At 43.1% G+C, this 72,089-nt stretch overlaps 3 long non-coding RNA genes across 6 annotated transcripts; all 3 read left to right on the top strand.

Annotated features, from left to right (window-relative positions):
* Positions 1-4,356: 4,356 nt before the first annotated feature.
* LOC109547941 (uncharacterized) lies at positions 4,357-6,149 on the top strand. Its single transcript, XR_002173950.3, has 2 exons — positions 4,357-4,817; positions 5,802-6,149. It is a non-coding gene; the product is annotated as an uncharacterized lncRNA (long non-coding RNA).
* A 20,911-nt stretch (positions 6,150-27,060) lies between these two features.
* LOC109547802 (uncharacterized) lies at positions 27,061-28,250 on the top strand. Its single transcript, XR_002173733.3, has 2 exons — positions 27,061-27,678; positions 27,866-28,250. It is a non-coding gene; the product is annotated as an uncharacterized lncRNA (long non-coding RNA).
* Positions 28,251-43,939: 15,689 nt separating this feature from the next.
* On the top strand, positions 43,940-67,562 carry LOC109547936 (uncharacterized). 4 transcript variants are annotated; one of them, XR_002173943.3, is made up of 3 exons: positions 43,940-44,076; positions 62,268-62,333; positions 64,304-67,562. It is a non-coding gene; the product is annotated as an uncharacterized lncRNA (long non-coding RNA). The 4 variants fall into 4 exon arrangements; XR_002173942.3 differs by lacking the exon at positions 43,940-44,076 and adding an exon at positions 52,353-61,300; XR_002173940.3 differs by lacking the exon at positions 43,940-44,076 and adding an exon at positions 52,353-61,300 and having other exon boundaries at positions 62,048-62,333.
* Positions 67,563-72,089: the final 4,527 nt, after the last annotated feature.

The raw sequence follows: 72,089 nt of genomic DNA, 5'->3' as shown, positions 1-72,089 counted from the left end.
CTCATGTGATCCTCTTCACAACCCTTTGAGTCAGGTCCCATTATATTTCACATTTTACCGATGAGAAAACTGAGACTCGGGAAGAACGAGTAACTGGTCAGCGTTATTACTTAACTAGTGGTTGGCTAGGAAATGAGGATTTGAACCCAGAACCTACACATTAAATCAGTGCCCTGAACTGCAGGGCTCAGAGCCACGTGCAATAGATCCTTATACAATGGCTGCTCAGCAGTTACTCCCAATGCCCTTGATCATGCACCACCCACGCTATGACGAGCGGGCTGTGTCCTGCCCAGTGGGTTTACTAACAGGGCACAAATCCAGAAAGCTAGGAATTTCCCTGGAATGATAGGACAGTGCCTCACACAGGACACGAGTGGATGACAAAGAATTGCTGACTGTAGATGGCTCCCCAGCCACCTGACTAACCGGGGCAGATAGTGTATACAGGTGAACATTGTACAGCCTAAAATGACTGCTGGATGAAATACCTGGCAAGCATGTCTCGGTCACTATTTGGTGATATCAGGGCATCCTTCTTAGCAGTCCTACTCCCTTATCTAATTTCTTGCCTCTGGTAATGCCATGGCTTCAGAAACCAGCTAACTAAACGTGTTAGAACTGTGCTTCGAATAAGAGTAAGTATACTCTGGGGAAGTCGCTGAGCCACTCTTGAAGAAGTGTTAGTGCTTGAAGACGGTGACATTTCAGTGTCATCAGAGAGAAGGAAAAGCCGTTGAAAATAATTTGAAGCCTATCAAATGTTTATACTAATTTGCATACATAAATACGTAGATGTTTATATCTGCTATACCCACATTTGGCTCTACTTAAATGTTCTGTTCCTTGCTGAGCTCAAATGCAGACTCAAATGGTAGCCATGCTCAACTTTCCCACAGAAATTGCCTGAAACACCAGGTACTGACTCCTGGTCATTTTATTCGTGTTTCTTTCAGGTACCCACATTGGCATTACAATTATCTGTTGGTAGGAAGCTGACACCTACTTTCCTGGGCTTTGTTACCTTTCTTTTTTTTTTTTTTTCTTCTGGAGATATATTGGGTTATAGTTTAGCAATGTTACAGAGAAACTCACGTGCTTAGGTGATTGTAATGTGCTATTTTCTTTAACTTATTAAATAAAAGCTCACCCATCAGCAGTGTTTCAAATCCAACTGAATTTTTATTTCACTTTAAAACCTTAACAACCAGCAGGAAAATTGTGCTGTAAGACGCTGAGTGGCAGCCAACATCTTTTATCAAAGAAACTCAAAATACTTCCCAAACATTAATTAAACCCCATTACATTGTAGCCTAGTTGTATGCTGCATTTTTTCTTTTCTTTTTTTTTTTTTTTAAATGAATGCAAGCAAGTAAGAAACAGATGTACATAGCAGAGGAAAATGAAAACTTCTTGAGGAAACAAATTTGAGTTTTCAAGTACCAAGGGCATCTACTCCCTCTTAATAAAATGATATTCTAGGTCCCTGATCGCATCCGGCAGTTCAGCTTCTTACATATAGAGCTGTTGATCCAATTTTCCTTTCTACAAGCATCGTTCTCTTGGCACAGGCAGAAACATTTGCTTCTTAGTTTTATTGCCATCAGACGTGGTAAGGCTGTGGCCCACGGGGAGAGTTGAACAGTTTCTAAAGCAACAAGGAAGTTGTACACTTTCCTAGTGTCACACCCTGTTTACCTGGTCCACTGGGAACGGAAGGATTCTAAGCCAGGTCACAGGACCTATAAAATGAGAGTTAGAGCCTAGCCCTGGCTTGGAGCTTTGAACTGCACCTTGAGGTCATGCAAGGAGCCTAGAGGGGCTGTGCACAGGGAGGGCTGGAATGCAGACAAGCCTGTACCGTGCTCGCTCTCCACTCCCATCACCTCTCACCCCTCCAAGCCCCAAAAGAGAACGCTGAATTGCTAAGCTTGAAACCGCAGAGTCCTTTTCCCAGAAATCCTCTGACTCACCCAAGCGGCAGTACCACCCTTAAAGCAGGAGTTAGCTGCCAGTTTGCTAGAATTTTTGGCTGGCCTTGAGTCTGGCTTAATTGCTCCAGCCCTCATCTCCCTTGACTCATCAGATCACGCCTCCTCGAGTCTTGCAGTTTCCATGCCTAGTGGATTCAACATCTGGGATATGTATTCTTCACCAGTTAGATTATTTTTGCATCTAATCCAATATTATCACCATGAGTATTAGTTGTTGCTGTTGTTGTTCTTATTATTATAATCCTCTGTGTTCTTGAAACTCTAGTAGTTTAATCAACAATTTAAAAGAACTAGGTACCATATACGACAGTAATAAAACTACTTTTCGGGCTTCCCTGGTGGCGCAGTGGTTGAGAGTCCGCCTGCCGATGCAGGGGACACGGGTTCGTGCCCCGGTCCGGGAGGATCCCACATGCCGCGGAGCGGTTGGGCCCGTGGGCCATGGCCGCTGGGCCTGCGCGTCCGGAGCCTGTGCTCCGCAACGGGAGAGGCCACAACAGTGAGAGGCCCGCGTACAGCAAAAAAAAAAAAAAAAAAAAAACAGAAAAAAAAAAAAAAACTACTTTTCGTTTTAAAAATGTTTTCACAACCAGTATCTTACATCTTGGATTCATCTCTTTATTTGCTCATTTACTCACTCATTCAACCAGGAGACTCCTATGGTCTCATTGGGGATAAAACGATAATTAAAATATGGTTCCTGGTTTCAAGGAGCTGACAGTGCAGAGCGGAGACGTGTACACAGAACTGAGAAGACAAGTGCTGTGCTTGAGCTGATCCTCAGACCGTCGTATTTACCAATGAGAAAAAAGAGCCGTGGAGAGCACAGAGAGCTTCTCAAAGTCACACGGCCAGTTACTTGAGGAATAAAAGCTAACATCCAGACCTTCTGGTTATTAAGCCCATTCTGCCACTCGGTTTCCTTTAGAGCTGTGGTTCTCAAAACTGTGGTCCAAAGACCAGCAGTATCAGCACCATCTGAGAACATGTTAGGAAAGCAAATTCTCAGCCCCTGCCCCAGACCCACTGAGTCTGAAATTCTGGAAGCTGGGCCCAGAAATCTGTATTTTAATACGCCCTCCAGGTGATTCTGATGCACACTAAAGTTGGAAAACTGTTGCTCTAGATCAATGCTTCTCAAACATCAGTGAGCATAGGAATCACCTGAGAATCTTGTTAAAGATGTAGATTTTGATTCAGTAGGTCCCGGAGGGGTTTTGGTTCTGCATTTTGAATAAACCCCCTGTCTACGCCTATGCTGCTGGTCTTTGCTTAAGTAGCAAGAATATATAGAATAGTAACATCAACAGGAGCAACGGTTAATCCCAGCTGACCAGTGGTGCTGGGATGTCAAGTGAATTCAATAAAATGATTTCCTGTCATCTAAGAGATTAAACACTAGCACAGACAACGTTCAGATGCATGGACATTCAGGGCACAAAAACTGTCAAATAACTACTGAATGTGTGCACGCGTGTGCATGCACGAGTGCGCGTGCAGGGATGCACATGCATGCATGCATACACACAATGAGAACAGGTAAATATTTAAAGAGCCAATCTTACATAGCTGCACCTCTCTTATCGAGGGAGCATTTGAATATACTGGTATTATAAGCAAACATAATCAAGAACCGAGAGGCTAGAAACATTTCTCTGAGTAGTCAAAATAAACATCACAAAGTTCATCATTTTTATTGATAGATTAGTCCTGCAAATCCTTATTTAGAGTTATCTATTTTTATTTTAGATCAAATTCTTACATAGTCACGTTAAAAACAGGTTTAAGAGTAAATTGGATAAGCGAGGTCAAAATGCTATAGACAGGCATTCTGACAGTAAAGCAGTGCCAATTGACAAGAGGAGAAAAATTGTGTGTGTGTGTGTGTGTGTGTGTGTGTGTGTGTGTGTGTATGTATACAGATACACATATAAAACTCAGCAGATTGGAACCACTTAATATAGGGGAAACACATGGGTAAACATCAGTGAAGAGCATTGTATAGAAAGCACAATGTAGTAATCACAGAACATGCAGAAAATAATAAAATTACAAAATGTTCAAGATATTTGGAAAACATACAAAACCTTTGAGACAGTTCCCCCCCACACCCCAAAAGGGTAGAGCTGTTAGATTTAGCAAATAAAAATATTTTATCTGGAAATCCTAAAAATAGTTAAAAATAAGAGGGCTTGATAATCTCTGGGAGTTTCATTGATGTGGATTGCCATTTTCTCTGAAACGCCTGTCAAGCATTACTGTAGGGGAGGTTGCAGAGTGGTGACTGAAATAGGAAATGTTGGAGTTGTCTGCTTGGACAGGGAAAGTCCCAGGCAAATTTACTCTAGGCCTCTCAGTGGGTTAAGAAGGGTGTGTCTGTTGGGACTGTTTCTGGCTGCAAGTAATGAAACCCAACAAAAGATAGCTTAGACAGGAAAAGAGTTTACTGTTCTCATGCCACGGAAGATCAGAGTTAGGCAGTCCAAGATTCGTGTGAATCAGCAATGTCATCAAGAATCCAGATTCCTTTAATCCTATGGTTTCATCATCCTTAACATTGTAAAATGGCTGTTGTACTTCCAGACAGTAAGTGTAGGTGACAGGCAAGAAGGGGGGAAAAGGTAAGATAAAGTTTACAGGGCCCAAGAGCACGCCAGCTGAAATTGTCTCTAAGAAAAGTTCCTGTGCGTCGCACCCAGTGAAGTCCTTTTTCATCTCCTTGGTCAGAACTTGGTCATCTAGGCTTTCCTGATTGCTGGGAATCTGGAAAATTGGACACATACACCTTGGATAAATTCAAGGTTCAGTTATTAAGGAAAAAAGGTAAGAATGAATGAATATTGGGTGGGCAATAAGTAGCATGTGTCTTAAGGTGTTTATTGAACAGGTGGTATTTCAATAGTGGATGAAAGAAAAAGAGAAAGTCTGGGTGAATGATGGAGGAATCCCAAAGAGATTTGGAAACATGAGTGAAGAGGTTGCATTAGGTTGGCTCTTCAGGCAAATTAATATATGACCTCAAGTGGCGTCAAATCACCCAATTCAAAGTAAACCTCCATTTTTAAGATCTGGAATATGTCATTTTGCCTGATCCTCTGTACCCTAGACTCTTTTGGAAAACAAGCTTAGTGCTGAGTGACAAGTGTTACATATTTATTTGACACTTACTTATTAGTAGACAATGTTCTCAGTCCAGTTTAATTTGAGAGACATAACAGGCAAGGTCTCAGCCATTTTAATCTATTACAGGGTGAACCTTATGATATTACTTTAACCATCATTATAAGCAAAATGGGAACATCTTTGCAGTTTTCATAGCATCCTCTGACTGAACTGGTGGAGTCTATAATACTGTGTAAAACAAATGACTATGTTACATCAGGAAAATAGTGAGAAGTTGGTGAAAGCTTTACAAAATAATGTTTGAACCAGACCTTAAAGGATGAGTAAGGTTTCACTAACTGATGCAGACACAGAGACACTTCAAGACCCTGCATTGTTGGAGAACTGTTAAATTACCTTGAAAAGACATCTTGCTATGTCATAAAGATCAACTCACCTATTTTATAAAGAAAAAATTGTAAGAAAGAGTAGGTGAAGAAAGTTTTCTTGAATGTTGCATTGGCATTCTGTTTAATTCTGATTCAATTATCCAGAAAACATCATTCCCCCCAAGTCCTCTGAAATAATCGACATTTTACCTGAATCCTAAAGCATCCTTCTTTTCATAGTGTGTTTTGTGAACATTTCCTTCCTTTCTCTCCTGCAGATATTGTGAGTAACCCAATTTTGTTAATTTCTTGACAGGTGAAAAGGTGGCAGTCTCTTATTTCACCTCCATTTAAGCAACAATGTCGGGAATTGTTCCTTCTGGCTTGATATTTGTGTGTTGGAGGTGGGGGAACAAAAGGCATGAAGAACAAAATTGGGAAACGAGGGTAAGAACACGTCGCTGCAAACCCTGGGAGCAGTCAAATCAGGCTGCCAGCTGCAACAAGAATCTCTCTAATAAGGAAATTAGAGCATGATCATTTCTGGCTATGTGACTCTGATTCTAAATAGGTTTTACAAATAGATTGTGATTGAACTTGGAAACATAAACAAATTGGCTTTGTGGAATAAAGGCTGCACTACATTTTAGTTAGAGAATGAAAATGCTTTTATGGGAGGCTTTCTGGGAGAAGGGACATCTATTTTAACCAGAGCATGTGCATTTGTGAAACACACCGGCTTTGTCGCTTTCTCTTTGGAGAGTCAGGTCCCATGCACTCAAAAGAAAGTTTCCCAACAGGGTCCCTAAGAGGACAAGTGATAAAGGCAGGGAATGGGCAGTGTGTATTTGAAACTCCCCGTTCAGTTGCTGGGAGGAGAAGTGTCATTTAAAAAAGATTTTAAAATATCAATAGCTTAAAAAATTCTAGTCAGCGATCTCCCTTGGACATTTCTTTTGTCTCTTGGAGGTTTGGGGATAGAGGTTCTCTAAGCTCTATTAATATATTTTCACTTATAAATATTCAAGCAGTGTTCCTGACGCCTCCCCAACTGACTCAGTGCAGGCTCCCTACCCTGGCAAGAGCGTGGTGCCCGAGGAGATGCTAAATTTCTAACAAGGCCCCGAGTCAGCCTCAGACAACCCAGAGCCATTTGAAAACACCAAAGACTTTTCAGTCAGGATAAAGGGTTTATAAATGTCCCTGTGTCCAAGCTTATATTCCACATGAGAGGATTAGCTTCCACTCTCTGCAAACTCTCCCAATTGTTATAAGTAGTCATGGTTTTGCGTGTTTTGTGTGAAGCGCAAAACACGCAAAGGTGAGGAAACACATCTGCTTGATCGGAAGATGCTCTTTTTTATTTCCCTTTTTCTAAATCGACAGATTACTCGCTAAGGCCTAATACACCATGGAGTACAAGTCAGCAAAATCTCTCTGATAGTGATCAGTTCATATATTTAGAAACAAAGTGTGAGGCCTGGTGGGGACCATAAGGTCATTGGCTTGCTGGGTAGGAGTTTAGATCCAGCTCCCACAGAGTACATTCCACTGCGTCAAAATGCTTACACTGTGGACATTCTTCCTATGATCTAATGATCTAAGCCTAGATCCTTTTGTGTCAGCTGTTCTCCCCACATCTGGGTGTGTTCCTAGGAAGTGGATGAAGTCTGGAGCTGCATTTACTCATTCTCCCTTATTGGGATATGGGGTTGCTCACATCCCTGGGGCCTGAGTGGGTAACTTCTCCCACTAAATGCTGTCTAGGCCCAAGTGAATCAACATACAAGGGCTTACATCTACACTTCATCTATGGCTCCATTGACACACACACATCCTGTAGGGAAATAAAATATTTTGCTAAAAGAAGCTTATATTGTCTCACGTTTTCATTTCAGAGATACTTTTCTAATTAGTGATTCATCTTTAAATGGATGTTTAGCTCTAATATTTCAGTCCCCTGCTGCTGCTTTTTCTGTCAAGCATATAGAAATTTATAAATGAATCACCAGGTGGGCTTCTTATTTAAATGGAACTCAAATTAATTCATTGTAGAAATAAAATGTCTGCTCTCTTTAACTCACCCACTCAACATAAACAGTTTATTTTCGTTACAGGGTATTTTCCCTTACTAGCAGAGCACAGCAGAAAACACATCAAACTGGGTGTCCTGTGACCTAGATTCTAGCCATAGTTCTTCCACAGATGAATGAATCTGGACAGGTCATACATGAAAGGTGGAGTTATGCCAGGTGCATTGGAGGATGCGCCTCTCAAACTTTACTGTGTGTATTAGTCTGGGTTTTCCAGAGAAGCACACCAGTAAGAGGAAGATATATATAAAATATGTAAATATAACACACACACACACATATATGTATGTATATATTTTTTAAGGAATTGGTTCATGTGATTATGGAGGCTTGGCAGGTCCAAAATCTGAAGAGTAGGCCAGCAGATTTGAGACCAAGGGAAGAGTTTCAGTTCGAGTCCAAAGATGGTCTGTTGTTAGAATTCTCTCTTCCCAGGGGAAGGTCAGTCTATTTTCTAGAAAGGTCTTCAACTGATTGGGTGAGGCTCACCCACAGTGTGGGAGGTAACCTGCTTTATTCAAAGTTCACTGATTTAAATGTTAATCTCATTTCAAAAAGTTTCTCTGAAGAAACATCTAGAATATTGTGTGACCAAATATCTGGATACCATGGCCTAGCCAAGTTGACCCATAAAATTAACATTCATGCCATATGTATGAATCACCTGAGGAGCTTGTTAAACATAGATTCCTGGGCACTGTCCTCAGATTCTGAATCTAATTTGCTATCCTTTTGCCGGGGGATGCTAACGCAGCTCTTGTAGGGAGTACTTTTTGAGTAGTATTGTTCTAGGTATGCTATTGTATGATCATGGTCCAGACTCTTCTACAGATGAGGAAACTGAAGCCTAGAGTTATGAATGGACTTGTCCCAAGGAGCTCATTTAGTTAGTTATTCTAAGCCAAATCTTAGTCCAGGATTCTTTTCACAGAACATACTGCTGACATGGGGTACAAATGAACTTTCTTAGGATAAAATCTAGCCTTGTAATTGACTCTTTCTCAAAACCGAAGTGAACTAGTGGGATTTTTCATAGAACTTGACAACCTGATCCTAAAATTCATGTGGAAGAGCAAAAGGCCAGGAAGAGACAGGAAATTTTGAAGAAGAATAAGCAGGGAAGACCCATACTAATGTATCTGCAGGTATTTTATAAAACTATAGTAATTAAAGCAGCATAGCATTGACAAACAGACCATTGGGACAAATCAAGAACCCATTGTCAGACCGTAAATATTTGAGATATGTATGATAGAGGTAATGTTATGAGAAAAAGATTAGCTATCCATAAATATTGCTACAAAATCATTATCAATGTGAGAAAAAAGAGACTTCCTACCCATACCACACTTAAAAAACAAATTCCAGATGGATCAATGTAGAAGCAACATTTAAAAACTTTTAATGGAAAATTTAAGATAATATTTTTTTTATATCGGGGCAGATAAATATTTCTTAAATGAGACACAAAATCACAAACCATAAAAGTAAAATAACAATAAGCCAATATTTATTGAGCTATTCTATGTGCACACAGTATTCTGAGTAAATTATATATGCTAACTTATGTAATCCTCATGAAAACCCTAGGAGGCCATCATTACTATGATCGTCATAAAAGACTGAGGCCTGGAGAGACTGTTCACTTCCCTAACCTGTGTGGTAAGTGGCAGAGGTATGAGTTGATCCCAGGTAATGTGGATCCACTCTAGAGCCACTGCTGTATACACTACCACTCAAGAGAGGAAAATGGACCACATTCAAGTGAAAAGAATATATAATATTACATAAATTAATTAAAAGTACAAACCAATACTAGGAGGAAATATTTTTAATGCATATAACCATTAAAGGGTTACACACACACACACACACACACACACACACATACACACAGATCACACTTAAAACTCAATATGATGGACTTCCATGATGGTGCAGTGGTTAAGAATCCTCCTGCCAATGCAGGGGAAATGGGTTCGAGCCCTGGTCCTGGAAGATCCCACATGCCGAAGAGCAACTAAGCCCGTGAGCCACAACTACCAAGCCTGTGCTCTAGAGCCCACGAGCCCCAACTACTGAGCCTGCGTGCTCTAGAGCCCGTGCTCTGCAACAAAAGAAGCCACCGTAATGAGAAGTCTGTGCACTGAAGTGAAGAGTAGCCCTGGCTCGCTGCAACAAGCAAAAGACCCAATGCAGCCAAAAAATAAAAATGATAAATAAATTTAAAAAAAGAAAAAAAAAAGAAACAGTTCAATAAATTGCAGAATAATTACATTTTGGAATACAAAGTAAGGTAGGTCTAGATATATCTACACAGATAAAGTTAAAAAACCTAATGTGAGTGAACAAAAGATATTGAAAAACGTATAGCATACGATATCATTTGAGTAAAGTCTACAGATCTCACAAAATAATGATATGTAGTGTTTTGGGTATATAACATTGCCATAAGGATATGGATCAACTTCAGGATAATGATTACCTTTGTCAGGTGGGAGGTGGAGAAAGGGAGAGAGTGCAGGATGAGAAGAGAAATTTAGCTCTATCTTATTTCTTTTTCAATCTCAAGGAGACACAGATAAATATTAAGATATGTTAAATATTAAGCTGGGTACCCGAGAGTTTTGTTATTTTCTATATATTTGAAATTGCCTATAATTTCATATTTTTAAAGAAATAAAAATGCTACCCCACCGTCATTAAGTCATTATTTTTAGTATACAATTGTATTCTTTTTTTCTGAGGACTAAAATACATAAACTTTCTCCTTTCTGCATATTATTTTTTCCTTAGGTATCCTTTTCTACTTATTATAAAATCTTAGAGCTGGAAGAAAATTTAGAGCGTGTTTGTTCAAATCTACCTGTGGATTCAAATTATTGTTCCAAGTAAAAACACTTGGTAGAATTTTCTTTTATGCTTAATAACCTGGAAAATATGGTTTTGGATAACTGGATATTTTGTTTTAACTGAGTCAAGTTCCATGGATAATGACTTTAAAAAGTAAAGCATAATAAATTACACTTAACATTAATAATATACTAAGCACGTAATTTTATCTGTAATGATACAGAAGGCTGTGAAGAGTCTTAGGATCATTATAACCATGAATTACCATTATTTTGGTAACATGTAGAAGTGCCAATCAAAAGAGATCTGGTTGGCAAAATGTCAGATAATATGGAATAAAAGGAATACGTGGAGAAAAGGGAATTACCGTTTATTGACATGTTGTGGGAGATGCTTTAGATACATAATTTTATTTAAATCCTGCAACAACCCCATAAGGTAGATATTGTTGTTCCCACTTTTCAAATAAAGGCATTGAGGTTCAGAGAGATTTGAGGTAATTTGCCCTAAATCCTGTTAAGAAAAATTATCCCAAACATGAAAATAAGTCAGAAAGAACCCTACGTGGAGCTTTATCTAATAAGAGACCACAGATTAATTCTCTAACAGAATGTACCTTTGTTTGACTTACTATTTAGTATTGATTAGTACTAAACTCTGTGAAATTATAGGTTAATTTGTAGATTTTTATTTTATTTATTTATTCATTTATTTATTTATTTGGCTGCACCTGGTCTTAGTTGCGGCATGAGAGCTCTTTTAGTTGTGGCATGCAGGATCTAGTTACCTGACCAGGGATGGAACCTGAGCCCCCTGGATTGGGAGCCTGGAGTCTTAACCACTGGACCACCAGGGAAGTCCCAACTTGTAGATTTTTGTCTAGTAGAAAATATAATTCTAGAGAGATCTTTCTTTCTTTCTTTCTTTTTCTTTCTTTCTTTCTTTCTTCTTTTTTTCTTTCTTTCTTTCTTTCTTTCTTCCTTCCTTCCTTCCTTCCTTCTTTCTTTCTTTCTCTCTCTCTCCCTCCCTCCCTCCCTCCTTCCCTCCCTCCCTTCCTTCCTTCCTTTCTTCCTTCCTCCCTTCCTTTCTTTCGCTCTCTTTCTATCTATAGATATATATTCAGTCTCTCCAATTCTTGAACCAGTATTATAATCCTAATGCTTCCCTCATTCATAGATTACATGAATTTTGACATGTGTTCTTTGTATGTTTGCATGAGAGTCAAGTTTTTACCTTATTAAAAACCATACTTTGAGAGTCCCACAGCTACAGCCAGGGCTTTAGCTCTGGAGCATGCGTTCTTGCTCTCACATGCTCTTTTTGGGTGTAGGTAGTGTACTTCATTACTGAAAACTTGTGCTTAATTAAGGAACTAGTCTCAGTTTTCCTTTATCTGAGAAGTGGAAACAACATGGAGGAACCCCGTCTCTGGATGTGCGTCTCCTAATATTATACATAGAGGCCTCGTCACTTGGGACCCATAGAGTTGCTACTTCCTCCTGCCCAATAAATAGAGGAATAGGATGTCTTATCCACAATTTTGTACTATATACATTGTACATATGTATGTTATATGTATACATACATATGTATGTATATTTTTACTATGTTTTTTTTTTTTTTTTTCCGGTACGCGGGCCTCTCACTGTTGTGGCCTCTCCCGTTGCGGAGCACAGGCTCCAGATGTGCAGGCTTAGCAGCCATGGCTCACGGGCCCAGCCGCTCCGTGGCACGTGGGATCTTTCTGGACCGGGGCACGAACCCGTGTCCCCTGCATCGGCAGGAGGACTCTCAACCACTGCGCCACCAGGGAAGCTCTGTACTATGTATTTTGAACTTCATAGTCTGGGTGATATAGAATGTGTATAGTAATGAGTAGAGTCCATGGCCCTATTTGTAATTTCTATCCCCATCTCTACTCAACCAACTTCTAGCTCTATACTGAATCCCTATAACACAAGGCATTTTACAAAGATAGTTCTATTCTATAAACTTCAAGAATGTACATTCACAAACATGTAACATGAAACCCACTCATTCAGTGTAATAAGGGAAGGTGGGACTGAATTAGTGAAAATACGGAATTAGGGACTATTTCTAAAAAACTGAAGTAGCATTATTTTCAAGTACATATATACTCTTATTTCAGTTATGAAACTATACCCTGTAATTGTCCTTGAGGACTTAATTAACGGGGAGATAAAAGTGGTATGTAATCAGCTTATCAACAGAAGGAAGAAATGGGCATTTCTTAAGTGATTGCAAAGTTTGTTCTCTTAAGCAGGTAAAACAACTCAGTTTCTTTATAACCCTTTCCAGATTATCAGTCAACATAGAATAACCTTTCTTGATAAGAAAAAGCAATAGAATTCTTTCAAATCTAAAGCAGGGATATGTGAGCTAAGGAAGTTTCAGTGCTTCTATTGATACATTTTTTCCCCTGTAGGTTAATTCACTAAACAAGTTAATTGGGCTTAGTCCACATCCCTGGTAACACCATCTTGAAGCAAAATGTTGGAAAAGGTCTCCTGGCAAATGGCAACTAGTGGCCACTGCCCTTTTGCCTGGAAAAAGGGGGCTGCTGTTGTATCTGGCGGAGCCCAGTGGACAACAGGCAGGCAGTCTGACAGGGATGCCTGCTGATGCTAATTACCCTAGTCCGGCGCTTCCTTTCTGGGGAAGCAGGAGGAGAGAAATTGATGCCAAGTTCTTGCACAAGGTCAAATGTTTCTGGAGGAAGGGAGCCAGGGTTAAATTAGCAGTCAATGAGGTAGGAAGCTGGGTGGAGAAACGCAGGCTGGGAGAAGGGGGAGAAGTCTGGAAATTCAAATGGAGACAGCAGTAAAAAGTAATTACTAACACATTTTCCAACTTGGAAAGCCAGCCACATCCCACACCAGGGTCAGACTCAGAGCTCTTCTGTTCCAAGGAGGCTGGAAGAGGCTCAAGGGACAGGAAGGGACTGTGCAAGCCAGGTGCCTGTCACTGGCTTTGGAGCTGTGCTCCCCGAAAATGGAAATTCATCTTGAAAGAGAAAGCAAAGGACATTTCTGCTTAAATTCTCCATTCAGAATAACTTTCTCCATACATTCAATGTATCCATCCTTTTAGGACCTTTTAAGATTATTTAGCAAAAAATTATCAAACATCAAAACAAAGTAAAGGGAAACCTTTTAGGCAAATGTAAGCCTTTGTGAACCTGGGGTATCTCCCTTCTCTGCTGTTCAGCATCGCTGGAGGAAAGAACCTGTGGGAGGGACAGATCTCAGGAGAGGAGGCGGAGGCAAAGGAGGGGAAATGGAAAGGAGAAACAATGGTCTCTGGTGTCAGGGAGAAATTCATGATTGGATTGACTGTTTTGACAGTTGATGTTTATTATTTTTTTCCCTCCAACTTCAGAACCATGACAGACGATTGCTGAACATCAAATTGATGAGTGAATACTTCATCAGATCTGGTTGCCTTAACAACTAAAATAGCCAAAATGTTAAGGCAGTCAAATAAGATTGATTATTTTTGATACAATCTGTGGGTGGTTGACGCAGGAAGTCTCGGCCTAATCACGCATATAAACACCGAGGCTATGTCAACAGATGCAAAAGCAGCCAGAGGACAAGTGAGAAATCCGTCAATCACCTGGATGCCTCATGTCTACCATGCACTGAACAGTGCAGAGGAACACCAGAGTCTCTGGATTGCTTCTGGTTGCTGGATGTCACAGGAGGTAGCCAACCTTAAAAGCTGGGAATTTTCATCCTTTCATTTTCTAGCAAAAAGGCAGAGTCTGGCTTGGAATGGAGAAGCAGATTTCCTCCAAATTGTTGTCTAGAGGTGCTGAATCATGCATGAATGTCAGCAGATGACGCCAACGATGGCATCATTTCACGGGGGCTTTATCTGGTATGAACTAAGCGCATCCTACTTTCTGCATTTTCTTTAATCACCCACAGATAATTGTTATGTTGTGTCATAGACCAAAAAGGAAATTAAACCTCTCTCATTATTGGATTTGGTATTTTCAGGCTTTCCTGAAGACAAGAAAAAGGAAATTCATTTCAGATTTTAGAAAATTCTTAAATTAGAAAATTGCAATCACCATATCAGGAGCCTATCTGAATTCAACTCACCATGTGCGGAGGGATGGATGCCTTAGCATAATGGTTCAGGCACAAAGGTTCCTGAAGCTTTACGCTTGTTTATTTGTTTGGTTAGGTTTTTCTTTCCATTCTGAGTTCTTAAAAAATTATTAGTTGATAGCTCGATGGCAATGCAGTCTGTGTTGAGAAAAAAGGAATTGATTAAGAAGTGAGGGACTGTGAGAGACTGAAAATGAGTGAAAAAGAAAAGCCTATGAAACATTTACTGTGTAATTTTCCAATACAGGTTTGAGTAGGTACCACATGCAGTTAGAAACAGATGCATTTTCAAGCCTTTATTATTGAACAAAGTATGCTTTCTGAGTTTCCCCTTTTAAAGAGAATCCAAAAAATATAATGCTAAAATCTGTATATTAATCAGCAAGGCATTCATTTGAACATCTAATTTCTTGAAATTTGAGAGTCAGGCTCAACTCTTGGAGGTCCTGATCTAGCTAGCATGTAGCTGGATGTCAAGGAAGAACAGTAACAATAATCGTTCATGGAAACAAAACATTGATCTGCATATATCAATTTGATGGATTAATTAGCAGGGATGTTAACTTGATACATTGACACTTAAAAAGTGAATCTGTGGATCCATTTGAATGTATGTTTAAAAACATAATATCACATCTTCTTGGATAACTTTATATTTTACAGTACCTTTTACTTTTCTTATTTTAATTGATCCACAATTCTTTGCAGGTTGACATCTACATTGGACTCTGCTGATGAATGTACAGCCATGCCAATCATGGTTGCCTTTTCCTTCCAGCTTGAATTGCTAAGAGCTGAGCTTTCTTTATACAAGTTGTTGGTAAGTAAATAAGAAAATGATGTTACCCAAACACAGACAATCCACTTTGACACCAGCAAATTATTCCTTTCCTGGGAATTTGAACTAGGAAATTCCTGAAGATTAAGACAGTGGTGAGAGCTGATGTAGAGAGAAGCCTTGATGTAGAGAGAAGCTGGAGAGGCCATGATGCTAACTTGGGGTCTAAGCGAGCAAAAACGATGGGTCAGCAGAAGTGAGAAGGAAAGAAAGGACACAGAGATAGCAGAAGGTGAGAAAGGAATAGAAGGGAGAAACTGAAAGGTAGAGAATAGCCAAATGAGATAAATGCAAGAGCAGTAGGGTGGGACTCCAAGACCTCCTGCCGTTAAGGTCACGAGGATCCACCTCCAGCTCCTGGGGCAGCTGCTGTCCCTGCTCTTGGTTTGGTTTCTCCCGGCAATCTTTAGTAGCATGAGTGAGTCTTTGTTCCTTGCGTCCAAAGGAGTTGGACTACAAAGCACTGTTATCTTCCATGTTGCTGTTGAGCAGCAAAAGGAGAAAGCAAAAGTCCTTTCCTGAGAGGATGGATCGTATTATATTTCATAGGCACGCAAGTAGAAAGTGGTGGAGTCAACACAGATGCACAGACTTTTCTAAAATTGGTGCTGATGTCAATTTATCACACTATGGCATTTTAAAAACATGCCTCCAAATCCTTTGACACTCCTTCCATTAAGAGGTGGCGTCTATGTCCCCTGCTCTTGAATATGAGTGGGAACTTTTGACAGCTCCAACCAAAGAAGAGTAGCAGAAGTAATGCTGCATGATTCTTGAGACTGGTTTAGAAAAGATTATGCAACTTCTATTTGGTTTTTTGAGAATGCTTTTGGACCCCAGGCACCATGCTGTGAGGAAGCCCAACCTGGTCCATATAGAGAGACTCTCTGGAAAGATCCTGAGACAAGGTGGGGGGGCAGTGGGGGGGGGGGAAATGTATTGCCAGCTCTCAGCTATTCCAGCTTTCTTCTTTCTCACTGGTCTCCACTCCTTCCCCCACCCCCCCCCCCCATTATTCTAACTTCAAACACTGTTTGACTGCAATACCTGAGAGACCCAAGTCAGAGCCACCCAGCTGAGAACTTTCTAGATTCCTGCCCCACAAAACAATGAATAAAATAATTATCGTTTATATGAATAAATAATTTATAAATAATTAAGTTTTGAACACAGTAATAAACATTTGGTTAGAGTATTATTACCAAATGTGTAAGAGGCTACACCCAAAATCTGAGAGGCCTACCAGCCATTGTACTTCCTCCGTAGGGGTAGAAGGGGCTATTTATGATCCTTTGTTCTTTACCTTGAAGGGGATGTACCTGGAGGATTTCATTACTGTGGTAGGTCCCTGACTCTTCTTTAGAGGTATCTCCCGCCTTCTGGAGTTCATGTGTCTTACCAAGGCACATGAACTTGGCACTTCTTGCTTATCTGATCTGATTAACATGATGTCATCAGTAAAGTGAAGAAATGTATGGTGTTTTGGAATGCCCAGTCAGGTCACTGACATATTATGAGAGGGAGAGAGTTAACATGACCCTGGGGCAAGATCATATGTCTGTACCGTTGTTTATCCCATATGCAGATCAATGATTGCATACAGTGTATTAGATACCAGGCTAATCTGCTCTAGCAAAGAAACCATTTTTGGTACAACAGCTACAACTGGGGCTACTACGTGATTGAGCTTGTGGTAGTCCACTGTCATATCACAGGGTCCATCTGGCTTCTGTAGGTGCCAGACTGGTGAATTAAATGTGGATGGGGCAGTAACTGCCAACTCTGTATCCTTTAGGTCTTCAGAACTGACACTAATCTATTCCCAAAGGATGCAATGTTGGTTTTGATTTAATATCTTGTCCATGGTGGGAGGGACAGTATCAGAGGCTTCCACTTGGCCTTTCCCATTATGAAAATTCTTAACTCACAGATCAAGGAACCAATATAGAGATTCTGTCAATCTCATATTCTAATTATACACTCAGAGACTGGAGAAATAGCTACTGGTTAGGTCCATACACTTAGCTGACCTACTGTGAGCCAGGGACCAATGTCAACACACAGTTCTTGAGTGTTTGAATATTGCCCTTTCCTCAGTACATGGTTCCCTAAGTAGATGGCTGTAGATCCCTCTGGAGAAGGACTGGGAGAATCATTATGATAGCCTTTGATCTTGCAGTGTCCTTCACTCATGAAACCCAGCCTTGCTTTCAGTCAGAGGTCTTTGGGTTGAAAACTGAATCAGGTCCAGAAACTTAGTAAGGGATTGTGACATTTTATAGTAGCAGTAGCCCTTAGCCTTTGTTTCTTTTTGTTACACAGATTGAGAAATAACCTTGTTGCCCGCTCAGTCTTGACCCTGGAGATGCTGTGTTCCATTAACTATCTCCACAGCACTCCGTGAGTCACGCCACTCCCTGCTCCCCAACCTTGCTACTCTTTACAATAATTGAGCTCACTTTGCTTTTGATGGCTAAGTGCTACCACCTGGCCTCTATTTTTTCAGAAGTCTACAAGCACTGTGCTATTTGAGAGCCAATTTTGCAAGAGCAACCTCCCAAATCAGTCCTATTCTACAGAGGTTAACCACCACCGAGATTCTTAACAATGCCAGTGTCCCCTGCACATCCCATGTTCTTTGGTAAATGGACTGTCCTCTGAACTCTCTCACAGAACATAATAAGCTAACAGGTTTTCTGCCAATGCATAATGTAGCCAGTGCAATATGCCCACTTTCCTAGCCCTTCAGTTCCTTCCTCCTTCATTTGCCCCCAAAATGTTGGCATGTTTCCCAAAGTTCTTGCCATGATCTTAAATCCTGCATCAAGGGTTAGTGCTCCAAGATCTATAAACTATCCTTTATCCAACTTTATATTCCATCCCCTTTAATCCAGCGCCTCCAAGAGTCCAGTCCATTTGTATTCTGCTGGCTCTTGACAGTAAAATTTGGTTACATCTTTCAGCTCCTTAGGTGTATAACCCCTTTTCTGGCTTTGCAACTCCTGCACTCCCTCATCTGGCTTATGCTGTGACTTGACCCTAAGTTATTCTTCTGGTGATTACAAAGGGAGGTGAGGTAGATTATGGGGGTGGGTGCACATGGCTTTGCAAGGTAGAAGCTTCTGTCTCATCTTCAAGTAAGGAGGAAGAACTAGGCTTTAACAAGAAGGAATGGGCCTTTTTTCTTGGCCCAGAGAGTCTAGCAGAATATGAAGATTTAGATTCCTCATCATAACTCTTAGGGTCCCACTCCTTCCCAAACAGGGCCACAATCTTAGTGTAGGTGAACTGTCAAGGTCAAATATCAACCTTCATGGAGATCTGCTACCTTTATACTTAAATCCTGGCCTTGATCCTCAGATTTTTCTGCCTGCCTGCTGCAGGAGACGAGAGTCCCTTTAAATACTGCCAAGGAGGCCCCCTTCTGACTTTCATACCTTGCTTATATTGAGGGTTAGTGGCCTTCATTGACATTCTTTTTTTTTTTTTTTTTGTGGTACGCGGGCCTCTCACTCTTGTGGCCTCTCCCATTGCGGAGCACAGGCTCCGGACCCACAGGCTTAGCGGCCATGGCTCACGGACCCAGCCGCTCCGCGGCATGTGGGATCTTCCCGGACCGGGGCACGAACCCGTGTCCCCTGCATCGGCAGGCAGACTCCCAACCACTGCGCCACCAGGGAAGCCCCATTGACATTCTTTAATGCATGGATGGCTTTAGCAATAGTCATTCAGTTTCACAGTCCTTACAATTACCATTTACCACAAAACTCTCCAATGCTGTTTGCTAGAACAATTTCCTTCCACCGGTATGCCATCCTAGTTTGCCACTGGTAAAAGTTTTAATAATCGTACTGCAAGTACATGCCAAGGGCTATTAATGCTTCATCTCCCACCAGCGATGGAGTCATCATTGCCAGCTGGCTGAAGTCTGTTTTTTTGGGCCCCTTCTGGTACTATATGGCAGGTCAGGTTCTCTAGGAAACAGACTCTGAAATTCTTAGAACTGGGTGCAGGAGGTTCACTGAGAGAGTGTTCTTAGGAGGTGACGGGAGAAAAAGGTTGGACCTAGGGAGAAACTGAACTGTCATGGAATTACAACAAAGGCCTCAATCAATCTTAAGAGTTCTGGACCATCATTTTGTCCTCCAGAGTTGTCATGCCCTGAGGCAGGGGTGTTGGACCTTCATAAACCACACCCATCCTCCTCGAGTCAAACATCCTGCCACAGGGTAGGAAGGGTGACCTTGGTGGGTGCAGCTGTCTCTGGATGTTGCCAATTCTTGGAGCGGAGCTCAGCTGAGAGTTCCCAGAATCTGGGAGAATGAGAGTGTTGGTCCTGAAAGAAGGATCTGATTGGTATACCACAACATCCATTATATCCCACACAATGATGTTAAAAACAAGACAACAGGCCCAGAATGGAGTCACTTATGCTAAGCTCCATGTCACCAAACCAAAACTTAATTTAATTACAGCTTCAGCTCTCCCAGAAATAGAATCTTAAACCAGTCAGTCAGGAATTGCCTGATCAGCACTAGTTAGGTCACCTGCCTGGTAGACCCTTGCCATCCCCTAAAGGAAAGTAACCTTGCAATAACCAACCTGCTTTTTTGCCTAGTGTAACTTCCTTGTATCTTCTCCCTTCTGCCTATAAAAGTCTTTCTTTTTGTACAGCTCCATGGAGTTCTTTTCTACCTGCTAGATTGGATGCTGCTTCATTTATGACTCATTGAATAAAGTCAATAAAATCTTTAAAATGTACTTAGTTGAATTTTGTTTCTTAACAATGATAATGATTTTCTATCTATGCATTGGGACCTACCAAGTATTCCTGATAGATTGACTGCGTACCCAACTCTAGACATAGTGGAGCAACGGCATGGGTGGAATTAGAGTCAGACCCTGAGCGATAAATGCTGTTCCAGTAAGAATTCCTGGTCCTGACTTCCCAGCTTTCCTTAGGTAATTCTCTGCATTTGGCCTTACAATCCCTTAGCACAGAGAAGTGATCTTGGAAAGGACATTCTGTTCCAGGCTTTCCACAGGTTCTCACAGCACATTAGATGTGTTGCACAAGTCCAAATAGTCTGTGAAGTAAAGGAAAGGGTACCTGTGAGATTGTAATTTATTAATATAATAGGAAATATGTATTTGGTTTCCACCCACTGTTCCTGGCAGAGAGCACCTAGAACCCTTGGAATTTCCTAAGTAATGAAAGCAATAAAGTGTTTTTTGTTACATTAATGAGGTGACTTTTGGAAAGTCCCTAGTAACCAAAGGATGGTAGTGATTAGAGGGTTGGAACTTTCAGTCCCAACCCCCAGGCCAGGGAAGGGAGAGGGCTGGAGATTGAGTTCGGTCACCAACGAACAATGATTTAATCAACCATGTGTATGTAATAAAGCCTCCATGAAAACCCAGAAAGACGGGATTTGGGGAGCTACCAGGTTGGTGAACACGTGGAGATTCAGGGAGACTGGCACCCTTGGAGACGGCATGGAAGCTGCTTGTCTCTTCCCCATACCTTGCCCTATGCATATCTTCCATTGGATTGTTTCTGAGTTATATCCTTTTATAATAAACCAGCAATTTTGTAAGTAAAATATTTCTCTGAGTTCTGTGAGCTGCTCTAGCAAATTAGTTGAACCCGAGGAGGGGGATTATTGGAAGCTCTGAACAATAGGACGGGTGACAACCTGGACTTTTGAGTGGCCTCTGAAGTGGGAGGAGGGGCAGTCTTGTAGGACAACCCTTAACGTGTGGGATCTGATGCTACCTCTAGGTAGATCGTGTCAGAACTGAGCTGTTTGGTGGTATGGACAAAAACATATCAGAGTACCAAAGCAACAAGGTTTGGACTTTTAACATCATTTGGGCCATAGTCAAAAGATAGCAGCAAGGGAAAATCTACTGCTCTTGGAACCAGAAAATATAATGAAATTTAGACTCTAGTTCCAGCTTTGCCATTCATTAGCTAAATTATTTTGGGAAAAATCACTTAACCTCTCTACATTTCAATTTTTTCAACTGTAAAATGAGTATAATATGACCAAATTGTGTTATGCTTATTTTACAGGTGGTTTTAAGAACCAGAGGGGCAATGTTTGTAAATACAAAGTGCTGTTATTGTTTTGGTTAAAGGGGAATTTCTTTAAGGATTGTAACAAGGGTTCTAAATTAACTTTATTTTTCTACTTCACTAGCTTTACATCACTAATGGGCAAATTTTTCCAAATTATACTTACTATTTTACCTGAAAATTGTTGTTTTTGCCTCTCTATAGGATTCTAGAGATAAACCCAAAAGAAACCTTGTCAGGTGTGAGCCATTGGCCATCACTCTAGGATGCTTTGGTTTGGAAACCTCCCCTTGATGGTAGAGGAAGGACCAGTTTCAAACAAACCACTTAATAAATTGTTAATAAAATGAAAAAGCCCCTTTCCACAATAGCAACCAGAAGCAAAACCACGAACACTGTTCACTGAGTTTCCCAGGACAGCAGTGCTTGGAAAGAGAGAGAGAAAAGGAAGACGGAGAGAATGATAGTAATACTTTATGTTCATACAGATTTTTCCCTCCATTGGTTTCCAAGCATTTGGCAAACTTTAATTGGCTAATCCTCAAATATCCATTTAAGGTTAAGTACGCAGCAGGTATTATCCCTGATTTTCAAATGGAGGAATAAATGTACAAAGAGATTAAGTGCCTCCGGATTCCCAATCCACAGCCCAAACTCCAAGATTTCACTGTGCAGAATCGTTTGGGTCTTTTGTTGATCTCTCTGAAGCACAATCTTTCACAATTCATTTTCCCAAAGACAAAAGATATGGTATCTTTTTTCCTCTATAGCATTTGCTTTGGGTCAAAGGCAAAGATACATATTTTCAGGCATGACAAACATTTTTACAGTTAAGCAAACTCAATGTGGGCAGAAAAGTCTTTGGGGTGTGTGTGTGTGTGTGTTTAATTTCCAAAAAGACATTGATGTTCTTTTCTGGGGCTGAACACTCTTTGAGTCCAACAGTGAGGCAGAGCTTGCGAACAAAACCCTTCCTATTCACTTCAAACTGCAGTATCTTTGCTAAACGTTCTTCGGAAAATTCCCAGCTTTGTTTAACAGATTACCAAGGCTTCTCTTCAGACTACCCAGCTGACCCCCATTCATCTAGTATCCTCGAGGTTGCCAGGAGAAACAGACTGTCCTCACCAGATTAAAGCTTGCTGTGGGATATAAGACAATTTTGCATAAAAAGAAAATACTCTGATGAGAAGTGGAAAAAGCCTTTAGGTATATAAGGCAGAAAATCTGTGAGTCAGGACGAACAGAATTATTTCACCTTAACAGGACTCACAAAACATTGACCATTTAGGGCCCAGGCATTATGTGGAGAAAATGAAATTTTCATCCAGATTCCATTCAGCTCTGAGATACATTCAGGGCCTCATGCCAGAGGCTTCATCAGAGTCCTGATGAGGCCCTTCGGTTCAAGGCCCACGGCACCTATGACGCTAGTACGCACCCTCGAGGAATAAAAACCTGAGTTTCTTCCAGTGGAAGAGCAGAGAAAGAAAGAAAGTGGGGATTTCTTGGGGAGGGAGCAGAGGAGAAAAGGCAAACTGTTAACAAACAATTTGTACCACAGCAAATTGATAATAATCCCCAAGTCTTGTATTGAAGTCAAACCATGTCCAGTTTCTGGTGTGAGTATGCGTTCTGTTAAAAGATGAACTGAGGCATATTAAACATTTTAAGAGCTTATTTGAGCATCTATCCATTCCAGTGGATATGGGGCAGTACCAAACCTGATGAGGTCAAGGGAAAGACATATAGGGAAAGTGGGGAAGCAAAGAAAGGAAATGGCTTGATTTAAAGCCTACTGGGCTGTTTGTGGCCGGTTGTCCTTAGCCTTTTGATTTGCTAACCCTGAGACATTTCCAGACTTAGAGCTGGGTTTGCTTACGTGTGTGGAGGCATCAGAGCCCCTCAGTCTAATGGCCTCCTTGTCAACAGCAGGGAGTTAAGAGCTCCCTGGACTTGGCCCCGGAAGTCCTGAGTTGGGGTCAAGCTCTGCTATTCACTATGTCTGTGACCTTGAGCAAGGTTTTGATTATTTATGGACTTCAGTTTCCTCATGTCAAACAAGGTAACTAGGGGATTGTTAGGTTTATTCCTAATGGTCTCTGAATGACTAGTAGCCGAACAAACGACCACCCCTCCCCATCTCTGTCACTTCTTCCCTCGTGATCAGCTCTCTGGGCCTGAGATAAGACCAGGATTCTTTCTAGTCGGGTTGCATGTTAGGGCCTCCTCTTCTTTCCTGAGTTGCTGCCCACAGCTGTCAAGGTCTGTGTCTGAGGAAAGCGGAGGAAGCACCCTTGCGGGAGAGGTAGGACCATCTTGGCTGGTGGCTCAGTCTCTCCAGCAGGCCCTTCGCATACAAACCTCCTTCGCTCTTCAACCCTGAGAGGAATATATCATTCAGATCACTTTACAGATTGGGAAACCGAATGGCAGAAGAGATAAAAGGACTTGTTGAGATCACGCAGTCGTAAATATAGAGTGAGGCCTGGCTGTGCAATCTGTGGGGCTGAGTGCAAAATGAAAAACCGGGGCCCCTCGTTCAAAAATTATTAAGAATTTCAAGACGGTGACGGCATTGACCCAAGTGTGGGCCCCATCTAAGCTCAGGCCCTCTGACTGCACCGGCCATAAGCCGGGTAGAGTTGGAGGACAGACTTCTCTCTGTGGACTGTCCGCATTGTCTCCATTTGCCCCTCTAGACCTGCTCCAGACACTTCTCCACGTGCTCCGTGCCCAGGAGGCTGACCTCTAGGATGTGGCTGCTGCCCCCTGGCTGGTGTGGCCAATGCGGGGCACGGACAGGAGGCTGGAGGCCTGGACAGTGTGAGCTCCCTCCCCGCCAGGCAGCAGCTTGGCCATTGCTGTGTTCTCCCCTCTCTCTCCAGCCTGGTGACCGATCTCATGGGCACAGCTCCTGTAGATTTAGCTAACAGTTCCCTCCCTGCCCCTTCAGGACTAGGTTTCCCCTGTGGCTCATCCCCGTGTTCTCCTCCATCCCTCGCCCACTGTCCACATCTTTGGAAACAGCCCTCTTTTAAAAAAGAGTGTCATCGGTTTCCTATGGGTTATCTGTTGGTTGACTTGCCCAACTCTCCCTTTTGGGAGCTGCAACCTGCTTTATCTTGGAAGAATGGTCCTGCCGCCCAGGTACCCAGGGCTCATATGAAGCAAGCCTGGTCAATCAGAATCCCCCAACCTCTCTTGCCACAGTGACTGCCAGGAATGTGCGTGTCTCTTGGGGCCATTTCTGCTGGAATTGGTGGAGCGGGTGAGGAACTCTTTCCCTTCACGAGTCAGAACATTTTTTTGTGTGAAGGGCCAGATAGTAAATATTTTAGGCTTTGCAGCCCACATAGGGTCCTGTCTCATAGTCTTCTTTTTTGCTGTCTTACAACTCTTTAAAAATTTAAAACCATTCCTAGCTTGCCATGTGTGGAGTTGGGGATGTGCAAAAATAGGCCACCAGGCCAATGATTTGCTGACCCCTTAGGGTCATACAAGGGAAAAACAAGTCAAAGATCTCCTTGCAACCATCATCTCGTGGCAAAGAGGAAGCCAGCCTGAGTGTATGTACACATACACACACACACACACACACACACACCAAGGAGAGAAATTCCTGGAAGCATTACATCATCTCCTATTAGAGTTCCCAACACCCTGGTTCTCAACTCTCTCTTCTACCTGTGAGCCACTCAGCACTCTTCCCAGTTACTAAGCTAACCTGAGTTGGTGTGAGTTGGGTTTCTATTACCTGCAAACGACCAACCCCCGGCTGACATATCTTCAGAACCCACAGCCAGCCCCTTCCTTGATTCCACTGGTCTCAGACCAATTCCCATGCAGCCCACGAATTGCACAGCTCTTGGCCAAGAGTATGGGATGAAGGCCACTCCTGCTGAAAGTTTCACACAGTGGACATAAACATCTTTTTAGGATGGAAAATGGGAAGAATAGGAAATTTTAGCCAAACACGAGTGAGATCTCTGTTTGTACACACCTTCAGAGTCACAGCTCACGGTCCAGGCAACATTGCTGATTCTAAACAGGGTCTCCATGGTGTCACAGATGGTCGGCAGAGGCCTTGGACTGGGAACTTGGGTTTTAGGAGCAGCAGCTGCCTCTGCCTCTAATTCAGTGTGTCCTGATGGAGAGTTGCTGCAAGGATGCATTGTGGGTCACATTCAAAAATTGCCGTTGCAAATGGCTCAGTGTCCTGCATGTGCAGATGTAAGAAAGGGGCACTTAATAGGCAGAATCTGTGACATTCACTGAAAGGGACGCCAGGTGGCCACACGGACCAGCTCCATCTGTGCAGCGACTGACCTCCAGAAGCCAGGTGGGAAGGGAACAGATTCCCAGGGTGTGTCTGGTAGGGACTCTTTTTTTTTTTCCTTAAAAAAAACGTTTTGGCAGAGAAGTGTATAAAAAGCTACCATACAGCCTCATCCATGACTCAGCTGGGGAGGTGGACTGTTTTGAAATAATTCTCCACCCTTTTCAGAAAGAAGAAAGCAAAATGGTTATGAAATGGGAGTTAAATATGGTGATGGTCAATCTCAGCATCAAATATCCTGTCCCACTGACCCCATTAAGTCAGTTCATATTTGATTTGACCACGTGTCCAGATGTGGGTTGTAGGAAGACTGTTCGCCACAAGAACACTCGGAGAGACTGTCCTTCTGAATAAAGCAGAGTGGGTGTGTCGGCCCTTTCAGGGAGGCAGGAAGCTTGACCACTAGGCCTCAGGGCCTCTCAGACTGTTCACGTGGGAACCTCCTGGGATCTTGAGAAAACACAGATTCTGTTTTTTTTTTTTTTTTTTTTTTGGTACGTGGCCCTCTCACTGTTGTGGCCGCTCCCGTTGCGGAGCACATGCTCCAGACGCGCAGGCTCAGCGGCCATGGCTCACGGGCCCAGCCGCTCCGTGGCATGTGGGATCTTCCCGGACCGGGGCACGAACCCGTGTCCCCTGCATCGGCAGGCGGACTCTCAACCACTGTGCCACCAGGGAAGCCCAAAACACAGATTCTGATTCCATCATTCTAGAGTGGGGCCTGAGAGTCTGCATTTCTAATAAGCTCCCTGGTGATGAAGATGCACCAATCTATGCACCAATCTGTAAGTAGCAAGGGACAAGAGGACAACAGTGCCTTAGTGCTGGTGACATTTGGCCTCTAATACTTGTTCATAATAATAGCTAACAATGCACTGAATGCTAACAACGAGAAAGAAGTCACAACACTAGTAAAGAACGTTGCTAGAAACTGTCTGTAAACCCCATGCTCTTTCCACTGCTCCAGCCTGGCTCACTGCACGGTAGAGGCGAGTGGGGGACCTCCAGCCCTCACAGCCCAACACGAGGTCCCGACCCCTAGCAGCCCAGGTGCACGACCTGGCTTAACTGCCAAGCAGAACCTTCTGGAAGGAGGCTTGGCCTCGTACAGTGAAAAGCAGTCCAGGATTTAAAAGAAATACATTTGGCATTTCCAGACCCTGGGATGAACAGGCTAGTCTTTCTGTTCAGCCAATCTGCCTGACTGGGCAGAAATGAACTACCTGGATGAATGAAAGTAGGAGAACATCTATCTGATTGAAACACTGTTGTTGCTATACAAAATACAGTAGCCAGATGAACTGCTCCTCCAGGGCAGATGTGGGATGTTTCCCCATAGCTCACAGCACTCCCTGGTGTCTCCTGAAATCCCCAGAAGATAGATCCTCAGGACGTGGTGCTGACTCCTGCCTTTGCTTCCCCAACTGACAGCTAGTAAAACATGGGCCTGCGATGAACAAAACCTCCAGAGAGGAACCATATATTTCAAGCATTTTTTGTCTCTGAAAAGAAGCCTGGAGTCCAGAAACTTCTGTGACGTATGTTTATCATCTCAGTCTTTGTGCTGATTGGACCTGGGTGACCGTGGACCTGCATGATTGGGAAGAAACACAATCAGCTTTTCAGACATGTCTACACCTGGAAAGCTTCACAAAAGAGTTTTTTCTCTTTGGCTTCCTTTCTGAACCGTTTTTGTTGTAGAGCTCCAGGCAGAAGCAGCTCTGAGCGAAACTGGGCACAAGGGAAATTTCTCTCTGACATTTTCCCACCTTTTCCATCTGGATCCTCTCTTCCTGCCCTCCACTCCCTCCAGCCTCCTCCACTTCCAATACTGAATTCCAATCACAGGCACAGGGTGAGTATAATATTTGCAGAGGAGGGAGGAAGTGGGAACAACCACTTGGATATTGTAGTGATCCGTATTTATTTTCTACATTGGTGAAAAATTAGTCATTTTTTAAGTTGTCGCAAAACAAATAGAATCATGACTTATGTTTTACAATTTATGTAACTGATTTTATGTACTTTTAATTTTTTATCAGATTTCTGACAGTTAAAAATCATTTCCCCTTCCAGAAAGATGAAGGATCACGTTTCCCCCTTCTGCCCAGCTGCAGCCATCTGGGAGCATAGCGTTGCACATTGTTCTTCCTGTGCAGTGTTGAAATAAGTTTCTTGGCCCAAGATGGAGCTGCTTCTGCCCAGGGTGCCATGTCAGCAAAGCAAAACTTAGACAACTTTTGTGTCCCTGGAAATGTTCCACTTGATCAGAAAGGTGGTTCCCCAAACACGAAGCCAACTCTGGGGTCTCTACTTACTTCCTTGTTCCTTCTTTAGCCTACAAAAGCTTCCTGCCTTCCGCCCCATTTTGACGTTCTGACTGTTCACTTCATGAAGTATCAAATAAAGTTTGTTTGTATCACCTAAGTTGTCTTCTTTGGTCATTTTTAACAGTAGTAATCAGTTACTTGTAACTATTAACTGGTGAAAACTCAGGTTGTGTACAACAAGGACCTACTGTATAGCACAGGGAACTCTGCTCAATGTTATGTGGCAGCCTGTATGGGAAGGGAGTCGGGGGAGAATGGATACATGTATATGCATGGCTGAGTTGTTTGCTGTGCACCTGAAACTATCACACATTGTTAATCGGCTATACTCCAATATAAAATAAAAAGTTAAAGAAAAAAAGCTATTATAAAAAGAAAGAAAGAAAACTCAGGTGGTATGGATCCCAAAGACTAGAAGACCTGTGGGGATGGAGGACTACCTGGTAGGAGGCCTTGAAAAAGAGTCAAGTGAGAAACGAGATGGCCCCAGGACACTTGCATGGGCCAATGTAGGCTTAGAAGAGGGCAGTGGGGAAGTAGGAAATTGACTGACCACCGCTAAGGAGACATTATTAATACGTGTGTCTATCGAGTGGAGGTGAAGATTAAGGAAACAGCAGCCAAGAAGTCTCCTGGGTAGACCTGGGTGACTTTGGGTAGACATTGGAGCCATGTGCCATAAGGAATACAGAATGAGTAGGTCTGAGAAAAGGAAGGAAGGGTGATTTTAACTGGGACATATTAGCAACTTTGTGGTGCATCTGTGACATCCAAATGGGGATGTCCAATGGGTCAGGAGAGAAGCGGGAGCTGGAGATACACGCTTGAGTCCTCTGTGTATGTGCTTTGCTGAAATCATGGAAATCGAATGAGTGTAGCTGACTTGGGGAATTGATGTGCCCTACATTGCCTTTTGAGGCAGGAAGAACCATTAGGTGAATCATATGAAATTGCCAATACTTAACTGTTTTCTGACTGTCAAGAAAAGAATTTCATATGGTTCAAACGAAGATTAGCCCCATCTTTATACTTCATGAGATTATTTTTACCCTCTGCAATATTGTAGTACATATAAGAAATACGTATTTGGTCATTAGATGACCAAAAGGTATTTCTCTGTATTTCTCATATGTATTTGGTCTTTGTCCTGGCTCACGGATCCCCAAACCCTTTTGATCTCTTGTCCTCAGTTCCTGAAATTGCTTCACAGCCATAAAGGTAAAATAGGTTTCTTGTTATTCATAATAAACTCCTTTCCACTACAACTGGGTTTATATTAATGAGGTGACTAAGGATGGGAACTTGTTGCTAGGGGAACCGACCATGAATAGAGGAACTTTCAGTTCATCCCCTGATTTCCAGGGAGGGGAGAGGGGCTGAAGATTGAGTTCAATCACCATGGCCAATGATTCAATCAGTTATGCCTAGGTAATGAAGCCTCCCTAAAAACCCAAAAGGAGAGGGTTTTGAGAGCTTCCAGGTTGGGGAACCGGAATGCTTCCACGGGTTCCAACTCCGTGAGGACAGAAGCTCCTCTGTTCTGGACCTCGCCCTATGTATCTCCTCATTCTGGCTGTTGATTCATGTCTTTTAGTATTCTTTGTAATAAACTGGTAATCTAGTGAGGAAATGGGTTTCCTGAGTTCTGTGAGCTGTTCCAGCAAATTAATGAAACCCAAGTAGGGGGCTATGGGGACCTCAGACTTATAGCCAGTGGGTCAGAAGCAGGGGTAACAACCTGGGCTCACAACTGGTGTTTTGTGGTCTGATACTATCTCACGGCGGATCATGTTAGAATCGTGTTGACTTCTAGGACACCCGGCTGGTGTCCTAAGTATTGCTTGGTGGTGGTGGGGGGAATCCCCTGACCACACACATTGGAAATTGGGTTCAGAAGCCAAAATGCCCTCATCAACCAAAAATGGCGATTTAGATACTCGACCTCTTGTGCAGATAGAGGAAATAACAGAAGAGTTGGGTGAGCTACTGGGCAGAGACTGGAAAACTCGGGCTGCAGCCTGATAATCTGAGGGCCTTGCCAGTGTCAGGCAGGAGAAGGTCAGCCACACTGAGGCAGGAGTGTGCTGATGACCTGCTCGACTGCACTGCCAAGAAGGGGTTTATTCTCGGGGAAGAGTTCCTACACACCCTCAGGAGAAACAAGCCCTCCGTCTTCCTTTTAGTGAAGCCCAGGGAGACAGTCATTAGCAAAAGAGCCACCTGCAGGTAAGTCAAAAGTGTTTAGGTCTGAAGAGGGTGAGTGGAGATTTTCAGGCTGGGCTTCCTCTGATTGGGGATGGTCCAGCCTTTCTCTAGGCCAAGGAGAAGAATTCAGCAAGCCAGCTCACCTTGGAGCAAATGAGAGCATCCTTGTACTCCAAGTGTAGGTCTCCCCTGCTCCACGAGTCCCATTCTTCCAGCATCCCTTGAGAAAGAAGGAGTTTATCTCATATCTTCTGTTGAGTCGTCCACCGGGCAGATGTTCTTTCACATTACACGTTATTGCCATTCCTCTGACCGCTGTTCATGTTATTGATGGTCACAGGATGGACCACCTGAACTCCAGTGTTCCTTAATAGAATGTTGCGTCCCACATGTGGTCAATACAGAGGAAGAAACATGGAAGTCACTCACACTTTCCCTTACTTCTATTCTTCAAAATGCTACTATATAAGGCGGTATAATTATATAAAATGTTCTTGAAAGGCTGTGTATAACTAAAGGGACTTTTACTGAGGGAGGAGCTTTTTTATTTTGCCTCCATGTTTCTGTTGAGAGGCAATTCTCCATGAACATTGCACATTTCTGAACTATCTGGCTTCTCTAAGCAAAGACATTTACAGCCAAATTAAGAATTTTTGATCCAGCAATTCCATTCCTGGGTATTTATCTGAAGAAAATGAAACCACTAATTTGAAAAGATGTATGTTCCCCCATTGTAAGCAGCTCTTTTCAGGAGGTCCTGTGTCGTATGACTTTAACAATAGTTATATATATATACACACACACATAATGTTTTTTTATTATGGTAAAAGTCACATAATATAAAACATACTATTTTAGCCATATTTAACTGTACAGTTCAGTAGCACTAAGTACATTCACATTGTTGTGCCACTCTCACCATCATCCATCTTTTGAATTTTTCACCTTCCTAAACTGAAATTCTGTCCCCATTAAACACTAACTCCCCATTCCTCCTTCCCCCACGCCCCCGGCCCCTGGCATCTACCAATGTACTTTTTGACTCAATGAATTTGACTATTCTAGGTACCTCATATAAATGGAATCAAACAGTATTTAACAAAGCTATATTTTAACTTAACCTTTACACCAGGTGCCCTCATGCTTCACTAACCTCTGGACCAAGCACACCCTTCAAATCTTTTGATCACACAATGCCTTGTTTAATGTGTTGATTCTTTTCTTAAATTAAAGAAGTAGAAATGATGAATAAGTAATTAACGGTGGACTAGATCTTCTCCCCAGATTCCCCTCCAGTAATCTGGTGAGCAAACTGCATGAACAAGATAGCATCTAAAGAAAGATCACAAGTATTCAGCAAGTCTGCACACAGTGAAAGATGACGAAGGTTGTGGCCCCCTCCCTGAATGATTAATAGTGACTAGCTTCCCCTTTCTCCCTTTAAAAACTTTCATGGTTGGGCAGAATCTTCGGAGTTGGTTCTCGGATACAAGCCCACTTCTCCCCAGGTTGCCAGCCTCCTGAATAAAGCAACCTCTCCTTTTCTAACCAACATTCGTCTTTGTATTGGCTTTTGAGCAGCGAGCAGCCGAACCTGAGTTTGGTAATACCATGTTCATTGACACATTATTTTCAATAGCCAGGATGTGGAAGCAGCCTAAATGTCCATCAATGGACAAATGGATAATGAAGGTGTGGTATATATATAGCATGGTATACTATTTAGCCACAAAAAAGAATGAAATCGGGCTTCCCTGGTGGCGCAGTGGTTGAGAGTCCGCCTGCCATTGCAGGGGACACGGGTTCGTGCCCCCGGTCCGGGAAGATCCCACATGCCGCAGAGCGGCTGGGCCCATGAGCCATGACCGTTGAGCCTATGCGTCCGGAGCCTGTGCTCCACAACAGGAGAGGCCACAAGAGTGAGAGGCCGGCGTACCGAAAAAAAAAAAAACAACAACCCATATGATCTTACTTATATGTAGAATTTAAAACAACAACAACAATAACAACAGCAAAAACCCAAGCTCATAGATACCGAGAATGGATTGGTGGCTGTCAGAGGCACGAGGTGGAGGGGCTGGGAGAAATGGGTGTAGGGAGTCAAAAGTTACAAACTTCTAGTTTTAAAATAAATAAGTCCCAGGGATGTGGTGACTATAGGTAATAATACTGTATTGCATATTTGAAATTTGCTTGAGAGAGAAAATCTTAAAAGTTGTCATCACAAGGAAAAAGATTTCGTTGTAACTATGCATACTGACAGGTATTAACTAGACTTATTGTGGTGAACATTTTGCCATATATACAAATATCAAACTATTATATTGTAAACCTGAAACTAATATAATGTTATATGTCAATTATACCTCAATTAAAAAAAACACTTAAAATAATAATAAAGAGAATATTTGTATAAGGAGACATTCTGGGATACTGAAACTTGTCAACATCTCCCTCCCTAGAGATATTTCAAGGTGGAAAAGATAAAGACTTCCTCTTCCTCTACCCAAAGAAGAGTAGCTTCAATTCCAGATTACAGTTAGGTTTTTTCTCTTTCCTGAGGAGATGATATGCAGGCCACCAGTAGCCCTCTGATGCAAAATCAGAGTTTCCTAACTGTGGGAATCCTCTCTAATAATGCTCCCCACTGTATGCAGAGCCCTCATTTAGCCCTCACTGCATAGCCCTGAGGGCAATATTGTCCAAACGTCACGCTGCTTTTGCTGAGAGCAATCAATGGTCTTTGTCTCTGACACAGAAGTCTCATTTTTTTTTCTGTGTATATGTATATATACACAAATAGTCACATATATGTATATAGGTCTATTAGATTGATATATATTTATATAAAAATATATATCATGGTACACATAAATAAAAGTGTGGCAGGCTAACTTGTTAGTCTGCAGGTAAAATAAAAGTCTCAGACCCTTCATAAATTCCGACTTAGTTTTATATGTAGATTCCTCTAAGGAAATCCTTTCCCATTTAGAAGGATTATCCTGGCCTGGGATCCATCCCATCTTTCCCTCAGAAAATAGTAGGAATGGGGACGTTTAGGATCGTTCAGGGCGGACTTGGCATCCACGTCCAAAAAGGTTATTAGCGCTGCTCCTATAGGTGTGGATTGTCTCCTCACTACTCAAGGTCAGCCCGTAGGTAACCTTTGGATCAAGTACATTACACCTTCACAGGTAATAAGGCCTTAGGACAATCATTAGTATCGACAACAGAAAGTCCCAGAACTTACTGAGGAGGAGACCCTGTTTCCTCATGGCGCCACTAACCCTGCACAGCTCGCACCCCCCTAGGAGTCTGAACACTTACCTCTACCTCGAGCACCTTTGGAAATTCTTTGTTCCTCTTCCAGCTTCCAGACCAGGTCTCAGGGCCTGCAGATGTCAAAGGAAGGACAGTTCCTTAGGCTCTACCACTTAATAGCCACCTCTTAGCTACACGAAGACCTGGTAGCTTTGTGAGTGTGCCGACACAGAAAAGCTTCAGCGGCCTTAAAATGAGTGTGTGCTTATCCAGAAATACTTTCTAATTACTACCTGGCTTCCCCTCCCCACCTAGAACATTCTAACAGCCCCCAGCAACTCTCAGCGCTCACAGGAGGCCCAAGCAAGGGAGGATAATTAAGCCCTGCACACTTTACAGAAAAATCTCCATCTGTTTATGTCTTCCCTGTCCTGACACTACTTCATGGAAGTTCCCCCAATTTTCAATATTTAAAAGGAAACAAACCAAAAGTAGGTAATGCTTTGCAGTAGGGCTTCATGTTTCTGATCAAGGATCCACTTTCCACTCGCCCACGTTATTCCGGCCTCAAGCCTCCCCACCACATAGTTGCTCATCTCCATCCAGCGAAGCCATTCTGGACCATGTACTGAGATGGTGGCCAGTACGGCAGATTCCAGACTTGCCTTTATGGAGACAGCAAAACTGTTCTAATAATCACCTCCATACTTTCTTCCAGGATGAAATTCACATGATTCTCCCAGTTGTCTGCACTGTCATTCATTAATACGAAAGATTTCGTGCTAATTCTCCTTCTTCCATCCAGGAAGGAAAAAAAGAGCTCATCCAAGCCCTGTTGTGCAGTACCACCTGCCTATTTGTCCACAGCCAAGTAATGATGGATTTGGAGCTGGGGGGATGAATGGGAATTGTGTTTATTTTATGAGCTGCAGAAAGTTGGCTGGGGAACCCAGCGGGAGGCTTAGCCAGAAAAAAATGATTTTATCTTATGCTGTGTGTCTTCTCTTTAGAAAAATACATGGCATTATCCTTTCCTGAGGTTGGGAAAGAAAACAAGGAAGGCGTGTTCTCCAAATACTGGGTTCAAGGTCTGAGTAGCTTAGGGTGTTAGGCTTTTCTCTGTTTTCAGGGATGCAACACTCCAGCCAAAGGCTGCCTGCTCAGACTAGGCAGTGGCAAAAGGGAGAATGGGCCACACGGGGCCTGGAGGGGCCCTGACAGAGGGTCCCTGGGCCAGCGCTCAGTGACCTGGAGAGGATTCCACACTTTGGGTAATTTTTAGATGGCAGGAAGGAGCAGCTGTCCTCGAAAGCTGAGGCTTTTCCTCACGGCAATATTCTGACATGCGTTCTCATGGAAGTCACCACAGTTATCTTAATGAGAATTTCACTAAACAATTTAACACAGAACAGCTTTGGAGGATGTTATGAGGAAAAACACCACGTTGGAGTCTTCACTTTAAGTGTTGATTGATTGGCAGGAGACAGTTTCTGGGTTGCTTTCTTGCTAAAGCAGCTTCCGTAGGTTTCAGTTTGTACAAAGCCCAAGCTGACTTAGATTTGGGAAGAGGGCTTTGGTGTGGGCATTTGAAGAAACATCTCACTGGCCATTCCTGGCTGAAAAGCTATTGGGGAGGAGAGAGAAGCAGAAGAAAAACGATATTAGTGAGGAAAGTTTCTTACTAGTGAAAAGAAATAGTGCCAGCGGAGTCAGAGCCATATAGGATTTTCTTTCTTTTTTTTTTTTTTTTGCAGTACGCGGGCCTCTCACCGTTGTGGCCTCTCCCGTTGCGGAGCAGAGGCTCCGGGCGCGCAGGCTCAGCGGCCATGGCTCATGGGCCTAGACCCTCCGTGGCACGTGGGATCTTCCTGGACTGGGGCACGAACCCGTGTCCCCTGCATCGGCAGGCGGACTTTCAACCACTGCGCCACCAGGCAAGCCCACCAAATAGGATTTTGTTCTTAGTGTAGCCATACCCATATGTCTCATTTCTCACTCTCTTTTTAGGTATTAATTAACTTATTAAGTAATTTGTAAATTTTTTTTCGACATATGATTGACATGTAACATTATATTGGTTTTAGGTGTGCCACATAATGATTTGATATATGTATACAGTTGTCCCTCAGTATTCGTTGGAGATTGGTTCCAGGACCCCCCTTGGATACCCAAATCCATGGGTGCTCAAGTCCCTTATGTAAAATGGTGTAGTATTTGCATATAATCTAATCACATCCTCCTATACACTTTTAATCATCTCTAGATTACTTACAGTACCTAATGCAATGTAAATGCTCTGTAACTAGTTGTAATACAACGTAAATGCTATGTAAATAGTTGTATGGCCAATTCAAGTTTTGTTTTTTGGAACTTCCTGGAAATTTTTTTTAATTAAAAGATTTTTCACCCACAGTTGGTTGAATCCAGAGGTACGGAATCCATGGGTAGGGAGGGTGGGCTGTATGTTGCAAAATGTTCAACACGATAAGTTTCATTAACATGCATCAACACACATAGTCACTACTTTTATTTTCTTGTGATGACAACTTTCAAGATTTACTCTCTTAGAAGCTTTCAAACGCACAGTACAGTATTGTTAACTATAGTCGCCACGCTGCATGTTATTACATCCCAGGACTTGTTTATCTTATAACTGGAAGTTGGTACCTTTTGACCCCCTTTTCACATTTCACTCACACCCTCAACAGCCTGCCTCTGGCAACACCCAGTCTGTTCTCTGTAACTACGAGCACATTTATTTCTCCCTCTTTTTATGCCACATGAGAAGAGGCTGAGCATGATAAGGCAGGAGAATACAGAGGGAAGTTGTTTGGGAGCGCTAGAAAGGCAAAGTAAAGCTGTCTCTTTATGTTGCTCTAACAGCCCAGGCAGTGGGTCCCTGTCCACGCTGGGTGAGCCAAGGACCCCTGCCTGCTAACCCATGCAGCGCCTTTGTTCAAATTAGAGAATGGCAGTGAGGCTGGATGAGCAGAGCAAGGTCTGAACTTCAGCCTCTCTGCACCCCCTTGGGATAGTACCCTGAACACTCATAGCACTGGAGAGAAGCCCCTGTGGCTGAGGAAAGACCCATGAACTTGAGTGTCTTCCCTGAGGTCAGTCTTCCTGGGAGTCCCAGCCCTCCAGCCTGGAACACAGAGCCAGGACTTCAGGGCGACCCAATTAGATGATAGCAAATGTCACAGCCACATAGTGCCTTTTTCCCCCCTTCTTCTGTAAGAAGCCCTTTCCCCTCAGAGGCCACTGTAATTAACCCGAGAGAGAACAAGCCATCCTTCTAGTCAAACAAGAAGCTCCTATCACAGTTGACATCTTCAAATGGAAATCCCGTTTTCAGGGATTTCATGTATATGTCCTTCCGTGTGAAAATCCTTATAGATGATGTTAAAAAAAAAAAGAAAGAAAAGCCATATTAATATTCCAGTGTGCCTCTACCCCATCCTAACAGATCTAACAGTTCTAACAGTTCAGATCTAACAGTTCAGAAATCTATACGAAGGAGCTGCTCTCCTCATTAAGGAATCAGACAATGACAATCCCGTTGTCTGAGCCAGAGTGGGTGCAGAGCTGTGAGCTGCTTTGTCTAAATGCCACAAATCGTTATAGTTTTGCTCTGCACTTCAGTATTGGCGTCATCACCCTTTAATGGGCCAGAAGCCTCTGCTGTAACATTCAAAAGGAGTAACAACATTCTTGGTCCCTGTCCAGTTTTCAGTATAATTATTTGTCAGAATCATATTAACCTGATATATGACAAACCCATAAAATGGATTCATTTAGGTATCCAGGAGTCCTCCCTCATTAACTCTGATATTTATAGCTATGGCTTTGATGCTATAATCCCTCCTCCTGTGAAACATAGAGCAGGGATGTCAGATTTCCCTGAAGCTGTTGGGGCGGGGAGTCATTTGTTATCTAGTATTGCAAAGAGGGGCAGAAGAAATCTGGCCTCGAGTCCAGGCCCCCATGAACCTTGATTGGCTCCTCTGACAATTCCTCTCTTTTTAGGGCAGGGGAAAAAAACTAAAACTAAACACTTGTACACAAATCCTAAAGGTTTAATAACTTTCCCAAGGTAATGAGGAAGGACCAATGACTCTGAAGTATTCAGAGAGCTGGTTCTGTAATCAGACTTCCTGGAATCAGATCCTGGCTTTACCACTTACCATACTAGCTTGGGCAAGATGCTGAATTTCCTTAGACCTCAGTTTCCTCATCTGTAAAATGGGGATTGTTGAGGGGATCCAAAGAATTAACACATAGAAAGTGCTTAGGACAATTTTTGGCCCATAACAAGTGCAAAATAAATGTTACTTCAATTATGATTACAATTGCTATTACTACCTTGGGCCACAGCGAAACTGAGATTTTGCTCTACAGGTCTACAGTGTAGCACAGTCGCTTTCGCACCACATTCTAGGGAGCACTGGGCCTGAGCAGAGGTGACCCAGGGACCCCAGAGGTGGAGGTGGGGTAGCTGTGGAAACTGCAGGGGCAAAGGCCCATCAGAAGCATTCCCCATATTCTTTAGTCAGAACCTTGATGCCTCCACCCATTTCAAGTATTGGAATCCTAGATGAGTTTTCATTTAAACAGTGGATTCTGGGACTGAAATAAAACAGATTGAAAACTGCAGCTCCAGATACCTGTGACCTGTTCAAGTCCCCCAGCTAATCTAAGGGGCCCTATGAGCCCTTGTCTCTGCTGCTCACCCCAAATTCATAAAACTGTGATCACGAGGCCGTTAGAAGTTTTCTTTTACTTTTCATTTTTTGGGAGTGACATGGCTGGGACTTTGAATTCCTGGTATTGCCGGAGGCTAAGGGTGTTTCTGAGGGCTTGTAAATGGCAGTGTTGGAAACGTTGTCCATGATGACAACCAGAGCCGTGAGCTTCTATTGCATCGGGACGATCAGAGATGAGCTGTTAATAGTGATGGGGTCTGAGTTCACCGTGGTGTTTCTCCTGTTGCCGTCTTCATGGTCGAGCTTGTTGCAGGAATCCAAGGTCCACTGTGTTCTCAGATTGTCCACCTATCTCCTGGAGACCAAGCATCAGGCTTTTGCAGTCAGCTCACATTCTTGGAGAGGGCCCTGTTTGACTCCCACAAAGCCCTTTAGGATTGATTCATTAATTCTGAACAATAATGAGAATGCAATGAAGCCTTTTCTACTCATTCCAAAAGATCCTAGTAAACACCAATTTCATCCCATCATCTGCTTCCTCAGAACTTTAGTTTCTCCCCTGTAAGTCTGTTGGATAAAGTTCAAATTCTTCACCCTGACTTCTAGGCTGACCTAACCCAACTAACCCTAACTTTCTGATACAGCAGGCAAGTTTTATCACCACCCTCCATGTCATCTGTTCCCCACTCTCTCCACCTTTCCAAAGCTGATTCATTGTTAAAGAACCATCCCTGAGCCCTCTTTTCTTCTGAGCCTTCTCTTGACTACTCAAAACACAACTTCTCCCTTCTTTGATCTACAACTGTGTGTTCTGTCTGCTTTGCTCACTTAGGCCATTATTCCATGATGGCAGTTCTAGGAGTAAAGAGATGATGCATTAGACACACCATCAAGGAAGGTCAGTTGCAGTTACCAAGACAGGATCCCAAAGAGTGGCATCTGGACTGGGGAGACGGAGTACCGCTAACCTGACTCTCCCAGCACTCATGTATCAGTCAGAACGCTCACTGTAAAGAGACGCAGGTCATTCACATGAGCAGAATGCATGGGTCCCCTATCCTGGGCTCTTTTCTCCCTCCTTCAGTATGTCAGGGAAGCTTAACTGGTCATCAGGAGGTTGACTAGACATTTCAGCAAAGAAGGGAAATCGCTTTGTGAACTATTTAATATGGATTACAGTGAGAACTGGCTACACCCCTCTGCCCCCTAGCAGGAATGGGGCCCCTACTGACCAAATGCTCTGGCCCCCAAATTCAGTGTCTCTCCATTGGATATTGTCATCAACAGTGAAAATATCTGCTTCTCTTTTCCCCCAGTTTTCTAAGCTCATAAGACTTATTTTTTCCCTTCTACAACTCATTAATTTTATCCTTTTATTCAAGAAATATTTGTTGAACATCATTTGCTATGTACCAAATGCTAGGAATATAAAAGTGAGCAATACCCTGGATACTTCCACACCACTGGCTTTACTACAGTCAAATTTTGATAAAGATCTAAAAGCCATTCTTTCTTTTTAAGATGACTTTGGTATATTTAATCTGATCCATTTAGGCCTTGATACCAGAGTTTTGCGTAACATCATTACCTGACTTTCCTGAATGAATAGCTTATCGCCTCAATAGTATTTTAAGCTCCTAGAAGACAGAGAACAACTCAGTATTTCGCATGTATCCCTTATAGTAGGTAAGGTATGTTGTGCACACAGTAAGAATTAAATATTTGTCTCTTTACAAGAGACACCATGTTTCTTACCAGCCATAAGGCAAGAGTGGGGGCAGCTTTACCTAGTTTTATTTCAGAAATTCCCCAACCAATGGCCCACATTAAATTCAGCCAGCAGACATATTTTATTTGGTCTACAGACAGTTATGGTTTTGTTTTTTCTTTTAAATTGAGCAAACATTTAAAAAGGTGAGATCTCTCTCTCTCTCTCGCTCTCTCTCTGTCTCTCTCTCTCACACACACACACACACACACACACACACACCCCTAGAATTCCAAGCTCCTTTGGATTTTCAGCTTCCTTTGAAAAACTGGAAGACCTACAACTCTTGGTCTCATACCCACTGAGCAAAAGTGCTGGCACGAAAGTATGCAGGCCCACTTGAGAGAGCAAATGTTCCCGGTAGGCTGCAGTCTCTGTCACTGTGTTTCATCACACTTGGCCTGCCTCACTTGCATAACAGCTGAATTTTGAGTCATTTGAGTCTGTGGCCTCTGTTTTACACGAAGCCAGTATGTTGGGAAAGGGGAGAGGAAATAGCCCCCCTCGACCCACAGAAAGAGGATCACTCTGAGCCAGCCCTGAGTTTCCTGGCGCTCTGGACATGAGGACAATCTGGCCGCTGGGCCTGCACCTTGGACCTGGGCCTTCCTTATGGTTAGTGTTCTCTGGAATGTGGATGCTCCCTGTTGAGGAGACTACTGGGGCTCCAAATGGCCTGTCTCATTGAATCCAAGTTCTCTGCCTCTCCAGCCCAGCCTGGACCCCGTCTAAGCAGTGCTCTGGCTCGTTGCATGCTGACTACCCTCAAGTGCTGCCAAGGCAACCTGCTGGCCTCGCTGTCCCCTCCCCCATACCTGTCACCTGCTGGCCTCGCTGTCCCCTCCCCCATACCTGTCACCTGCTGGCCTCGCTGTCCCCTCCCCCATACCTGTCTTTCTCATTCTCTCTTCAGGCAACATGGAGTGGAAGAGTGCTCACCAGGAGGAAAGTAAAAGAGGGAGGAAGGAAGAAGAAGGGAGAGGGAAGACTTTTTGAGAGGGAGTTTTATATATTTCATCCTATTTGATCTCAGGCCTCTGTCCAGAAAGATTTTAGTCATGTTTGTGGGTGCGTTTGTGTTCAAGTGTGTTGTATATATGGGATGTGTGTGTGTGTGTGTGTGTGTGTGTGTGTGTATGCAAATAGACCTGCAACTCTTATTCAAGATAGAAAAGGAAAAGCAATAAGAATATTGAACTTATCAGGACGTCCCTGGTGGCACAGTGGTTAAGAATTTGTCTGCCAATGCAGGGGACACGGGTTCGAGCCCTGGTCTGGGAAGATCCCACATGCCACGGAACAACTAAGCCCGTGCACCACAACTACTGACCCTGCGCCTTAGAGCCTGCGTGCCACAACTACTGAGCCTGCACGCCAGAGCCCGTGAGCCACAACTACTGAAGACTGTGCACCTAGAGCCCATGCTCCACAACAAGAGAAGCCACCACAGTGAGAAGCCCGTGCACTGCAACGAAGAGTAGCCCTTGCTCGCCGCAACTAGAGAAAGCCCGCGCGCAACAAGGAAGACCCAGCGCAGCCAAAATATAAATAAATAAAAAAATTTAAGAATTAAAAAAAAAGAATATTGAGTTTGTAACATAAGTGACAACCATTGTGCAAAAGCAGGCTTCTTTCCTATCAAATTACCAAGTGCATGTGTGCCCATACGTGTGCACACTAGGAATATACATGCACATGTGCCCGCACACATATGCATTTCTTTTTTTTAAAATTATAACTTAATGACTTGCTTATGTAGAAACTTGGAACATAAAAATCTAAAAAAGGGAAAGAAGAAGGAATAAAACTCAAACATAATCTTAACACTCAGAGATAATTTTTCATCTATTTCCTATTTCTATGCATAATGCATATTTTATATTGCTGGAGTTTATACTGCATATTAAAGTTTACTAGCTTGTTTTTTCCCTCTTAAAATTATGTCATAGACATAGCCCAGTGACATAAAAAACACTTTATAACAATCACTTTAGTATTTTCATTACATCCATAGTGTGGATCTTCACAATTTACTTAACCAATTTCTAATTTTTGAGCATTTAGACTGATAGAAGTTTTTGCGGTACACGGGCCTCTCACTGTTGTGGCCTCTCCCGCTGCGGAGCACAGGCTCTGGACGCGCAGGCTCAGTGGCCATGGCTCACGGGCCCAGCCACTCCGCGGCATGTGGAACCTTCCCGGACCTGGGCATGAACCCATGTCCCCTGCATCGGCAGGCGGACTCTCAACCACTGTGCCACCAGGCAAACCCTAGATTGATAGAAGTGTTTTGACTTTTGTAAGTAACAAGATAATAAACATCTTCACCCAAGGATCTTTGCATTAATTATTATTTCCAAAAATGGAGTAACTGGACAAAGAGTAAAAGTACCTTTAAAATTCATGAGCTGTATATTGTTAAATTGCTTTCCTAAAGGTGATACTACGTTATCTTCCCAACACCCTGATTTGAAAGTGTGCACTAGGAAGCTCACAGAAACGTTCATTTAGATACACCTAGCTAAAATGTCTAACAATACACGAAGGACTTATTTTATTGTATAATTTATGAGTGCCAACAGAATATATCATTTGAGAATATCAAAGCCACTGGCTGAAAGTGTGTTTGCCCAGGCGACACAATTCAGTCTTTCTAAGAGAAATAAAAGAGTAAACCTCTTGTTTGTCCCCAGATACAGCTCTGGGAAATTCATCCCTCTCTAACCACCCCCTTTCATTCTAGGGTAGACCTGCAGCATGTCACACAAGTGACAGTGACATGTTCACTACTGCCCACTATACTACTGGCCAGCGGAAGAAGTCCCTCAGCTCACTGCTGCAGAGCCCGCGGGGCCCCATTTCCCTCCACTGCCCGTTTCCTTACAAATTCTCTCTGGATTCCCAATGTGTTACCATTGCCTTTTCTCCTTCCCAGTCCAAACTTCTCTTTTGAAGTGAAAGGGGAGAAATAGCCCTCCAAAGGATACTTTCAGGTTTCAGAACTGTACTGTCTTGGGCTGTATGAATTTTCATGTGTGTGTTTCCTTCTTATTATTGTTTTTATCATTTGCTCTTTGTCTTACAACCCTCATTCCCTGTAACTTACAGAACTGGTCTAGCCAGGGCTGGCGTGGCACCAGCCATAGGGAGCTCTAAGGGCAACTCTCCCACCTCTGCTTAGAGAGAACTTTGCCCCACCCCGAAAACTGGCCAGGCCAGAGGAGAGGAGGGTGTTGAAAGGTAACCTTTGTTTTCCTCTGGCTTAGGGATTTTAAGATCCAGCATTCAGACGTCAGCCTCAAAATGTCCAGTCATTTTCCATGCCATGAAGCTCCATAGTCCCCCATGTCAACAACTGCTTGAAGTTTGCCCACAGGCCCACTAGGCATCCTGGAAGTTTCAGCTTGTGTAGAACCTAAACCCTTACTGGGGACCTAGTTATGGACGATTCAACATAAAAGACACAGTGAGATTCTGACGTTAAAATCCAGTCCTTCCTCCTAAGAAGTTGTAAAGTATCTCTGTCCCCGTTCTTTCTTAGAGATTGTCACCCTGGTTATCTTCTGCCAGTCCGCTTACATTTTTCACTCCGATAGCAGTCTGTTTCAAAATGGTCATTTCCTTAATCCTGGGAATTTTTATATTAATTACAAAACATTCTCTCTGTCTCGGTGCTTCAACTCTCTCTGAATTTCCCAATATGTGAAAGGTTTGCATACTTCCTCCTTCAATGGCCAGCAGGGAGCAACTGACAAGCCTGAACACAACCTGAAAAAAATTTCCCTACTGTTCAAAAATTATAGATCTATGATAAATTCTGAGTCATAACATCAATCATATTCCTGGGCTGCAGCTCTCTGAAGATTTTACTGTTTAACTGAGCTAATTCTCAGGGAGACATGCTCTACATCCCAGTCTTTGAAAGTCTGGGTTCAGATTGATAACTGTCCTTCTTCCTGTGGAAAGAAAAGCGTTCAGCACTGAAGGTAACCCGTATGAGTCTCTTGCTTGCTAAATTAAAAAGCCTGCCTAATAGACTGGAGAACTAAATTCAATGTATCTATTTTTAATTTTTTCTCAGTTTATAAATGTAATTCAGGTTTATTACAGAAAATTTAGAAAAATGAGTTAGCAAAAAAATCAATAAATAAATAAAGTCAAAAAAACTACCTGTAATTCACCACAGATATTTAATTTTTTTGCATATAGCCTTCCAGACATTTAAAAGAAATCTGTTTAAATGAAAATAGGATTATACTATTTGGTAATCCTTTTTCTTTTGTAGAATGATTAATGTCTGCCTTGGATTTGAACATCACAATGGAAAGTGAAAATTCTTAAATTTTCTCCACAGTAAATAGATTTTTTCCTAAAGTCAAGTGAGAACAAACCAGGAATAAATGCAGTAGCTTATAGCCTAAGTTGTGTGCTTTTCACACTACTTCTTTTCCTTGTTTTTCCAGTTTGGGTAAACAAAAGGAAAGAGGAAGGGACGGAAAACAAAGGAACCTATGTCTGATCAGGTCGTCGTGCTGTCTCCCTCTACATTGGGGCTTGAGCTATTTATTTTTAATAAGGAAGGAGCCTCCTCTAGGTAACATGACAGGTCTTATGTAGCTACAGTTTCTTGGGCAGGCAACAGTTAATGGTGACATAATTCTGCCACGAGAAGTGGCCCATAAGTTTGCCTCCGATTGGAGTGCCCTATTTTGACTTGCAAACACTCAAGTGGGTGTGGCCATGGCGTGGGAAATGATGACCAGAAGCCCCAACCAGGGTGGGGGGTCCCACCATCTTGATCCACTGATAATGGCTACTTCTTTTCTGTATGTATGTTCACGCTGTCTTTTCTCTATGTTGGAATCAAAGACAGACAGACATTTTTAAGTAAGCATTTGAGTTATTTTAGTTAATGTTCTTCTCTGCTATCATCTTGAAACCAAGCAGTACCCTATGGGACTCCTGGGCATGGAAGCCTTTCTGTGTCCCTCGTTTCTTATTTATAGGAAATAGGCTTCAGCCTCCATCACCTTCCCTGAGTTCCAAAGGGCAGGTTCAAACAATTGTTAATCAGGGAAGGGAGGGGACGCAGAGACAAGGGAAGAGCAGTGAAGAAACAATAATGCAGCCTTGGGACAGGATCCTGGTTCTGCCTCAAGGGATACACATAAAAATATCTTTGAGCTCTTCTGCAGAACTAAAACCCCCAACAAATGGAAAATATTAACTACTTGATGAAGCATTCTTCATTCCAGAGAGAAGGTCACAGTTTGATAACCTCGGAAACCACAGAAGAGGATTTTGAGAAGATGGTGGAAGAGTAAGACGCGGAGATCACCTTCCTCCCCACAGATACATCAGAAATACATCTACGAGGAACAACCCCTACAGAACACCCACTGAAGGCTGGCAGAAGACCTCAGACCTCCCAAATGGCGAGAAACTCTCCACGTTCCTGGGTAGGGCAAAAGAAAAAATAAACAGAGACAAAAGGATAGGGACGGTACCTGCACCAGTGGGAGGGAGCTGTGAAGGAGGAAAGGTTTCCACACACTAGGAAGCCCCTTCGCGGGCGGAGACTGCGGGTGGCAGAGGGGGGAGCTTCGGCGCCGCGGAGGAGACCACAGCAACAGAGGTGTGGAGGGCAAAGCGGGGAGCTTTCCGCACAGAGGACCGGTTGTGACCAGCACTCACCCGACCGAGAGGCTTGTCTGCTCACCCGCCGGGGCAGGCGGGGCCTGGGAGCTGAGGCTCGGATCGCAGGGAGAGAACTGGCTGCGTGAACACAGCCTGAAGGGGTTAGTGCACCACGGCTAGCCGGGAGGGAGTCTGGGAAAAAGTCTGGATCTGCCGAAGAGGCAAGAGACTTTCTCTTCCCTCTTTGTTTCCTGGTGCGCGGAGAGGGGATTAAGGGCGCCGCTTTAAGGAACTCCAGAGATGGGCGCGAGTTGCGGCTATCAGCGCGGAGCCCAGACGGGCATGAGACGCTAAGGCTGCTGCTGCCGCCACCAAGAAGCCTGTGTGCAAGCACAGGTCACTATCCACACCCCACTTCCAGGGAGCCTGTGCAGCCCGCCACTGCCAGGGTCCCAGGATCCAGGGACAACTCCCCCGGGGAGAACGCACGGCGCGCCTCAGGCCGGTGCAACGTCATGTCGGCCTCTGCCGCCGCAGGCCCGCCCCGCACTCCGTGCCCCTCCCTCTCCCCGGCCTGAGTGAGCCAGAGCCCCCGAATCAGCGGCTCCTTTAACCCCGTCCTGTCTGAGCAAAAAACAGACGCCCTCCAGCGACCTACACGCACAGGCGGGGCCAAATCCAAAGCTGACCTCCGGGAACTGTGAGAACAAAGAAGAAAAAGGGAAATTTCTCCCAGCAGCCTCAGGATTAGTGGATTAAATCTCCACAATCAACTTGATGTACCTTGCACCTGTGGAATACCTGAATAGACAATGAATCATCCCAAATTGAGGAGGTGGACTTTGGGAGCAAGATATATTATTTTGTCCCCTTTTCCTCTTTTTGTGAGTGTGTATGTGTATGCTTCTATGTGAGATTTTGCCTGTATAGCTTTGCTTTCACCATTTGTCCTAGGGTTCTGTCCATCCGTTTTTTTTTTCTTTACATAAAAAATTTTTTCTTAATATTTACTTTTATTTTAATAACTTTATTTTATCCTACTTTATTTTATTTTATCCTCTTTCCTTCTTTCTATTTTTTCTCCCTTTTATTCTGAGCCATGTGGATGAAAGGCTCTTGGTACTCCAGCCAGGAGTCAGAGCTGTGCCACTGAGGTGGGAGAGCCAACTTCAGGACACTGGTCCACAAGAGACCTCCCAGCTCCACATAATATCAAATGGCAAAAATCTCCCAGAGAGCTCTATTTCAACGCCAGCACCCAGCTTCACTCAACGACCAGCAAACGACAGTGCTGGACACCCTATGCCAAAAAACTAGCAAGACAAGAACACAGCCCCATCCAGCAGCAGAGAGGATGCCTAAAATCATAATAAGTCCACAGACCACCAGACGTGGACCTGCCCACCAGAAAGACAAGTTACAGCCTCATCCACCAGAACACAGGCACTAGTCCCTTCCACCAGGAAACCTACACAACACACTGAACCAACCTTAGCCACTGGGGACAGACACCAAAAACAACGGGAACTACGAACCTGCAGCCTGTGAAAAGGAGACCCCAAACACAGTAAGATAAGCAAAATGAAAAGACAGAAAAACACACAGCAGATAAAGGAGCAAGATAAAAACGCACCAGACCTAACAAATGAAGAGGAAATAGGCAGTCTACCTGAAAAAGAATTCAGAATAATGATAGTAAAGATGATCCAAAATCATGGAAATAGAATAGAGAAAATGAAAGAAACATTTAACAAGGACCTAGAAGAACTAAAGATGAAACAAGCAACGATGAAAAACACAATAAATGAAATTAAATATACTCTAGAAGGGATCAATAGCAGAATAACTGAGGCAGAAGAAAGGATAAGTGACCTGGAAGATAAAATAGTGGAAATAACTACTGCAGAGCAGAATAAAGAAAAAAGAATGAAAAGAAATGAGGACAGTCTCAGAGACCTCTGGGACAACATTAAACACACCAGCATACAAATTATAGGGGTCCCAGAAGAAGAAGAGAAAAAGAAAGGGACTGAGAAAATATTTGAAGAGATTATAGTTGAAAACTTCCCTAATATGGGAAAGGAAATAGTTAATGAAGTCCAGGAAGCACAGAGAGTCCCATACAGGATAAATCCAAGGAGAAATATGCCAAGACACATATTAATCAAACTGTCAAAAATTAAATACAAAGAAAACATATTAAAAGCAGCAAGGGAAAAACAACAAATAACACACAAGGGAATCCCCATAAGGTTAACAGCTGATCTTTCAGCAGAAACTCTGCAAGCCAGAAGGGACTGGCAGGACATACTTAAAGTGATGAAGGAGAAAAACCTGCAACCAAGACTACTCTACCCAGCAAGGATCTCATTCAGATTTGATGGAGAAATTAAAACCTTTACATACAAGCAAAAGCTGAGAGAGTTCAGCATCACCAAACCAGCTTTACAACAAATGATAAAGGAACTTCTCTAGACAGGAAACACAAGAGAAGGAAAAGACCTACAATACCAAACCCAAAACAATTAAGAGAATGGGAATAGGAACATACATATCGATAATTACCTTAAATGTAAATGGACTAAATGCTCCCACCAAAAGACACAGATTGGCTGAATGGATACAAAACCAAATCCATATATATGCTGTCTACAAGAGACCCACTTCAGACCTAGGGACACATACAGACTGAAAGTGAAAGTGAGGGGGTGGAAAAAGATATTCCATGCAAATGGAAGTTAGAAGAAAGCTGGAGTAGCAATTCTCATATCAGACAAAATAGACTTTAAAACAAAGACTATTAGAAGAGACAAAGAAGGACACTACATAATGATCAAGGGATCGATCCAAGAAGAAGATATAACAATTGTAAATATTTATGCACCCAACATAGGAGCACCTCAATACAAAAGGCAAGTACTAACAGCCATAAAAGGGGAAATCGACAGTAACACATTCATAGTAGGGGACTTTAACACCCCACTTTCACCCATGGACAGATCATCCAAAATGAAAATAAATAAGGAAACACAAGCTTGAAATGATACATTAAACAAGATGGACTTAATTGATATTTATAGAACATTCCATCCAAAAACAACAGAATACACATTTTTCTCAAGTGCTCATGGAACATTCTCCAGGATAGATCATATCTTGGGTCACAAATCAAGCCTTGGTAAATTTAAGAAAACTGAAATCATATTAAGTATCTTTTCCGACCATAATGCTATGAGACTAGATATCAATTACAGGAAAAGATCTGTAAAAAATACAAACACATGGAGGCTAAACAATACACTACTTAATAACGAAGTGATCATTGAATAAATCAAAGAGGAAATCAAAAACTACCTAGAAACAAATGACAGTGGAGACATGATGACCCAAAACCTAGGGGTTGCAGCAAAAGCAGTTCTAAGAGGGAAGTTTATAGCATTAAAATCCTACCTTAAGAAACAGGAAACATCTCAAATAAACAACCCAACCTTACACCTAAAGCAATGAGAGAAAGAAGAACAAAAAAAAACCCCAAAGTTAGCAGAAGGAAAGAAATAATAAAAATCAGATCAGAAATAAATGAAAAAGAAATGAAGGAAACGATAGCAAAGATCAATAAAATTAAAAGCTGGTTCTTTGAGAAGATAAACAAAATTGATAAACCATTAGGCAGACGCATCAAGAAAAAAAAGGGAGAAGACTCAAACCAATAGAATTAGAAATGAAAAAGGAGAAGTAACAACTGACACTGCAGAAATACAAAAGATCATGAGAGATTACTACAAGCAACTATATGCCAATAAAATGGACAACCTGGAAGAAATGGACAAATTCTTAGAAATGCACAACCTGCTGAGACGAAACCAGGAAGAAATAGAAAAATGAACAGGCCAATCACAAGCACTGAAATTGAAACTGTGATTAAAAATCTTCCAACAAACAAAAGCCCAAGACCAGATGGCTTCACAGGCGAATTCTATCAAACATTTAGAGAAGAGCTAACACCTATCCTTCTCAAACTCTTCCAAAATATAGCAGAGGGAGGAACATTCCCAAACTCATTCTACGAGGCCACCATCACCCTGATATCAAAACCACACAAAGATGTCACAAAGAAAGAAAACTACAGGCCAATGTCACTGATAAACATAGATGCAAAAATCCTCAACAAAATACTAGCAAACAGAATCCAACAGCACATTAAAAGGATCATACACCATGATCAAGTGGGGTTTATTCCAGGAATACAAGGATTCTTCAATATATGCAAATCAATCAACGTGATACACCATATTAAAATATTGAAGGAGAAAAACCATATGATCATCTCAATAGATGCAGAGAATGTTTTCAACAAAATTCAACACCCATTTATGATAAAAACCCTGCAGAAAGTAGGTATAGAGGGAACTTTCCTCAACATAATAAAGGCCATATATGACAAACCCACAGCCAACATCATCCTCAATGGTGAAAAACTGAAAGCATTTCCTCTAATCAGGAACAAGACAAGATTGCCCACTCTCACCACTCTTATTCAACAGAGTTTTGGAAGTTTTAGCCACAGCAATCAGAGAAGAAAAGGAAATAAAAGGAATCCAAATCAGAAAAGAAGAAGTAAAGCTGTCACTGTTTGCAGATGACATGATACTATACATAGAGAATCCTAAAGATGCTACCAGAAAACTACTAGAGCTAATCAATGAATTTGGTAAAGTAGCAGGATACAAAATTAATGCACAGAAATCTCCGGCATTCTTATACACTAATGATGAAAAATCTGAAAGTGAAATTAAGAAAACACTCCCATTTACCACTGCAACAAAAAGAATAAAATATCTAGGAATGAACCTACCTAAGGAGACAAAAGACCTGTATGCAGAAAATTATAAGACACTGATGAAAGAAATTAATGATGACACAAATAGATGGTGCAATATACCATGTTCTTGGATTGGAAGAATCAACATTGTGAAAATGACTCTACTACCCAAAGCAATCTACAGATTCAATGCAATCCCTATCAAACTACCACTGGCATTTTTCACAGAACTAGAACAAAAAATTTCACAATTTGTATGGAAACACAAAAGACCCCAAATAGCCAAAGCAACATTGAGAACGAAAAAGGGAGCTGGAGGAATCAGGCTCCCTGACTTCAGACTATACTACAAAGCTACAGTAATCAAGACAGTATGGTACTGGCACAAAGACAGAAATATAGATCAATGGAACAGGATAGAAAGCCCAGAGATAAACCCACACATATATGGTCACCTTATCTTTGATAAAGGAGGCAAGAATATACAGTGAAGAAAAGACAGCCTCTTCAATAAGTGGTGCTGGGAGAAGTGGACAGGTACATGTAAAAGTATGAAATAAGAACACTCCCTAACACCACACACAAAAATAAACTCAAACTGTATTAAAGACCTAAATGGAAGGCCAGACACTATCAAACTCTTAGAGGAAAACATAGGAAGAACACTCTATGACATAAATCAGAGCAAGATCCTTTTTGACCCACCTCCTAGAGAAATGGAAATAAAAACAAAAATTAGCAAAGGGAACTAATGAAACTTAAAAGCTTTTGCACAGCAAAGGAAACCATAAACCAGACGAAAAGACAACCCTCAGAATGGAGGAAAATATTTGCAAATGAAGCAACTGACAAAGGATTAATCTCCAAAATTTACAAGCAGCTCATGCAGCTCGATAACAAAAAAACAATCAACCCAATCCAAAAATGGGCAGAAGCCCTAAATAGACATTTCTCCAAAGAAGATATACAGATTGCCAACAATCACATGAAAGAATGCTCAACATCATTAATCATTAGAGAAACGCAAATCAAAACTACAATGAGATATCATCTCACACTGGTCAGAATGGCCATCATCAAAAAAATCTAGAAACAATAAATTCTGGAGAGGGTGTGGAGAAAGGGAACACTCTTGCACTGCTGGTGGGAATGTAGATTGATACAGCCACTGTGGAGAACAGTATGGAGGTTCCTTAAAAAACTACAAATAGAACTACCATATGACCCAGAAATCCCACTACTGGGCATATACCCTGAGAAAACCAAAATTCAAAAAGGGTCATGTACCAAAATGTTCATTGCAGCTCTATCTACAATAGCCCGGAGATGGAAACAACCTAAGTGCACATCATTGGATGAATGGATAAAGAAGATGTGGCACATATATACAATGAAATATTCCTCAGCCATAAAAAGAAACGAAATTGAGCTATTTGTAATGAGGTGGATAGACCTAGAGTCTGTCATACAGAGTGAAGTAAGTCAGAAAGAGAAAAGCAAATACCGTATGCTAAGACATATATATGGAATCTAAGAAAAAAAAAAAGGGTCATGAAGAACCTAGGGGTAAGACGGGAATAAAGACACAGACCTAGTAGAGAATGGACTTGAGGATATTGGGAGGGTGAAGGGTAAGCTGTGACAAAGTGAGAGAGTGGCATGGACATATATACACTACCAAACGTAAAATAGATAGCTAATGGGAAGCAGCCGCATAGCCCAGGGAGATCAGCTCGGTGCTTTGAGACCACCTAGAGGGGTGGGATAGGGAGGGTGGGAGGGAGGGAGACACAAGAGGGAAGAGATATGGGAACATATGTAGTTGTGTAACTGATTCACTTTGTTAAAAAGCAGAAACTAACATACCATTGTAAAGCAATTATACTCCAATAAAGATGTTTAAAAAAGCCCCAAAACCTTTTTATTCCAATTTAAAAAAAAAAGGGTGGAAACCTTTTGATCTCAGGGTTTTAGCCTTTTGAAGGTCCCTGCTTTTGCTATGGATCTCCACTATCCTTGTGGTCCTAAAATTTCACCCCTAGTAACGGCCACCCTGGCCATACCTGGGGCCATCCCAGCTGAGGGTAGGTTGCCAAGCATCTTCCAAGGTCTGAGTGGGAGGGGCCGGGTCTCCAGCAACCTCTGTAGGGCATGCTGACCTTTCATTGCCTAAGAAATCACCGCTTCATTGAAGACTCACACAGTCTGTGATTCATTGGTATAATTCTTAATCCCGAATGAGTGCCCAGGGGTGCCCTGCATTCACTTACAATGGTCCCAGTCTGACTTATTTTTCTTCTACTGGGTGGCCTTGGGCCAGCCCTGTGGGGTGCTGAGGAAGAGGAGGCACAGGCCAGGGAGACCCTCTGACCTAGGACCCCAACTGGGTACTGCTCAGCCCACGGACCCTACAGAGATTTCAGTGGAAGCTGCTCTCTGTCAGATGTTATTCTCATCTCTCACTCTGGCTCTCGCTCTCTCTGGGACCCAGACAGAAGTCAGTGGAGCCCTGGTCTGGGGAAGAATCTTGGCATCAGCGGTACCCGCTGATTCTGGAACTTCCCCTCCCCTTCTATTACTGGAGACTGTTTGTCATTGGTCCGATGACTCTTACTTTCTTTTCCCTTGGGGAAAGTTCTCTTCTGGGAAGCGCCTCAGTCCCTCAAATAAAAAGACTCCTGGCCCCTCACCCCGCTCGGTGCCTCCCTGCGATGCAGGTTTGGGCTTAGATTGACTGCCGCTTGGGCATGCCTAGCTCAGTCCCCAGACACGCCCCAGGGATTGCCTGCGGCTGAGAAAGGCTGTCAGCCCATCTGTCCACTGAGGCTGTATCTTCATCACTCCAGGAAAATGAAGAAATTAGATGGAGAAGACCTAATAATGCCAGCTCCATTCTTCCAGCTGCTCATGACCAAAACCTTGACGTTGCCTCTGCCTCCTCGTCCCTTATTCCACCAGCTTGCAAATCCTGAAGGTTCCACCTTCAAAACACATCCAGAGTCTGACCATCTCTTGCCATCCCTACTGCTTCCACCCTGCTCCAAGACACCATCGTCTCTTTCAAAGCTCCTGACACCTCCCTTCTTCCAGCTTTGCTGCTCTGTGGTCTAATCAGCACAGCAAAGTGATGCTGCCAAAGTTAAATCAGGTTGTGTCACTCCTTTGCTTAGAACTTTCCCTCCAACAGCTTTCCACTGTTACCAAGCAAAGGGCTCACTCTCTGCTGGATGTGATGTGCGTAGAAGCCAATGCTATGGCGCCGGCTTTCGAGAAAAGAAAAAGCTTCAGTGCAAGGTCGATGAGCAAGGAGACAGGAGGCAGGACTCAAATCAGTCTCCCTGCTCAGGGGTTCAGTCACATCTTTATGAGTTAGGGGAGGAGGGCTGGGGTGCTGAAGCGCCAGTGGGGCAGGTATAGGCTGGAGGGCTTTGGAACCTGGCCATTGGAGGTGAGGATGGTAAAGGGGCATCAGCACCGGATCTTCCTGGACAACAGACCCTTCACTTTTGAAAGGGTTCCCGTGTTCAGGTTCCAGTCATGTCCCAGTCCTTTGGTTCCGTGGAGCAGAGAGACTTTGGTTCTGGGTGTGGAGGTCAAAATTTTCTCCTCTGCGCGTGTTTCACATGCATGACTTGTGGTTTTGATCAGTTGTCCCTGAAAAACAACTCAGTGTCTTGTTAGAAACAGGATATGGCCAGTTTGGGGCTGGTTCTGTGGCTACACAACCTTCTCTGGAGGAAAGCCAGTCTTTACAGTGGCTGCAAGGCCCTATGAGATCCGGTGCGTGACCTGGGATTTCTCTGAACAACTCGTCTGCTCCTCTCCTGTGACTCATTCCACTCCAGACACAAGGCCTTTGTGCTTGTTACTTCCTTTGCCTGGAACACTCTTCTCCCAGATACAGGCCTGGCTCACTGCCTTTGGGCTTTACTCAAATAGTTAATTGTTCAATTGCTTTGCGTTGCATTGAATTCTAAATCCAGGTAATTGACTTCAGGCCTTTGTTTCTCATTAATCAGTTAAATCTATATGTAAAAGGGGGAAATTGGACCAAATCTGCACAGGCAACTCCCCCCCCACTGCCCCACCTTTTTTTTAAGAAAAAGAAGCTATCTGTTCATTGAGATATGACACGGTAATACACACACACACACACACACACACACACACACACTTTTGTATTTGGCCGTATGTGGGCTATATATTATGGCCTCTGGAAGAAATCTGTCCACTCACTAATAAGTCTATCCCAAGGGACTATCTAGATGAACCCTGGGCAAATTCTGACAGCCATTTATGACCACTGAGACCCAACCAAAGTGTGAATTTACTTTGAAAAATGACTGTTAGTAATGAAAATGTCAAGCGAACTCTGACTTTCTGTAACCAGAATAGATGGATTCACCTTTTCACAAAGCTTCAGCATGTAAAACAAGGTTCTGATCTTTCACCAGGATAAAAACTTATTCAAGGTTATGTCTGGAAGCCCCTGGTAGCAGTAGCTCAGAGAGGAATTTAATGGTTTTTAAATTATGGTTTTGGATGCTTCTAAATTAGTCTCAGAACCTGGGTAGGGCTAGCCTGACTGCTCAAATATATCCACTTCAAGTGGGAATGTTTTGCAGGTTGGCTGCTATATGGAGATAAAAAAATTCATACACATATGTAAAGTATGCATTTCTGTGTCATCTCAATTTGCGGCTGTCTATATACTACATGGTACATCTATGACTAAACAAGAAGAAATTCAGAAAACACTGACTCAGTGCCAGCTTGAATTATAGACTCCAAGTTAAGTCAGAGTTTAAAACTCAAAACAAAGTGTCTTGGACCAAACCCGCTTTTTACTTAGTAGTTGAGGGTTTGTATATGTTTCTTTAACTACTTATATCCCCTCAAAATCTGTACTCTGACAAGTCTTCAGAATTTGGTGCCAAAATTTGAATTTATGATGGTTTACTTTTATGTATCAGGTGAAATGAAAAAACTCAACCGTTCTATATTAGTATAGCCTAAAGCAGTGAATAAACACTTGATTTAGCTTTTCTTCACATAGTGGTACCCTGTAGTTATTCAGGTATTTAATCAGTCTTACAAAGCTGCACGTTAAAAAGAAAGAAAATTTAAAAGGCTTCTGCATTTGTTTTATACCCTTCCTACTATATATCCGAGGTCCTTTGATATAGCTGCCAACAGAGATTTCTTTGAGAAGGAACACATACTGTCCTCTTGAGGATAAACTATGTTAATTGAAAGGACCACCTGCTGCCTATGGCTGAGCTGAAGAGAGAGGATGTTTACATAGTACTTATTTTTCTAACCTCATCTAACTCTATCTCAACTTTTTGTTGCTGTTGTTCTATATTTTTGGCTTTTCCCTATCTCTTCCAAAGAGGGGTGAAAATGGGGGAGGCTCGAAGTAAGCTGGGAAGTCAAAGGTACTGAAAATCTATGAAAGAAAAGGATATCCAGCATGTAAATATTACCTTTCAGGTTATTTCTAAATCATCTCTATGTCCTTCTGCTTAGTTTTCTTTCAAATTCAATTATCATCATCATTTCTGTCACCTACCATGTCCCAGGTCTATATTAATCACTGTAGATGTTTGAAAAAATGAGACAGGACCCCTCCCCCAGGGGACTCATCATTATGTGAGAGTGTACAGGTAAGCAGTCATTACAACATAGTAAGTCACTGAAGACGCGCAACATTAAAACTCAGCTGGGCTTCCCTGGTGGCGCCGTGGTTGGGAGCCCGCCTGCCGATGCGGGGGACGCGGGTTTGTGCCTCTGTTCGGGAGGATCATGCATGCCGCGCAGCGGCTGGGCCCGTGAGCCGTGGCCGCTGAGTCTGCGCGTCCGGAGCCTGTGCTCTGCAGCGGGAGCGGCCACAGCGGTGAGAGGCCCGCGTACCGCAAACAAACAAACAAACAAACAAAAAAACCTCAGCTGTATTCCCATAGCTTTGAAAATATTCTATAGTCAGAGGTAAAATGAGTATTTCAACCCACTACTAAGAATTAAAAGTTCTCAGTGATTCCACACTTTTTCCTGTGTATATGTAAATAAAGCTACGTATTCATGAGTTGGGGGAACACCAAGACCACACCCAACTTCTATGATTTGTTAGGAGAACTCACAGGACTCAGCAGACAGTCGTACTCATGGCTAAGATTTATTACAGTGAAAAGGTATAGAGCAAGATCAACAAAGGCAGAAGGTTCATGGTACAAAGTTGGAGAGAAACCAGGCACAAGCTTCCTGGGGCCCTCTCCTGGTGCAGTCACAAAGGCCCTGTTTAATTCCCCAGAAATGAGATGTGAAATGTTGTCCACCAGGGGAGCTCTTTAGAGACGCGTCGTCCAGGCTTTTTAACGGGGGCTGGTCACACAGGCAGGCTTTAACTAGTACATCCTAAAATTTCAGACTCCCAGAAGGAAAGCAAGTGCTTAGAGCACAAACCACTTTGTTTGAGCAAAGAGTTAAGGCATAGTGACCCCTCTTATCTGTTGGGAATAGCGCGAACTCTCCTGAAGTCTAAGTTCCTCTGTGCCCACCGACAGCCAACCTTGTAAGCAGGACTTTCAAAGGATTACAGTTGGGCCTGCTAAGATAACTTTCTTACACAATTCACATATACATTTTGTACAAAATGCTCTGTTTCTATACATTCTGCTGCTGTCTGTATGCAACTTTTCTTTTAAAGATAATACTATCGTGAACATCTTTCTATGCCGATTCATGTAGGTCTACTTACTTCTTTGTCATAGTTACATGGTCTTCCATTTATAGACAAACAATTTCTTTAAACATTCCTGTATAGATTGATACTTGGTTTGTTTTCAGTTTTTGGTATTACAAATTATGACGCAGTGAACATCATTGTACATATATTCTTCATGTATCCATGCCTATTGTTTTTGTTACATAGGCTTCCAGTTTCTGCGATGTAAGCATCTAGAAATGGGATTCCTGATGTCATTCAATTTGGAAAGGAAGATCATTGTGTTGGAATTCTACTGGAAGTATTAGAATGTAGAGAGTTTTCTTGGAAAAGAGGACAGTTAGAAGACTATTAAAATAGCCAGGTGATAGTTGATTAGGGTCCCAACTAAACTGTGTCAGGGAGCTTGGAGAGGAGTAGAAATGGTGCAGATTTAGTGAGAAGGCAACACAACAGCCCCTGATTGTGGATGGCTAGTGGAGAGTGAGAAAGGGAGAGTTAAAAGTGACTCCCAGTTACATCATCTGGTGGATGGCAACGAGGTGGAATGCAAGAAGATAGAGCGACTAGGAAGCAATTATAACAATTCAGGGAAGAAGTGATGGGGGTTCAGGTTTTCAAATGTTCATTCATTCACACTTACTGAGAATCTTGCTATGTACCAGCCACTCATTAGCTGTTAGCATTGGTGCAATTTTTTTTTTTTTTTTTTTTGCCAAAAACGTTGAGATAGACATCTGATGCAATATAGATTTCAATTAATTTGGTCATTAATTAACTTCATTGCTATTCTTTTGTGAATGGTACAATGCTTAAAGCTATAGAGAGTGATGGTGAATCAGGTCCTAGATGCTTGAAAAATCTGCACACTCTTTAGAGTAAAAATATGAGGAGGGAGGGGAAAAGGAATTATGAAAGCAAATAAGATCTCTCTTGTGTCTAGGTTTGAAGACAGACTGCCTCCCACACACTCGTTTCAAATACCCTTAGCAAGTGTGAGCAGGAAATCTTCCTCCCTCTGCCTGCAGAGAACTTTCTCTCCTGCACAGTTCTGAGTATCACTTGTGTGGGCCTCAAGTGTGGTGTGAAAGAGAGAAGCCAGGAAGCAGTTCTTTTTATTCTTTTCACTGAGTTGCTGTTCCCTTCAAATTTGCCCCTCCTCCCTATCCCATGAACCTAAAATGCAGCTTCCCATCTCCTGAAGCCCAGACACATATAAATCGTAATTTGCATGACAAGGGGAGTTTTACTTTTTTATGCATCCTTCAATAGAAATTGACATGCTTTAATGCATTTTATTTCACAACTTGTTTGAATTTATACTGGAATCTGCTTTCTGATTAATTTTATTTGGCTAGGCAGAAAAGTCTCATTCTGCATTCATTTGCACCCAATACACGTAAGGAATGTGATCTGACACATTTTTTTTGAATTTTATTTTATTTATTTTTTTATACAGTAGGTTCTTATTAGTTATCCCTTTTATACATATTAGTGTATAAATGTCAATCCCAATCTCCCAATTCATCATACCACCACCACTTTCCCCCCTTGGTGTCCATATGTTTGTTCTCTACATCTGTGTCTCTATTTCTGCCCTGCAAGACAGTTCATCTGTACCATTTTTCTAGATTCCACTTATATGCGTTAATATATGATACTTGTTTTTCTCTTTCTGACTTGCTTCATTCTGTATGACAGTCTCTAGATCCATCCACGTCTCTACAAATGACCCAATTTTGTTCCTTTTTATGGCTGAGTAATATTCCATTGTATATATGTACCACATCTTCTTTATCTATTCATCTGTCGATGGGCATTTAGGCTGTTTCCATGACCTGGCTATTGTAAATAGTGCTGCAATGAACATTGGGGTGCATGTGTCTTTTTGAATTATGGTATTCTCTGGGTATATGCCCAGTAGTGGGATTGCTGGGTCATATGGTAATTCTATTTTTAGTTTTTTAAGGGACCTCCAAACTGTTCTCCATAGTGGCTGTATCAATTTACATTCCCACGAAAAAAAATTTTTTTTCATAGTCTCTGAAGCTCATATGAGGAGGGGTAGGGGTCATATCTTTTTTCTTCCTACAGACTTAAGTCTCTTTATCCTTTTTAAAATTCCTGTAAAAAGTCAAGTTCCATTCTCCAAAGAAGATACACAAATGTCTAATAAGCACACGAACAGATGTTCATCACTAATCATTAGGGAAATGCAAATAAAAATGAGATGCCACTTCACACCCAATAGGATGGCTATTATTGGAAAAAAAAGTAAATAACAGGTATTAAAGAGGATGTAGAGAAACTGGAAACTTTGTGCATTGCTGGTGGGAATGTAAAATGATATAGGCACTGTGGAAAACAATATGGTGGTTCTTCAAAAAATTAAATCTAGAATCACTATGTCATCCGACAATTCTACTTCTAGGTAGAATGTTTCTACCCAAAAGAGTTGAAAGCAGGGGTTGAACAGATATTTGTACACCAATGTTCATAGCAGCATTATTTGCAATAGCCACAAGGTAGCAGCAACCCAAGTGTCCATTGACAGAGAAATAAACAAAATGTGGTACGTATTTACATACAATGGAATATTAGTCAGCCTTAAAAAGGGACAGCATTCTGACACACGTGCTACAACGTGGATGAACCTTGAAGACACTATGATAAGTGGCATAAGCCAGACACAAAAGAACAAATATTGTGTGATTCCACTTACCTAAGGTCCCTAGAGGAGACAAATTCATAGACACAGAAGGTAAAATGATGGTAGCTAGGGGCTGGGGTAGGGGGAATGGAGAGTTATTGTGAAACGATATGGAGTTTCAGTTTAGAAAGATGTAGACGTTCTGGAGGTGGATGGTGGTGGTGGCTGCATAACAATGTGAATGTGCCTGGTGCCACTCAACTGTGCCCTCGAAAATAATTAAAATGGTCAATTCCGTGTTGTGTGTATTTTACCACAACTCTAAAAATGAAAAAACAAATAAAGCTATAAGTTGCTGCCTGGGCAAACCTGTATTTTTCTCCACTGATACTTTTTCCTCACTTTGAGGGATTCTCTCTCATTTCCGCATCTTTCATCCCAGCTTCCTCTCTCTGCCCTACTGCATTTTGCACTCTTCCGCATTTACAAAACTTTCTCTAAAGACAGACTCTGATATAATCAATGATACCCTGTAGGTGTTTGAGCCAATATTGTAGCTTTCCCGGGTATACTTTCATTTTAAGGATTATCTCTAATGGAAAACACAAGGTTGTATTTCGTGGTGAAGATGGCCTTCTGGGCCCCCGAAAATCTCTGTACCTCGGTCCCTGTGCCTCTGTAGAGGACTGATGTACTGGTTAGGGAATCAGTCGGGAAAAGGAAAGTGACTGTAGGTATTTTAAACAGAGAGAGATTTAATACAGGGTGTGACGTTTCCAAGTTGTCGGCAGGGAAGGAGCAAAACCGGGTGTGGGAAAGTGGTGCTAGCCAGAGATCCCGCACTGCAGTCAGTCCCTGTGGCCCTGTAGGAACCTACTTGCCTCTGAGCCCGAGGGACTCACAGCCCTGCGGCCCTTCTCAAGCCAGCAGGAACCAGCCGCTGCCCTGCAGGAGGTATTAGACCGACAGCTGCCTCCCAGGCTGGAGCCAGAAAAAGAATCTCTCTCTCTACCTCCTGCTCTCATGCAAAAGCCTCCCAAGGGCAGCATCTAAATTGGAACTCTGCTGGCAGGGGGGTCTAAGAAATATAGTTTACAGGCTTCTAGCCCTTGTGGTTTGGGGAGCACAGAGAGGTAGGTGCTGAGCATAGCAGGCAGCATGTCACACAGACCGGTATTGTGGGGGGAGTTGAAACGAGCACCTCCGCACAGACAGGCTGATCTCTGCAGGATGAGACATCCTCGGGCTTGCATGTCAGACAGGCCTGTCTTGCAGCTCTGGGATCATGAGCGATAATAGCAAGAACCATTTACCGGGCCGTTCAGGGAGCAGAGGGTTCTGTGAAGGACTTTAAACCTCACACCAACAAGCCTGTAGGTAGGTGTCATAAGTTCTGTTTTACAGATAAATAAATTAGACTCAGGGGGACAGGTCACATGGTCACTGAATGGGGGAGCTGGGTTTCAAACCCAGGTCTGAGTGACTTTTCTCTCAGGCTGAACTCTGAGCTTCCATTTCCAACTCACAGTCCTGCTGGGGATTTGATGAGATCCTGGAAATACACCTCTGGTTTTATGTTTCATCCCTCATCCCCAGAAGGGTGGCATTCACCTCTGGCCACTGGCCCCTGCTCTCAGCCAGCACCCCTGTGGTAAGCGTGGCTGTGTGGTCACCCTCCCTCTGAAACTCTGCATGGTGGTCTGCACAGAGTGGGTGTTGGTCAATTCCACGGCTGTTTTTTTTTTTTTTAATTTTTTTTAACGTCTTTATTGGAGTATAATTGCTTTCCAGTGGTGTGTTAGTTTCTGCTTTATAGCAAAGTGGATCAGCTATAAGTACACATATATCCTCATATCTCTTCCCTCTTGCGTCTCCCTCCCACCCTCCCTATCCCACCCCTCTAGGCGGTCACAAAGCACCGAGCTGATCTCCCTGCGCCATGCGGCTGCTTCCCACTAGCTATCTATTTTACGTTTGGTAGTGTATATATGTCCATGCCACTCTCTCACTTTGTCCCAGCTTCCCCTTCCCCCTCCCCGTGTCCTCAAGTCCATTCTCTAGTAGGTCTGCGTCTATTCCCGTCCTGCCCCTAGCTTCTTCATGACCATTTTTTTTTTTTTTTAGATTCCATATATATGTGTTAGCATATGGTTCCACGGCTGTTTTGTTCTGGCAAATGGACCCACTCTTGGACTTTCCCTGAAGAGGGAAGTCAGCAGACTAGGAGGCATTTCTGCTGCTGGGTAATTTTTCCCATTACAGCCTGCATTAGTTTCCAATGGTTGCTGTAATAAATTACCGCAAACTTGGTGACTTGAAACAATGGAAGTGTGTTCTCTCACAGGTCTGGAGGCCAGCAGTCCGAAATCGAGGCGTCAGCAGGGCTGAGCTCCCTCCAGAGGCCCTGCAGGTATTGGTGACTCCAGACCTTCCTTCTCATAAGGCCACGTGACTCTAACCTCTACCTCTATCTTCACACTGACCTCTCTTTTTTGCATCCATTTACTGTCCCTCTTCCTCATTCTCTTAAGGAGACTTGTGATGGCATTTAGGGCCCACCAGGATAATCCAGGATGATCTCCTCATCTCAAGGCCCTTAACTTAACCTCCACAAGGACCATTTCCTGCATAAGGTGATACTGACAGGTTCCATGGCTTAGGATGTGGTCATATCTTTGGGGGCACCATTCAGCCCACTTCACCTCCCTCCCCGGGGAGGAGGGACATTGCAAAGAGGAACTTTCTGCTTCCACCTCACAGGAGCACATCCTGGGATCCGGGCCTTGTCTCCTTCATTCTGCAGTAACTTCCTCTAGTACTTTTCTGGCAGTGCTATAGAAAAAAGTCAGAAACCTTGAGGCACATATCAAACAGGTGGATACTCACAAATACAGCTTTGTGGTCACCTTTAGTTGAGCACTGTTAATAGACAGGCCGGGTAACACTCCCAGGAGCTCCCTGGTCTCCTCCTTTACGGTCCTCACCTCAAAGAAACTGCCCAAATTAGCCTTTCTCATTTCTGGCTTTCTGCTCTCAACAAAAAAAGAGCAAGAGAAGGTTTTCCAACTAACTTATTGCCCTCTGGTTTCTTCTTTCTGGATCTTATTTCACAAAAATGCCTCTTCAGTACCCCCGCCTCGATTTCTCAGTCGAGTCATGTGAATCCTTTGCATGAGAATGGCATCCAAACTTCCTGTTTCCTTCCTCCCAAATCTCCACCCATCCTCCCCCCACGCCCCCAATTCACCACGTTTTCACTTCTCACTGTCTTCCCGGGCTGCCATGAATGATGACAGCTCAATGACATGCTCCTGGCCCAGGAAGAAAGGGGGGAATTACCCTTGATTCCCACGCAGATTTGGGAGAAGGGGTTTCCACTGTCTGAAACCTCAGTGGGAAGGTGAGTGACTATCTGCACCTGGGGAAGATGCCCGGGTCAGCAGACTCACCTCCACCGCTGGTGTTGATTCGGGGCAGAGCAGGACTTGCAGATTGTCACCCAAGTCGACTCCGCATCTGAGGCGGGTGTCCCTCACAGCCCTGTTCACCATTGGTGGATGTTCTCATTCCCTTTATCCTGGGGGCCTGGCCTTCCAAGCCTCATCCATCCTCTAAAGGCCATCTGAAGAGCTTCCATTCGTACAAAACGTCCAGTTATGTAGAACTGCCCGCAGAGTCTTATTTGATCCTGAAAACAAACCAGTGACACAGCTGGCTGCCTGGCCCTGACCTCATTGCACAGATGAAGAGTCTGTGGTGATAGGACTTGACCCAAGTCACCAGGCTGCATGTGGCAAAGCTGGGAGCCCAGCGCAGGAACTTGGCTGTGAAGGTGGTGTGCTTTCTGCTTCTGGCCTTTTCCTCTTATTCTTTTTTCCCTATCTTTTTTCTTCATTCTCTTTTCATCTTCTCTATGTCCCTGACTCAGTTCCTTACTCTTTATCTTCCTCTCTATTCTAATTATTTCTGTCACTGTCCCAGACCTGAATTTCTATACTAGCTTCACTACTACAAACTGTGTGACTCTGGGCACATTTCTTACTCAGAGGTTCAGTCTCCTCAGCTGAGCACAGCGATAATACTGACTTCCTTCCACACAGGGCTACGGTGGAGATTTAGTAAGATTATGTATACATAGAGAGAGAGAGGGAGAGAAAGAGATGAGAGAGAGAGAAATAGAGAGAGGAAGGAAGGAAGGAAGGAAGGAAGAAGGGAAGAAGGGAAGAAAGAAAGAAAGTCTTTGGCACTTGGTTGGCATTAAGCAGACATTTCCTTCCTCCACTTTTTAAATTTTTTGGACACATGGCTAAGACTGTACACTTCTGTCCCCCATTCACCTGTGTCATCCTTATCATAGAACTGTTGGATTTGATTTATCAGGAGACCCTGGCTGTGCCTCTGTGACTATGAACCGTGGCCAAATGGGAAGAGCCTGATGGATGTGGCCAGCTTGATTAATAACAGCCTGTCTCCAGAGCTCTGAGAATGGCAAGTGACGCGTTGCCCTGATTCCACTTCTAATTCTCTGTTGTCACACACGGTGGTTTGGCCAAGCAGAGGCCCTGTGTCCACAGCACAGTGTCTGGCTGCAAGCCTTGGATCTCCTGGGTCACCGAAACTGATTCTCTGAGTGGAAAAGAAAAGCTTCCGGGGCAGTGGTACAGATCAAGAGCAGGGGGCGTGTGCATGGCTGCACTTCTCTCTCTGACGGGACGTTGTGAGCCAGACAGGTGCAGCAAAGACCCACCTGTGCAGGTATCACCCCCCTTCCTGCAATGCTGTTATCTGGTGCTTTCCCAGGGAGAAATTCATCAGCAGGACAATACGCCTAGGAATGGAAGTGCCCAGAAGAAAGATGTGTCTCACTTTCAGACGTTCTGCTGACCTTCATCCATCCTCTGCGAATATGAAGTCATTGTTTTGGAAGCCACGCACTTACCTCCTATTCCGCAGCTCTCCAACTGCCCTAGCATGAGGAGCTTTAAACAGAAAGAAGCTTGCGTTGTATCACTGTTACCTACTAAAGTGAGGATTTTCTCTCCCCACCTTCATGTCTTGAACATTGCTGTCGGGGGTTGGAAATTAATCTTGAGGCAGAGCATTCACTGATTCCATTCAAGGCGAAAGCAACAGTGAATACGGCTTATTCTTGCCAAGCCAGTGATCTATTTCTTAAGCAATTCTTCTGGGACTGACATCTGTCAGGAATGGGGAAGCTGGGGTCCCGGGCTGTTCCTGATGTCAGCCTAGCCCTGGAGTTGGAGAAAACCCCGCAGTTCCTATTCGAAATGATACACTTGGATGGTGTTTCTCTTGGCTTCAACTATAAAGGCTGGTGCCCAGAGCTAATCTTTGGCAAAACAGAGAAGTTTGAAGTTTTTTTTTCCCCCTCGAACATTCCCAGTATTCCTCTCAAACACTTTTCTCTTTAGTCCTCTTTGAGTTCCCCAAGATTTCTTTCTTCCTGTACAGCATCCACATGTGAGGTCTGGACGGATCTGAGACGTATTTTCCATGTGTGTAAGTGGTCGTTAGTGTCTAGAACGGTGCTTCACAGCTTTCAAGTGTTATGCATCTCCGGCAGTGCTAAGATGCAGGTTCTGGTTCGGCAGCCTCAGAGTAAGGGCTGAGACTCTGCAGTCCTAATAAGCTCCCAGGTGATGCTGGTGTGGCTGGTCTATGGACCGCATTTTGCACTGTGGGTTGAAAATGCCTCCAGCCCTCCTCCTGTGTTTCTCCTTTACCCTCACACCACTACTACCACACTCACAACACTTCTGACACCAGATGTGTGGGTTTTCCCCACACCAAGCCATTCTGCCACACCAGCTGGGTGTCCTACAATTTAACTCAACTCTGACACTGTCTACCTGGAGATAGCATCAGATCCCCCTGGCTAAGAGCCCGCTTCCATAAGACTACCCTCCAGCCCCAACGTCAGAGTCAGATCACAAGTAGTAGGTCTCCAGGTTACCCACAACTTCTGTCCAACTTGGCTACAAATTGAAGGTTCCCATGACCTCCTCTCCCTTGGATTCAATATTTTCACAAATAGCTCACAGAACTCAGGGAAACACTTACTATGCTTATCTGTTTACTAAAAGAGATGGACGAACAGTCAGATGAAGAGATACATAGGACAAGATATGTGGGAGAGTGCAGAGCATAGGACCTTCTGTCCCCATGGAGTTGGGTGCATCACCCTCCTGGTGTGTGGATGTGTTCACCAGCCTAGAAGCTCCCTGAACCCCATATTTTGGGGCTTTTTATGGAGGCTTCATCATGTTGGCATAATCAGTTATTAACTCCATTTCCAGCTCCTCTCCCCTCTCTGGAGATTACGGGGTGGGGCTGAAGATTCCAAGCTTCTGAGCACGGCTGCGTCTTTCTGGTGACCAGTGTCATCTGGGAGCCCACCCAGTCTCCTCACTGGAACAAAAGGTGCTCCTAGTGCTCTTATACTTCAGCATTTATAAGAGTTTCAGGAGCTCTGTGTCAGGAGCTGGGGTGGGGGACAGGGGACACCAATATATATATTTCTTATTATTTCACAAGTTGCAAAGCCTTAAAGCAATCCTAAAGTGAGCAGATGGGAATAAGAAAGGTCCCTCCTTTTCTCTCTTGTTTAGGGAAGCGTGTGTGTGTGTGTGTGTGTGTGTGTGTGTGTGTGTGTGTGTGGTTTCTCCCCACATTTCCTAGTGACTAGCTTTATCCTTGTGCTGTCTTCAGATCCTGCATAATTATTCGTTTGCTTGATCAAAATTTTAAATGTTCTCATTGATGCATAACCATGAATACAACTTTCAAATTTTTACCTGTAGAAATTCGTCTTCTCTCAAAATACCCTGATCTCTCATTTCGGTAAAAATCAATCAGTTTAAATTGAGTTACGTAATTACAACTTTTTGTCTACTGTGTGTTTAAAGGCAAGGGTGACTAGAGAGGAGTCCAGACATGGGGCCAGAGGAGATGGCCCTGCTTATGTCTAAGCCTTAGCCACCGCTGGGAGTCTACACACCCAGGGGACTGCCGGAAGACATGATTTGAGTGAGAAATTGAAGAGCCTGCAGATGGGAAATCATCATTGAGGGCAGAACCCAGCCAATTCACCAGACCCAGGGCCAAAGCTTTAGGTCTCAGTAACACAGATGGGTCTGCATCCCAGCCTTCTACTGACTCAATATTCAGGACCTGGAGAAAGAAGTCTGTGAGCAAACATGAGAAGGCTATTTTCATGAATGATTCTCTAAGAAATGAGCTTGCATTGGTACCCTTTTAGCAGAAGGGATGCATAAAGGAGGCCGGTCAACCTCAGGGTCTCCCCACGTCCACTGCACTAGCTGAGTGGTGCCTGTGGAGGGTGGCCGTAGTGCCCAGCAAAGGCAGCGGCAGTGGCTGTGGGATTTAGGAGCATACTGCCTGGAGCCCAGGAGGGCAGCAAGGGCAGGGAGAGAGGGGAACAGAGTGGAGACAGCACAGCAGACCCATGTGGGGAGCTGAATGATTTCATTCATGAGCAACTCAGAGAAACTCTCTGGAACCTTCCAAGAATATTCAGGGAAGAGTTGCCTGTGAAGGAGGAGTTTGCTGGGGGCTGAGGCTCTGTGTCACAGATAAGAATAAAAGCCTGGGGCTACAAACCTAATTTATTCAAAATGCCGTGTGTTTAGACGTCCATTCTGTGATCTATAAAACCATGGCACAAGACATGATGAGTGATTGGGGTCTATACACCTGTTTCAGTCTGAGCAGCTCTGTTCCTTCTGTTCTTTCTCATGGGGCATCCATGTATGATTTCACTTGAGGAAAGGATTCCTGGGCTAAAATCCCTGAGCACAGTGCTCTCCAAGGGCCCAGCCAGCACTAGGACCCACAGCTCTTCCTCTATGAATTGGGAAGCAATGGTGGACACTGTGGTGAGGTTTAAGAACACGGCTTCTTGGCGTTTCAAGGTAGTGGTCCAGGAAGGGTTTCCTAGAGGCTGAGCGCTTCATACTTAAATAGCTCTGACTGCTGACGAAGTCCAATTCCGTGTAGATACCAAAGCCATCAGGACAGCTGTGGCAGTGTTTCGGGCAGGGAGAGGATCCTTGGGACAAGGGATGAAATCCCTGGAGAAAATGGAGGTGGGCACAGACCTTGCAGGCTATTTTGAGCCAGGAATTAAGAAGCTCTTGCCTACATTCCCAGTGAGCAGTGTTCACATTCAGGTCCCATCACCAGCTGGCCTTAGCAGCTCTCAGTGTCCCCAGGGAAGGAGGCCATTGCTAAACTAACCAGGACCCAAATAAGAGACCTCATTCTACCGTGATTGAAATGTTCCGAGTAATGGGATTTTGAATAAATTAGTTATTCATCATGGAAGAGGTATTAGAGATAAATACCATACCTCATTGCTATTCTGAGCTGTCTACCAGTCATCTACTTTAAGGAGAAAAATAGAAGAATTAATGTGGCTCTGAACAGGGATCTGCTTAATGATTTCAAGGTTTTTATCTGGAGAGGATTTCAATAAACTACTTTAAGAGAAGTGGAATGCAAAAAAAAAAAAAAAAAAAAGAAATGCCAAGGGCCTGTATGACTGCTGAAAGGTGAGTTCTCTAAGGCTAGAAATCAATGAAAAGGGTGAATGTTACGGAAAGATTTTTAAGTACTTATTCAGGGGAAACTAAATAGAAAATCAATCAGGGAAATAAAAAATTCATAAATCCAGTTGCTTCTAATTGGCTCAGAACATAGTACAGAATTCAAAGTGTTTGCCTATGAGCAGCTCTGTCTCTTGAAATTATGACCCTTATCATAGGAAAGAGCATTTGGGTTACTTTTTTTTTTTTTTCTATCAAAGAAAATTCATCGGGCCAAAGCAATCCTGCAAATGGCTCATGCTGAAGAACTCTTCATTATGGACAATCATGGAGAAATTCCTGCTAAAGATTTACTCAAGCTAGAAGGAACATATTTTCCTTTCAAGTCTTTAAACATGTATTAAGCCCCTACTATGTACACAGCATTTAACTGGACCCTGTGGGAGATGTACAGATTAATGAGCTGTGATGCCTGAGTATTCCCAACTTAGAAGGGGAAACAGGCGAATGCCTAATTAACTTTAGGATAAGTACAAATGCAATAAGGGCTTAATAGTAGAGAGATCACTACACGGTATGGGAAAAACAAGGGGCATAGATGATTTCTGACTAAGGAGATCTGCAAAGGTTTCCTGGAGAAGGTGAAATCTATATCAAGGGGTTAGAAGATATTCCACCCAGAGAGAAGACTTGGAGCTAATGTCCAGTGGAAGTGTGAGCTAGGCTTGGGGAATGCAGAATATTTTATAATAACTTAGAAGAGTTGGCACAAGGTAAAATCCTGAAGAACATGACAGTTATATTTAGCACCATAACATCTGCCTCTGTGTCTCAAACTTTGGTGGGAGCCCATAATTTATGTGCTGCCCTCATTTCTCTTGTTAGGATGAAAGTGTCCTGATAAACATATACACTCTTAAGTGTTACTGACTTAATAGTTTACCTCTCCCAAGGAGTATTTGCTTTTTAAAAAATTTTTATTATATATTTGTTTAAGGTATAAAAGAACTCAAGATATGGAATTATTCATGATTTAAATAGTAAGGACAAAACTTTAAGAAGTGTCTGGTCCCCTTTTCTTTATCATGAGCATTTTTCAACATTCCAAAGGTGGTTCAGTGTTTGTTTGTGGAAGAGGGCCACGAGGAAAGAACCACACCTTGTTCTAAAGTATTAACCTCTTCCTGGTAGAGGAATTTCAGGTATCAGTGTGAAGACTGTATTTTTTGGGGGGTGGAAGGGGGGGAAGATTGACCAAAAAGGCCTCTGGGAGTTACCTTACTGTTGTGGGATGGGTACATATTTTAGAGACACCAAGTCCTGGTCTTAACTCCAGCTCGGCCTCTTGGAGCATTGAGTCTGGGACAAGCTTCTCCACTTCTGGGAGACAAGACCTCCACTTGTGCAAGCTGGAGGTGATCACTGATCCTTTCCAAGCCAGAGAGGAGCATATCATCCCCTCACATCATACCAGGAGGTGGCCTCTGATTTCACCTGAAAGCAAAATCTTTCCCAGTACAGACACATAAGGGTGAGGGGCTGTGAATGTTCCCGGAGCAGCTACAGTTTAGGCCGTGGGGGACTTCGTGCTCCCTAGCTCAGCAGGGCCTCATGGCCCTCTCCCACTACCCTACTGAACCCCATATCCCTCTCTTCCTAGTTGTTTCTCCTGGTTGGTCATCTTTCAGATCTCAGAGGACAATTATTTCTTCCAGGAGGCTTTCTCTTGGCTTCCAGACCAGGTTGGATCCAATATATTCTCACTGTCACAGCCATTTCTAGTTTACTAACATTCAATGTCTACATTCCTTGCTAGACCGTAAGACTCACGAGGGTAAGTATCAGATCAATATGGTTTACAGCCTGGCCCTTGGTCGATGGGCTTACATATTCTAGAATGAATTAATGAAGGAAAGGGGAAAGGAAGGAAGGGAGGTGAAAAGGGAGGAGGGAAGGAAGGAAGGAAGGGAGGGAGGGAGGGAGGGAGGACCCTGTTAAAATTCACTCCATTATCACCATATAGACCATCTAGAGGACTGAAGGATGGTATGTTCAGACTGATGGGGCAACAGCTGAGGAAGAATTAGGAGTAGCTGTGATTAATATGTTATGATCTTTCTGGAAGAACAAAAAGGCAGCACTGGGGCCCACTCATTCTCACAGATGTCAACTTCGCTCTCAGTGCTATTCTTGCGAACGTTTGAATGCCAACATCACGACCCTGGGGCCTCATGAACTGCACATAATAAATTCCCATGAACTGACACTCTTCTGCTCAACAGAGAAATTCATAACATCTTTCACTTGCTTTGCAAACTGGACTTCTTTTACTAAGTATAGTGGATGAATATTTTTAGAGCCTTTCAGGAAAATAGAATATTCCATCAGAAAACATTCTGCTTCTGTTGGCAATTCAAAATATTTTATGGGATCTAAGAATGGAGAAGCTGGATTATTCCTTTCATTCTTATCTTGACTTCAGATAGTTCTTACAAGGGAGGGAATGAGATTACAGAGAGGTGAGGACACAGTGATAGGAGCCTATTGGGACAGCATTCGATTCAATGCAAGGAACAGCTATGAAGTACTTATTGAGTTGAGTGGTTCAGAGGAATACCAGGTGTTAGACACTGTGTTAATAACTGAAATGTTTTCTGCAAGTATGGTGCTGGGTGATGAATTACCTGATTTAATACTATTGAATCTAAAGTTAATATGGTACCACTATTAATCCTAACTTTACAGATGAGGAACCAGGCACAGAGATGAATTTTTAAAAAAGAAAAGAGAGACTTCCCTGCTGGTCCAGTGGTTAAGATTCCACGCTCCCAATGCAGGGGGTATGGGTTCAATCCCTGGTTGGGAAACTATTCCACATGTCACATGGAACAGCCTAAAAAAATAAAGAAAATAAAGAAAAAAAGAAAAGAAAAACAAAACAAAACAAAACCATGCCCAGGGACACATAAACATTGAGTGGTGAGGCCAGGTGTCCAACACTGGGATCTAATTCTTCAGTCTTTGTGCTTAGCCGCCGCTGGGAATGGAAGGGCAGAGATAGAACCAGGAGATACAGTCTCTATCACTGAGAAGCTCGGGGTCCATAGAGACGCCTCAGAGCAAGAACCCAGATTCCATCATATTTCGTATACTTCTTTGTGGTTCTGGAGGCTTCCTTTTGGAATTGGAGAGAAGTTTATTTTGTCTTGTACCTGCCATCCCTATAACCCTTTCTGTCCCTGAACCTGCCGTTGTGCCCACAGCTGATTGGACCACAAATGCCAAAGGAAAGCACTTTCTAGGCAGAGAAAACAGCCTCTGAGAAGTCCCTGAGGTAACTTTTTCCAGGAACTGAGAAAAGGGTGGTATGGAGAGAAAGAGAGAGAGTGTCAGCTGACAGAAAGAGAAAAAAGGGGTGTGCACAGCTGGGCTGAATCACATCCAGTCTTGCAGTCCAATAACTTGGCACCCTTTAAAGCTTTTTTCTTTAAATATTTACTCGACATTTGCTTACATGAGGGGCTGAGCGCTGCCTGGGAAAAGGGCAGAAGAGGAAGCTGTGCTCATTTATTTCACCATCC

Source organism: Tursiops truncatus, chromosome 4, assembly GCF_011762595.2.
Source record: "Tursiops truncatus isolate mTurTru1 chromosome 4, mTurTru1.mat.Y, whole genome shotgun sequence".
NCBI lineage: Eukaryota > Metazoa > Chordata > Mammalia > Artiodactyla > Delphinidae > Tursiops > Tursiops truncatus.
This window is presented reverse-complemented; position numbering and strand designations above follow the sequence as displayed.